We start from the raw sequence: 72,089 nt of genomic DNA, 5'->3' as shown, positions 1-72,089 counted from the left end.
TGCTGACTGGGAGCATCTTATCTATGCTGACAGTGTATTACCCTTTCCTGTTGCAACTGATGCATCTGTTTCTGTTCAAGCAGGATGTTGAAACCAATGTTATCCCAAGAAACATTTGTAAACCCCACCCTGAGTTTGTGAATAAAAGCTGAGAGAAAACTCAGCTCAGGCAGAGTGAAATGAAGTGAGCTCTTGAGCGAACGGATTCTCCTCTCCTTGCAAGTATATTTGATTCTGCTTGATTTATTCTGTTTGTGTCCTAATTTTCTTTAAGGGAAAAAAACCTGACAGAGGGCACAGACTTTTAACATACATGTGGAAACTGTGCTGATGAAGATCTATTGATGAGTTTTATCAATGAGTTTCCTGTAATAAGACAATGCCCGCCTGTAAATCCTGCAGCCCACGGCTAATTTTTAATCTGTTTTTCCTTGTACAAGGGAAAATAAATGTAAATAAAACTTAATATTGTAAGTCATCTGACTGAATATCCCCTGAACTCATGATATGGCTGTTCTTTGTGTCAGCAGCTTTTTTCTTCAGTTAGTTTTCATTATTTTCATGTCAGGGGTCTGTGCATGTCAGCGATGAGGCCCAAGGGGATTTACAGGGTAATGACAGATGAAACTGGTCTGAGCAGGATTTTACTGTGAATGCTCACATTGTTTAAAGAAAGAGGTTTAAACTGTTCTGTGTGTGTTTGGCATATGATACAGAGACAAGAAATGAAAAAGAAAAACTTTGAAGGGAGGGAAGGACAAAGCCGGATGAATTTAGGGAGTCACAAGCATTTCAATAATCCTCATTAATGTTGCATTCCTCCCATGCTTCTTTGTGCAGGAGCAGGCGCTTTGGGCAGGATGTGAGACCTTTAGTTACAGTGACACAGAAACAAACAGCTGCAACACATGAACATATTGATATCAAAGCTCATCACAGACAGTTACAGACACACAGCTCCTTCCAGCTGTTCCCATGATGTCCAGTTGACTGCACATAATAATGAGCAACATCAATTGATAGTGAATCCAGACATAATCAGGAATAAATACAGAAGTAACCCAAAAATGAGTCAGGTGACTCCTTAGCAGAGCTTTAAGTAAGCTTTGTTTCGCATTGTATTTAAGAGCACATGCTAACAAAATCCCCCCAAAATGATTAACCCCACAACTGTGCTTAGCTTCAAAGCAATAATATTTTTACATAATTCTTAAAGATGAATCATATAGGTTCAAAGAAACTTTTTTAATCCCCTTGGGGAAATTGATTCTCTCCATCAAACTCATATTGATGCCTAGACTTCGCTACAATCGTACCCTCTTGGCTGTGATATTTCAAAGAGCAAACCTCATGTTGTTACAGCTTTTCTCCATTGGTTTGGCTCATTTCTCCAAACAGACCAGACATTCTCAACACTCTTGGTTGTCTTGTTAAAAAAACAACCTGGACGATTTAGCTCAACACCTCGGTTCACCTGTCAAAGATCCCATCCCTCCAAAGCAGTTCACTCAGGAGGCAAAACTACATTTATTTCCCAAACAATGATAAATGTCCTCAGAATGCTTTGTCCTTTTAGCATCTTGAGGCTCTGACAGTCAGAATGTTTAGATGCTATGCCTTTAAGTAACACTGAAATATCCCTCCTCTACCATTCAGTCTGACTGCAGTCCTTCATTCACTATGGTACTGTGATAGTTTTTGGTTGGTTGGTTGTTTAGCTAACGGAATACATATTATATAGGAAACTGAAGGAGATAAAAAGAAACATTTTACGGTCAGAAAAACCTTCAAGCTTTGGCTTTGGCACATTGCTCTCATACTGCTAAGGAAAATGTAATTATTTTTATTCATACACTAAGTAACCTCCATCCATCAGAGTTCAACTTACTGTGATGGAAACAAACAAAAAACAAGGGAAAATTGTGTGTCGCCTACAGTGTCACAGCTCACACCTTCACTGGTCACCCTCCTCACACCCTTGTCTAATTCTTAACAGTTGATGAGATAGATAGATAGATAGATAGATAGATAGATAGATAGATAGATAGATATATATATAGATAGATCTTTATCATTATCACAGGTACAACAAAATTTACAACGAAACAGACTATTGATCATGTGGTGACTGATACAATGAAATGATCCTGATATGTTTTGGAGAGAACAACCATTAGACTGAGAATCAATCAGTTCAGATCAACATGATACACTTGGAAATAGTGCTACTATATTGAGCCTAATTGGGCTTAAAGCTGGTGTCCAGAGTTTCCATTCGTTTCCAATGTATGTATAACTTTTCAACAGAGCTTCAATGTGTCAGTCTGGTTCGATACTATAATATAATATTAGCATAAAGCAATATAAAAATGTATTTATGAGCTCCGCCTTCATCTCATAGACCCCCATGTTATCCGAAAAAGCACCGGTCAACTTCAGCCAATAGATTTTGAGCTTCCGCCTTGTCATGCTGTCAGTCAAAGTGTGGAGCAGCCAGAGAGCACGTCGCTCGCCCAGCAGAGGAGAGTTAGCTCTGCAGCGCTTACCTCGGATATATCCACTGTCTGCTGAACATCCACCGTAAACAGCTAAACATGGAGGATGCTGTAGGACTCAGAGGCTCTCATTTTCACCCGACAGATAATTTGCGTGCACAATTAAAGGGGCGTGGCTTGGTCGCTCATGAAAGCAGAGGGAGGGCGGAGCCTCGAGACATTGGATTAAAAAAACCTCTCTTTCAAAACTCTGGACATGAGCTTTAATCATATGAAAAGATGTTCTGAGACCTGTACTGATATGTGACCAAATGAATGAGAAACCCTCTTCTACTGTGAGCAGTTGCAGAGCAATTTGAAATTTGTCCATGTTGTTTTGAGAATGTCTGTTCTGTTTTCAGAAATTAGCCAAACCAGTGGAGAAAAACTAATACACTTCTTCAAACTGTCAGCCACCAGAGACCCACAGGGAACAATTACAAAAATATGCAATTCTAGTAAAAGCTCTAAGATCTTATCTTGATGGTCCTTGGTGTTCCCAAATCAAGCAAGTCCACAGAATGTTTTAAAGAAGTTTGCATTATCAAATCAATCTTCATTCCATGATTATGTTGCCTTTCAGACAAGAGCATGCAACACAACATGCTTCATGAATAATTGACAAAAACAATAAAGGGGCATTGTTTCTAGCAATTATACACAACTGCACATACTGTAGAGATGGATGAGTACACATCTATAGATACATAGAAATAATCAAAGTGTGGAACAAAGACACAAAATAAAGCCAGAGAGAGAGAGACAGATAGATAGCTATACAGACAGATAAATGGACGGTCAGATAGACAGATAAATAGCTAAATCGATAGCTAGATAGGTAGAAAGAGACAATAGCTTGATGCATAGCTCCATAAATATATAGCTAGATAGGCAACCCAGTCTCATGGCAATTTGATATGAGTCACATCAATTAATCAATTGAATCGTGTCCAGGGACACGTTTTGCACATTATTTTTTGTGTCTCAAACCACATTTTTTAAACTAATACTTTTCAATGGGAATCATCTGGACACTCCCCCCTCACAATTAAACAATGCATATACTATATGCAACCCTTTTAGCAGCTGGCTCGCTATAGGGAAGTAAAGGCCTCAGTATGCTTCCCCGTCGCAGCAACATCATTCCTACGATGGCAACTCTATGCCACTACTGAACATATCTGACTTCTGCGTCAAGGGAATGCCCTCCTCTGCAATTTCACTGCCAAGCCACTAGGGGGCGTGGCGGTGTCTTTGTTTCGCAATCGGCAGTCACTTCTGGGATCCGTGGTTCTTGTGCTGGACCGTCCAACGGACTGAACTCAACATAGTCCTAAGCTTTACTTCTTATTTTCTCATGCTAGCTGTTGCCAAAGCTGTCCGTCCCTGGGAGAGGGATCCCTCCATACTGTGGTTCTCCCCAAGATTTCTTCTTTTCCCACTGGGTTTTTGGAGTTCTTTCAATCAATCAATCAATCAATTTATTTTTGTATAGCCCAGTATCACAACAACAGCTGCCTCAGAGGCTTCAAGATGTTACATTGGTTGGTAAAAATAAAAACAGTGAATAAGCATAATATTAATACGTCAAATTCACAGTAACGAGACAAAACGAAGCAACCACCACCTTAGACCCTCACATCCGGCAAGAAAAAACTCATTGCCGGATGTGAGGGTCTAAGGCGGTGGTTGCTTCGTTTTGTCTCCATGTTTGGATTCGTATATACAGGCCAGAGGTTATTTTGCCTACCTTTACATGTTTCGGCTGCAAAGCTGCAGCCTTCCTCAGAAGTGTCACGTGATGTTGTCTGGTCGGCTGATTTATACAGGTTTTGGCGCCAGCTTCCTACTGGGTGCAGTAGGACGACAGCGCCATCTGCAGTCCGACTTCTTCGTTTTGTCTCGTTACTGTGAATTTGACATATTAACGTTATGCTTATTCACTGTTTTTACTTTTACCAACCAATGTAACATCATGAAGCCTCTGAGGCAGCTGTTGTTGTGATACTGGGCTATACAAAAATAAATTGATTGATTGATTGATTGACAACAACAATGCAGCTTCCGTAGCTCCGGCTTTACCTAGACATAGAGCTATAGACATAGATATCTAGACATAGATCTATAGGTACGCTGCACTTACTGAACATACGAGGGGGTACCCAAAACAAACCGGAATTTGGTCAGAAAACAATAATAATAATGCATTCCGACTTCTGGCCATCAGATGTGCTGCAGGTAAGCCTCGTGCACATCTGTGAGAAATCTGAGCTCCCAGAGTGACCCTGACGCCTGTCAGGCGCTATTTATAGTAACAGAGTGCAGCGGCGGTCTGCGATTTTTTTCCAAAATGGCGACATTGACTGGGAAGCCAGAGCAGCGCGCAAACATTAATTCTGCTTTTTGCTGGGAAAACAGCAGCAGAAACTCTCAGCTTGTTGCAGCAAGCCTACAGGATGCTGCTCTGGGGAAGACTCAGGTCCAGGAGTGGTCCGGGGGTCTGAGAAGGGCCAGATGTCGGCGCGTCAGGTCCGCTCAGCGTGAAAACAATGCTGAGCTGCTTCTCGGCTGTCCAGGGTCTCGTCCACAGCGAGTCTGTCCCTCCAGGTCAGACTGTAAACCAGGACTACTACAGGAAGTCCTCAGATGCTCCGTGAGGATGTGAGGAGGAAGCAGAGCGTCGTGGCGGAGTGGAGCCGGTTGATCCACCACCACAGAGTGCCAGCGGACACGGCGCTGCGCCTCACGCAGTTTCTGGAGGAGAATGAGATGAATCTCCTCTCCCATCCTACTGATTTGCCAGACGTAGTCTCGAGTGACTTTTTCTTGTTCCCCAAGTTGAAGAAGGAGCTGAAGGGACAGCAGTTTGCAGATGTGGCAACAGTAGCTCAGTTGGTAGAGCAGGTCGTCTTGTAACCAGAAGGTTGGCAGTTCGATCCCTGCTCCTGCAGGTGTAAAACTGTCATTGTGTCCTTGGGCAAGATACTTCACCCACCTGCCTAAGTATGAAAGTAGTGAGAGTGAATGGTTGGTGGTGGTCAGAGGGGCTGATGGCGCAGATTGGCAGCCTCACTTCCGTCAGTCTGCCCCAGGGCAGCTGTGGCTGCAGTAGTAGCTTACCACCACCCAGTATGGAGTGAATGAATAATGCAATGTAAAGTGTCTTTTAGTGTCCAGAAAAGCGCTATATAAAACCAATGCATTATTATTATGTGGAGGAGGTGACAGAAAAATCGCAGCCGGCAAAAAATGGAACAATTACGCACGGGTGTCACTACACATTGGTGAAGTGGGAGACACGGCTGGAGCGCTGCATTAATGCAGATGGAGATTATTTTGAAGGTGACAGTGATGTCTTATTTTGTAATGTCAGAAATAAAAAGTTACAGTCAAATTCCGGATTCTTTTGGGTACACCCTCGTATATCTGCATATATGACATATCTGGACACCGGGCTGTGGTGGAGGAGAAGTTGAGCAGATCATGATTAAATATTGGTGAAACTAATGAGTTTTTGGACGATTAAAGCCGTTTTAGGAGTGGCTCTACACATAGCCCCGTCTGCTAACAGTATAGGGATGTGCGCCGCTCAATTTTGGATCTAAATTTCTCCTGAAGCACTGTTAGGATCAGAAAAGCATTGGGGTGAGTTCTACTTCATTCTGTAAACAACGCTAAAGCGGACCAATCACAGCCCTCGACGTTCATGTCACCTCGCGTCGCCTCAACGCGAAGTCAGAATTTTTGGGAGGTGCGCGTCAACCCCTAGCGTAGCCCCGACATAGGGCGCGGTGTAGACGGCGTAGGAACGACGTCGCGATGACGGGGAAGCATACTGAGGCCTTAATTCATCAATACCCGTACGTTACTTCCTTCCCAACATAAATGCTATGGCAAAGAGACATTCCAATGTAAAATAACTTTGTGGAGGAGTCAATATGACGTTCACACAACTTATGGCCTCTCAAAATGGGTAAATACATCATAGATGATAATCCGAATTGTTTAAGGAAAATAAATGACAACCATGCAACAATGCAGTGCAGATTACTCTTTGTATTAAAGTAATATTAAGATGAACACAAAATAAGTTCCAAACAAAATATTGATTCAAGTTTCACTAAGTTCAGTTCCCAGGTTTTCTAGAGTGCACTCTGCGTGCTAATTGATGCAAGCTTGCATGTTATATTTGATGGCGCGCGTTGGAGCTCTTATCCAGTGAATGTGTGGATTGTGTAATCCTACCAGTGAATAAGGAAACCCTCCTGTTCGCATTGAAGCCACGATGTGCAGGGATTCCTCTTCTTTGCGATCTTCCATGCAGGTGAGTCCACTCACTGTGGATACAGCATGTATATATTGTCATATTTTAAGATTCATGTTGCACATACAGTTAGATCTTCCTTGTTTTTAGCTTCTATTATCAATCCTTACTACGAGTTGCACTGTTACATGTTCTTATTGCACCTTTCATTACTTGGACCCCCCTGTATGTTCTATGTGCCTCTTGCTCCGGTAAATATCTCCACTGTGAGACTAATAAAGTCTTCTATTCTATTCTATTCTATTTGAGAGTGACTTTTTTTTAGGTGTTGCTGTGCATGCAGTGAATGTGAGAAAGTGTGTGTGGTGAAGTGTGTCATTCTTTTGTCATCTTCTGCAGCTGTGTCCAGGGATAGTGTCCAGCCAAAAGATTCTAAGGTTCCCCGGGGGGCCAGACGCCACTGAAGTAGGGTCTGGGCTGGACCAAGAGTGGGGACAGATTTTAGATAAGGTTTAGAATTTAATTTATTTATTTGGGTGATTATTTCAGTTTATTCTAAAGTATGGGTTTTATTTTCTTTAGATTATTGTAAAGGCCCAATCAGCTGACAAGATACGTCACAACAACATCACATGACAACACTCTGAGGAAGATGGCTGACAGCTGTCGAAACCGTCAGTAAGGTAAACAAACAAGCACACTGGTCTGTGGAAAAGAACTTTGGATTTGAATTATACTTGGGAGACTAAATGAACCTTTGAAGAAGCAGTAGAAGCCATAGACTCAGCTGCTGTACTCCGGTATATCCTTCCATGGAGCACTGCACATGTGCAGGTCTCTGTGTCTCAAAACATTATTTTAAAGGCTTGAAAAGAAAACACGTCTTTTAAAATGTTTTATAACCATTCGGATTTACTTCACGCGCCAATACGCCATCGCCTGGACCACTGGAAGGAGTGTTTTGTCCACTTTTGTCAGTATGGCTCTGTCTCCTCTTCACCTCCAGCAGTTGAGCTAAGCTAACTACGATGCTAACAGCTGGGATCCAGCCACTGGATGCACAGACACAAAAAAGGTATTTATGAACTTATCTCACTTTCTAAATGATAGGGAAAGGGCATGGGTCCAAAATCTTCAGAGTATTCCTTTAAGGTCCTGGGTCAACAGGGGGTTTGAATGTTCAGGGTCAACCGGTGGGGGGGTTCTACCTGGGACTTAAAGTACCCAGTTGTCCACAGACCACACTCGCAGGTAAACTGTTCCACAGTCTGGGAGCCATGACCACAAAGGCTCAATCTGTTCTGGTTTTAGGAGGGATGGAGGAAGGTCAAGGGTCAGCTGAACTCAGGGCTCTGGAGGGCTGATGGACTTTAACAAGGTCTGATAAGTAATCTGGATCCAGCCTGTTCAGTGACTTAAAAACAAATTAAAAACTTAAAATCAATCCTGAATCTAACTGGAAGCCAGTGGAGTGGGGAGAGCACCGGAGTTATGTTCTTGTGGCTCTTTGTCCTGTTTCTGAGATGAGTGACTGCATCTTGAATGAGCTGCAGACAGTTCAGTTCAGACTGGTCCTGCAGGTGGTTCAGTTCAGACTGGTTCTGCAGGTGGTTCCGTTCAGACTGGTCCTGCAGGTGTTTCAGTTCAGACTGGTTCTGCAGGCAGTTCCGTTCAGACTGGTCCTGCAGGTGGTTCCGTTCAGACTGATCCTGCAGGCGGTTCCGTTCAGACTGGTCCTGCAGGTGGTTCAGTTCAGACTGGTTCTGCAGGTGGTTCCGTTCAGACTGGTCCTGCAGGAGGTTCCGTTCAGACTGGTCCTGCAGGCGGTTCCGTTCAGACTGGTCCTGCAGGTGGTTCCATTCAGACTGGTCTTGCTGCAGGTGGTTCCGTTCAGACTGGTCCTGCTGCAGGCGGTTCCGTTCAGACTGGTCCTGCTGCAGGTGGTTCCGTTCAGACTGGTCCTGCAGGTGGTTCCGTTCAGACTGGTCCTGCAGGCGGTTCCGTTCAGACTGGTCCTGCAGGTGGTTCCGTTCAGACTGGTCCTTCAGGTGATTCCATTCAGACTGGTCTTGCTGCAGGTGGTTCCGTTCAGACTGGTCCTGCTGCAGGCGGTTCCGTTCAGACTTTTCCTGCAGGCGGTTCCGTTCAGATTGGTCCAGCAGGCGGTTCCGTTCAGACTGGTCCTTCAGATTGTTCCGTTCAGACTGGTCCTGCAGGTGATTCCGTTCAGACTGGTCCTGCAGGCGGTTCCGTTCAGACTGATCTTTCAGATGGTTCCGTTCAGACTGGTCCTGCAGGCGGTTCCGTTCAGACTGGTCCTGCAGGTGGTTCCGTTCAGACTGGTCCTGCAGGCGGTTCCGTTCAGACTGGTCCTTCAGATGGTTCCGTTCAGACTGGTCCTTCAGATGGTATGTTCAGACTGGTCCTGCTGCAGGCAGTTCCGTTCAGACTGGTCCTGCAGGTGGTTCCGTTCAGACTGGTCCTGCAGGCGGTTCCGTTCAGACTGGTCCTTCAGATGGTTCCGTTCAGACTGGTCCTGCTGCAGGCAGTTCCATTCAGACTGGTCCTGCAGGCGGTTCCGTTCAGACTGGTCTTGCTGCAGGTGGTTCCGTTCAGACTGGTCCTGCAGGTGGTTCCGTTCAGACTGGTCCTGCAGGCGGTTCCGTTCAGACTGGTCCTTCAGATGGTTCCGTTCAGACTGGTCCTGCAGGCGGTTCCGTTCAGACTGGTCCTTCAGATGGTTCCGTTCAGACTGGTCCTGCAGGTGGTTCCGTTCAGACTGGTGCTTCAGATTGTTCCGTTCAGACTGGTCTTGCTGCAGGTGGTTCCGTTCAGACTGGTCCTGCAGGTGGTTCCGTTCAGACTGGTTCTTCAGATGGTTCCGTTCAGACTGGTCCTGCTGCAGGCAGTTCCGTTCAGACTGGTCCTGCAGGTGGTTCCGTTCAGACTGGTTCTTCAGATGGTTCCGTTCAGACTGGTCCTGCAGGCGGTTCCGTTCAGACTGGTCCTTCAGATGGTTCCGTTCAGACTGGTCCTGCAGGCGGTTCCGTTCAGACTGGTCCTTCAGATGGTTCCGTTCAGACTGGTCCTGCAGGTGGTTCCGTTCAGACTGGTGCTTCAGATTGTTCCGTTCAGACTGGTCTTGCTGCAGGTGGTTCCGTTCAGACTGGTCCTGCAGGTGGTTCCGTTCAGACTGGTGCTTCAGATTGTTCCGTTCAGACTGGTCTTGCTGCAGGTGGTTCCGTTCAGACTGGTCCTGCAGGTGGTTCCGTTCAGACTGGTTCTTCAGATGGTTCCGTTCAGACTGGTCCTGCTGCAGGCAGTTCCGTTCAGACTGGTCCTGCAGGCGGTTCCGTTCAGACTGGTCCTGCAGGCGGTTCCATTCAGACTGGTCCTTCAGATGGTTCCGTTCAGACTGGTCCTGCTGCAGGCGGTTCCGTTCAGACTGGTCCTTCAGATGGTTCCGTTCAGACTGGTCCTGCTGCAGGCGGTTCCGTTCAGACTTGTCCTGCAGGCGGTTCCGTTCAGACTGGTCCTGCAGGCGGTTCCGTTCAGACTGGTCCTGCAGGCGGTTCCATTCAGACTGGTCCTTCAGATGGTTCCGTTCAGACTGGTCCTGCTGCAGGCGGTTCCGTTCAGACTGGTCCTTCAGATGTTTCCGTTCAGACTGGTCCTGCTGCAGGCGGTTCCGTTCAGACTGGTCCTGCAGGTGGTTCCGTTCAGACTGGTCCTGCAGGCGGTTCCGTTCAGACTGGTCCTGCAGGTGGTTCCGTTCAGACTGGTCCTTCAGGTGATTCCATTCAGACTGGTCTTGCTGCAGATGGTTCCGTTCAGACTGGTCCTGCAGGCGGTTCCGTTCAGACTGATCCTGCAGGCGGTTCCGTTCAGACTGGTCTTGCTGCAGGTGGTTCCATTCAGACTGGTCTTGCTGCAGGTGGTTCCGTTCAGACTGGTCCTTCAGATGGTTCCGTTCAGACTGGTCCTGCTGCAGGCGGTTTCGTTCAGACTGGTCCTTCAGATGGTTCCGTTCAGACTGGTCCTGCTGCAGGCGGTTCCGTTCAGACTGGTCCTTCAGATGGTTCCGTTCAGACTGGTCCTGCTGCAGGCAGTTCCATTCAGACTGGTCCTGCAGGCGGTTCCGTTCAGACTGGTCTTGCTGCAGGTGGTTCCGTTCAGACTGGTCCTGCAGGCGGTTCCGTTCAGACTGGTCCTTCAGATGGTTCCGTTCAGACTGGTCCTGCAGGCGGTTCCGTTCAGACTGGTCCTTCAGATGGTTCCGTTCAGACTGGTCCTGCAGGTGGTTCCGTTCAGACTGGTGCTTCAGATTGTTCCGTTCAGACTGGTCTTGCTGCAGGTGGTTCCGTTCAGACTGGTCCTGCAGGTGGTTCCGTTCAGACTGGTCCTGCAGGCGGTTCCGTTCAGACTGGTCCTTCAGATGGTTCCGTTCAGACTGGTCCTGCAGGCGGTTCCGTTCAGACTGGTCCTTCAGATGGTTCCGTTCAGACTGGTTCTTCAGATGGTTCCGTTCAGACTGGTCCTGCTGCAGGCAGTTCCGTTCAGACTGGTCCTGCAGGCGGTTCCGTTCAGACTGGTCCTGCAGGCGGTTCCATTCAGACTGGTCCTTCAGATGGTTCCGTTCAGACTGGTCCTGCTGCAGGCGGTTCCGTTCAGACTGGTCCTTCAGATGGTTCCGTTCAGACTGGTCCTGCTGCAGGCGGTTCCGTTCAGACTTGTCCTGCAGGCGGTTCCGTTCAGACTGGTCCTGCAGGCGGTTCCGTTCAGACTGGTCCTGCAGGCGGTTCCATTCAGACTGGTCCTTCAGATTGTTCCGTTCAGACTGGTCCTGCTGCAGGCGGTTCCGTTCAGACTGGTCCTTCAGATGGTTCCATTCAGACTGGTCCTGCAGGCGGTTCCGTTCAGACTGGTCCTTCAGATGGTTCTGTTCAGACTGGTCCTGCTGCAAGTGGTTCCGTTCAGACTGGTCCTGCAGGCGGTTCTGTTCAGACTGGTCCTGCAGGCGGTTCCGTTCAGACTGGTCCTTCCGATGGTTCTGTTCAGACTGGTCCTGCAGGCGGTTCCGTTCAGACTGGTCCTTCAGATGGTTCTGTTCAGACTGGTCCTGCTGCAAGTGGTTCCGTTCAGACTGGTCCTGCAGGCGGTTCCGTTCAGACTGGTCCTGCAGGTGGTTCCGTTCAGACTGGTCCTGCAGGCGGTTCCGTTCAGACTGGTCCTTCAGATGGTTCCGTTCAGACTGGTCCTGCAGGTGGTTCCGTTCAGACTGGTGCTTCAGATTGTTCCGTTCAGACTGGTCTTGCTGCAGGTGGTTCCGTTCAGACTGGTCCTGCTGCAGGCGGTTCTGTTCAGACTGGTCCTTCAGATGGTTCCGTTCAGACTGGTCCTTCAGATGGTTCCGTTCAGACTGGTCCTGCTGCAGGCAGTTCCGTTCAGACTGGTCCTGCAGGCGGTTCCGTTCAGACTGGTCCTGCAGGCGGTTCCGTTCAGACTGGTCCTTCAGATGGTTCCATTCAGACTGGTCCTGCTGCAGGCGGTTCCGTTCAGACTGGTCCTTCAGATGGTTCCGTTCAGACTGGTCCTTCAGATGGTTGCGTTCAGACTGGTCTTGCTGCAGGTGGTTCCGTTCAGACTGGTCCTGCAGGCGGTTCCGTTCAGACTGGTCCTGCAGGCGGTTCCGTTCAGACTGGTCCTGCAGGCGGACAAGGAGTCACAATAAAGATAAAAGCATGGGGGGCTTTTTCTAGATCAGGCCTGCTGAGATATGACTGGTCTCATGATGCTCAGGGCCATGTCACCCATTTGTAAGCAACAAAAATGGGAGTGTGTGTGTGTGTGTGTGTGTGTGTGTGTGTGTGTGTGTGTGTGTGTGTGTGTGTGTGTGTGTGTGTGTGTGTGTGTGTATGTGTGCGTGTTTGTACCTGGATGTGTGTGTTACTGTGTGCTTGTGTGCAACCTTGATGAAGGTGTGACTTTGTTTCAATGCCAAATTCATAATAAGAGTCTCAATAGTCTCCAGCGGGAGAAGGAGGGCGAGGAGGAGGAGTCTGCAGACCACCATGAGGAGGGAGGTCTTCCTGCTGCTGATCAGAGCTCAGAGACTATATGAAGCCTGGCGTCTCCAGGGGGATGTTCTGTCCAGGAGGAGCTCTGACCATGAATATATCTGCGTTCCTGTTGGTGCTGCTGGCAGCTGCTTCACACACTGTGGCAAGTAAGTAGAAAAATACATGTGTTTTGTACCTATTGTTCTTTTATCACAGAGATGAAGTAACAGGCATGATGAAGTTATACCTGACAACATTACATCACAATTTATGTCTTCTCAAATTTGAACTTAAAAAAAAAACGTACCTCGTAACTTCCTGCTCCAACTTGTGTATTGCTGTATTTTAAGGCCATGTTCAGTTTGCTAAACTAAAGTTATCATCTCTACAATAAAAAAATTATATTTTCATTTGTTGAAATAGTTAAGTTTATTGTTGAAACATGACCAGTGTTTCTACATTTCTTTAGTAAGTCTTAATTTCTATTTTTCTCCAAACATGGTGACTTATACTTAAAATTATTCCTCACTGTATTATACCCAAATTCATTCAATATCCTGTAATTAAAAAAAAACATTTAAATAAAAGTGAAAGTCATATTGTTATGTGAACTTTTGACTGAAAGTAGTGTAATGTAGGATGAGATTGACATTCAGATGCTTTATATTTGTGATTCCTGACAAATAAAAGTAGCTAATAATGTCACTTTACTTAAAAGTGTACACATATTTTTGATCAGAAAATAACGGTATTTATAACAAAGGACTTTATTCTCCTTTTTTTTCTCCCCCTGAATGTTATTCAGTCCTATCAAACGTTAATAAACTGTTACTATATATACTTTAATGTGTCTGTTACGTTTATCTTCAGTGTAAGTTATGAGCCAAAGTGAAATCCCACCATGAATCTGGCAATGAGGCTTGTAATAAGTGTGAAGGAGCAGGAAGCAGAAACATCTGATAAAAATGATGGATAAAGAGTCTTGTCCATCTGTTCAAGAACCAGAAAAGTTCCTGCTGCACAGACTTTCAGAAAGATGCTTCAAAAGTTGAATTTCTGAAGTTAAAAATTGAACTTAAAATTAATTATGAACTATCAGGCAATGGAACATGACAAAGACATCTTGGAGTTCAGTCACACCGTCCCTCAGTATCGTTTCACTGTTAGAAATGGATGTAATACAGTTCAGTTGCTGTCTTTTGAAATAATGTGGATCAGTGTTGATCAAGAAAAGTCTTGATTCTTTGTCATCATCCTCAACGAGCCTGCAGAACTTTTCAGGGGTTTCACCTCCTAAGGAACAACTCACAACAAAATTCATCATTTGATTTGGAAACACATGTTGGCCCTGCGACAGGCTGGCGACCTGTCCGGGGTCCGGACCCCACCCGGTCCCCCAGGGTGGACCCTGGACAGATCGCCTTTTTTGTTTGAAGAAACAAGAATAAGACGTTACAACCATTGTGTGAGAAGATCTTTTTCAAATCTCCATTTTCAGCAAGTTACTTACTGTCCTTTGTTTTGTTTATGTTCAGATGTTCAAAATATACTTTCAAAATCAGAACAAGTGCAACTCAATCGGTACAAATCAGTGTTTCTTTCTTTTACCCCATGGACACAGACTGTGAGCTGTGAGCTAACAACTACAGTCTGTGCAGCATTAAAACAGATATTTTGACTGTTTAGCTAATCTTGAACGAATTAACAGATGTTTATTCCTAACTTATGTGCCTCCAAACTCTTATTAACCACTTATTTTGGAACAGTGTTTGAGAAACCTCTTCTCGGGAAAGCTAATTTTTTTAATGGTGCACCTTTCATTGGTAAAAATGCAGCCCAGTGTTTGTCAATTTAAAAACACAACAGAAAATAATAAGTTGGTAAGGTCATTTCAATATATTTATTCCTCCATATGCTAGTAAAGCCTAGTTTTGAGTATATGAAGCAGCTTTGAGTGTTTTCTTCACCGGACACCAAATTTCTGACTAAACACATCCTCCACAAAGACTGCATGGAGCTGATATCTGGTCTGTATGATCTGAGGGTTGTATTTTATTCATGATCCTCTTTACTCAAGCATGCAAGAATGTGAAAGACAGTGTGACCCTGACAGAGTCAAGCATTCAGATCTGAATGTAATCCAGTTATTTAAGAGATGGGCTCTCACGCTTCTCAGTCTGTCCCTGAAACAAAGCTAAATCATGCATGTAAGCATTCAGCACTAAGATCAGTCCATTATGTTTGACTGGTTTGTGTTTATAGCTTCATGTGCAGAGAAAAGTGATTGTATCTTTATAATACGAACATTGTGAAATATGTATTGCTAAGAAAGAGCTGAACAATTCCTGAAAGTATGTAGACTGTGAAAGTGTTAATCTGCAAAATAATCATGCTCACACTCAGCTGAGCATCACATGAGAGGGATTTAGACCAGAGGTTGGTCATTGGGCATTTTAAGCCGCTATCAGGCAAATCACGTGGTTAATAGCTTTAAAATCAAAATCAAATACCTTATCCCACATTTTGATAAAATGCCATCCAGAAATATGTTAAAGTAGGGGCAAAAAGATCAAAATTAGATTCTGAATGAAAATATGGACCCTTTTTTATGTGTTGAATAGCTTTTGCATGTTAATTTACCCTTTTGCTCTGGTTTAGCGAAAATTCATCTGAATTAATCAGGTATGTCACTACTAATTCAAATTTCCCTGAATGAGGTTTTCATTCCAATAATCTAACCCTTCATGCATCCATCTTTTCTATCACTATATTAATAGATTTATTTCTGAATGTTTTAGAGCCGAAAAATCGATTCACTCGCTACCCATCATGGAACACTAAGATGTACCCAATCTGGAGAGAAGGAGACCAGCGATACGATGACGCCTGGAAAGGTATTTGTACTGAATTCATTCAAAAGGCACAATTGTTGTGAGTGGCGGATGGCAGTGTTAAAGTCGCTGCTTCTGTTCCGTGTGACTACAGGTGGAAAAGTGACCTTTGATGTGGGGAATGATTCTCCCACGTTGACTGGAGCCAAAGTGACCTTCACCATTGACCTGGACTTTCCCCACAACCAAAAGGTGCAGCCTGATGGAGATGTGGTCTGGGCTCAGGATTGCACAATCAATGGTAACACTTGTCTAACTATTCACCACATGAGACAATCCCCAAAGCAGCCAGAATGTCCACATTATCTCATGTGTAATTAGCCCAGCAGGGTCAGACATAACCAAATGATGTAGATAGAAATTGATAATGATAGATTTCCTGTATTGCCGGTTCCACAACCAAAAGCAAAATGTATAATTTTCACTTCCACAAGACAAGTACTGAAGCATTAAGAACACCCTCTGATGTAATAAATAGAAGCGAGTGAATCATATGCGAAGAACTAAAAACACAGTGAAGTCTATTTGGTGTTAAGAGCAGCTGTTGCAGAGAGAGGATTGATCGCACCCCAAGGATTTCTGGTGGAGGTGATGATGGAGGGGGTGTGATGATGGGGGGGTGGAAGAATCCCAGTGATGAGGGAGTCGGTGGGGGAATCCCAGTGGTGAGGGAGGGGTGTGATGATGGGGGGGTGGAGGAATCCCAGTGGTGAGGGAGGGGTGTGATGATGGGGGGGTGGAGGAATCCCAGTGGTGAGGGAGGGGGTGTGATGATGGGGGGTAGAGGAATCCCAGGGATGAGGGAGGGGGTGTGATGGGGTGGAGGAGTCCTCAGTAATGAGGGAGGGGGTGTAATTGGGGGGTGGAGGGTCACAGTGAGGAGCGTGGCCTTCTCCATCACTGAGCATCTGCATAGTGACTCCATTTGGTTTGCAACTTCAGTTTGCCTCTCAGTCCCCAGTTTTGAAGTCGCCCTCCATCACCAGCATCATGGGATGGTACATCGGAGAGTTACTCGCTTGTCGTCGGCTCTCTTGCTCTTTTGAAGAGATTTTTTTCACTGCTTCTGAGGTGAAGTGGTGAACTCTGAAGCTCATCTTTAAACTTCTGCATGTACTTGAAGTGATTTTCCTAGGGCTGTCAATTTTTATTGCATGGATTGTGATCAATTAATGGAGGGCAGTTAATTGTATATTTTTTAGATTGCGATTAATCACAGAATTAGGGCTAGGTTTAGCAATTGGCTCAGAAAAATTGGAGAGAAAACTCATTTTACTGTCATTGAGACATTTTGCAGTATAGGTGAATTATGAGGATCAGATTCTTCATTTGAAGCTGGAAAATGTTACAGATGTGCTTCTGTTACTGTCTTCGATGTTCAATTCAATTCAGCTTTATCTATAAAGTGCCAATTACAACACAGTCATTTCAGGACACTTTTACAGAGAAAACCCAACAGATCCACACGAGCAAGAAGAGACTGAGGGAAGGAAAAACTCCCTTTTAAAAGGAAGAAACCTGCAGAACCAGGCTCAGAGGTGGATGCTCTCTGCTATTCTGGTTGGGGTGAGGGGACAGAGAGAGAGAGAGAGAGAGAATAGCATGAACAGATACATTTCTTGTACCAACTCAGCAATGTTCCACTCAAGCAGGTGGATCGAGCTCGAGAGTTCATAGACTAGAAGACAGACAGTGGTCAGTGACACGTAGTTATGAAACATTGCATGAAAGAAAGAAGAGAAGCAAAGCAGAACTGGGAGCTGGTTCCACATGGTAGGAGCCTGGGAAGTTCACTGCTTGCACCCACTGGGTCCAGGTTGTCTCATTAAATCAATGGATCAGCTGTGATTGATGTTGTGTTTACGACCCCTCAATCACAGCTTTAGTCCACCTAAGAAATAATCTCTGAGAGAGCGAGAGCGCAAGAGAGCGAGAGAGAGACTGCAGCGTTCTCCTGAGAACCAAGCATTCTCCAGGGACTGTTTAAGATGTGATGGTTCCTGGTTGTTCAGAGCTTTCAACATTAAGAGAAGAATTTTAAATTCTATTCTAGATTTAACTGGAAGCCAGTGAAGAGAAGCTCATACTGTTCTGGTGTGTTCTCCTGCTGGTTCTTGTCAGAACTCTTGCTGCAGCATTTTGAACTAATTGAAAACTTTTCAGCCAGTTGTTAGTTCCTGATAACAAGGAATTACAATAGTCTACTCTGGAGGGAACAAATCCATTGTCACCACTGGCATTCACTTGCACGGTGGACACACGGAGGATAAGTTTGGGGCACAGGTGAACTCGTGGACTGTTCACTGATCCACTCAGGAGATAAAGACAAGTTCATGATCATGATCATGATTTGTGCACCCATATTAAAATCCTGGCAGCAATATTTTGGATGTATTGTAGTCTCTGGAGGCTTGTTTTGATTGTGGTCTGTAAGGCTTCTCAGGCAAATGCAAGCATCGGGCATGAGTCAGAGAATACAGTATATGACCTAATAGAATATAACAATGGATTTTTTGTCTTCGTACATGTATGACATAATTAAAAAAAGCAACTTTTTGTGTGAATGGAAAAATAGAGAAGAAATAAGAATAGCAATAAATCATGCAAATATGGAATATAAAAAGTACAAATGCACAGATGTGCCGATGTACAGTAGAGAGCCCGGTAGCAGCAATGGGACAATACATCTGTGTATATTGCACAGATAAATGTATGTATTGTACACTGTACAGTGGATAATAAATATATGTACATCTATGCAGAAATTTTTAGACTGACAGTGGACAGTTTAACAGAGCGCTGTGTTCAGTACTCTGATTGCACTGGGGTAGAAGGACCTGGTGAATCTGGAGGTGCGAGCCTTGATGGAGCTGTACCTCTTCAGTCAGGGCAGCAGTGAGAACAGGCTGTCCGTGGTGTGAACTGTCACAGGTAATGCTTGAGGCCCTGCACAGACATCTGGTGTTGGAGATGTCTGACAGAGAGGACAGCTCTGTGGTGATTTCCTGACTCTATCCAGAGCCTTCCTGCCAGCCTGAGAGCTGTTCATGAACCACACCAAGATGTTGTGGGTAAGGATGCTCTCTACAGAACACCTATAGAAGGACAGCAGCAGGTCCTGGGACACATTGACATTTCTCAGTGACCTCAGAAAGTACAGGCACTGGTGTGCCTTTTTCACCAGGGCATTGGTGTTGGTGCCCCATGTGAGGTCCTGTGAAATGTAAATTCCCAGAAACTTGACATCAGTGACCTGCTCCACCAGGTCCCCTCGGATTGGGGGGGGGGGGGGGGGGGGGGGGGGGGGTTCCTCCCTCTTCCTCCTGAAGTCCAGCACCAACTATTTAGTTTTTGAGGAGTTGAGTACCAGATTATTGTGGGCGCATCAGGTAGTGAGGTTCAGGACCTCCTCCCTGTAGGCCGTCTCATCGTTGTTATGGATCAACCCGAGCACAGTAATGTCATTCGTGAATTTAACGATGATGCTGCCGTGAAGTGGTGTGCAGTCATGGGTGTACAAGGTGAAAAAGGTGTACAGTGTTGGACTGAGCGCACAGCCCTGGGGTGCCCCAGTGCTCACGGCCAGGGTTGAGGACCGGTGGTCCCCCAGCCTGACTGACTGCAGATGATCAGTGAGAAAATCTCCGATCCATCTGCAGGTGTGCTCGTCAACACCCAGACTGCGCAGTTTGTACAACAGTCTGCTCAGAACAAGGGTGTTAAAAGCAGAACTGAAGTCCAGAAACAACATCCTGGCACAACTGCCAGGGTGTACACTGTGGAAGGCTGTGCTGATGGCATCACCTGTGGACCTGGTGGTTCTGTATAGCCTGGCATGCCAGACTGTCTCTCCATGCTCAGGGATACACGGAGATACAGTCTGGTACCGTGCCAATTGCATCTGACTTCTGCCCGGTAAACTTCTGCCGGGCGAATCACAGCCCACGAGAGGCGGGAGTTAGCGATGCGTCATAGTATACCCCCACCAAACAATCATGGTAGCGGCCGCAACACAGCGAGGCTTTACCACGCCTCTGTTTGAAGTTTTGAACAAACTGAATTTGGCGCTGAAACCACAGCAGAACGACTACATGTTTCAGTCATGTATTGGTCACAAGTTAACACGGGCATCAGTTAATTCAAAACACCGGCATGGAGCAGAGCTGACACCGAGATGTGGCGCTCGGCGGCGGTGCTCCAGCCAGGGGAGCAGCTGCTCCTTCAGCAGCATATCATGGAGATGTTGGGACATTATCTGAGCAGATATCAGCAGATTAGAAACTCTCTGCTCGGCGCTGAGGACTGCTGCTGCAGAGAGGAAGACCTGGAAGTTCCTCATGAGACTATGTGCGTATGTCACAGGACGCTGTATAATCCGCTTCACCAGGGTCCCTGTAAACGAGGATTCATCGTGGATCGCTTTGTATGCTGTACATGAATACACTCAAGTTCAATACGATTTTTTGCAATCTCAATGAAAAAACACCATTTAAAGTGGGCCAGTGAGACAAAACACATCATAAAATACTCTGTCAGAAAATGTTTTAATCCTTTGAAGTCCACTAGGTGGCACACTTCAAATATAAAAGGTAATTTACAACACATTAGACAGCATTTTGATTACAGTGTTAAAGGCAGTGATTCCAGAACTTCTTACAAAAAGTAGCACTTAAAAATAGACCCTTGAAGTTCCACCAGGCATAGAATTAATAAAAGTACTAAACTCAGAAGTTATAGGCACTGTAAACAAACAAGCCCCATTGGAGTTGTTCTTGTGCTCCACCAGACACTATATGTTGAAATCAAACTCATGTTGAGAAACAACAGTGAAATATTTTGGTCGTATAAAGTATCTAATGTACCTGTAAATTTCAAAATGCAATACTTCAAAAATATTCATCTAGTTATTTTGACCATAATAATGACTGTAGGAGTCCCCTAGAGTCCAGGTTGTGTGGTTTCTGTAGGGGGGGTCTCAGAACAGTCAATCACACAGGTTGTCGTTGGGTGATGCTCTTTAAAACACTGTGGCATCGTAGTAAGAATGGCCTCTCTGGGCAGCCACGGGACGTAAGACCTGATCTTCTCCTCCATGATGTCCAACCATGTAGTGACGGTCCTGCTGACTCCAGACTGGGACACACTGAACCTCTCAGCAGGTCTTCCTGCAGCAGGTTCAGCCGGAGCTTCATGAGGGTCATCAGGACCTGATCTCCAACATCAAGCTGAAAGGTGTTAATGTAATCTTTTGTCAGCTGATCAGCCAAATAAATAAAAGACTCCAGAGGGAGACCAGTGTGCAGAAGGCTGAGACGGTCAGAGCGTAGGAGAGTGATGTGCAGCACTGATGGCCCTGAACACTGTGTGGCTTTATGACCCTGGAGGGGCTGATACAGGATGGGGCTTTATGACACTGGAGGGGCTGATACAGGATGGGGCTTTATGACACTGGAGGGGCTGATACAGGATGGGGCTTTCAGCAGAGTCCTGATCAGACAGAGGCAGGCAGGAGGCAGGAGGTTCAGCTGGTAGGTTGGCATCGAGAGGCGTCACAGGACTTCCGGCCACATCACTGGTTGATGCATCTGAGGACAATGTGTCATAAGTCATTTTACATTTTATACTTTGAGAAAACGGAATCATTCAGGCCACCAGTGAACCATTCACATAATCTGTCTTGTCTGGTGGTGGAATGTACATTGCATATATTGTATGGTGGGATGTGTGTGAATGGTGTATAAAATTGTAAGAATTTTGCAATGTAGTGCATGGTTGTTTGTAAAGTGATGAGTTTGTCTAACAATTATGACAAAATATTTGCGACTGACAATATTTTCAGAACAATCAAATTACTACAGGAGCTATGGCTAAAGCTACAAGTTGAGCCTGTAACTGCTGTATTTTCTGAAAATGACTAATTTGCAAATTTCAGAACGAGGTAAGAGCTGGGTACCTTCTTTCAATCAATCAATCAATCAATTTATTTTTGTATAGCCCAGTATCACAACAACAGTTGCCTCAGAGGGCTTCAAGATGTTACATTGGTCGGCAAAAGTAAAAACAGTGAATAAGCATAATGGTAATCTGTCAATATTTACAGTAACGAGACAGAACGAAGCAACCACCGCCTTCGACCCTCACATCCGGCAAGAAAAAACTCCAAAAACCCAGTGGGAAAAGAAGAAATCTTGGGGAGAACCACAGTATGGAGGGATCCCTCTCCCAGGGACGGACAGCTATGGCAACAGTTAGCATGAGACAATAAGAAGTAAAGCCTAGGACAATGTTGAGGACAGTCCGTTGGACGGTCCAGCACAAGAACCACGGATCCCAGCAGTAGAACCGAAGCCAGTCCACGGGCAGGACCGACAGGAGTGTCCTCCCGGTCCGGACGGAGCTTGTTCATAGGTCCTCGTAATAGTGGAGTCAGCAACTGAAACTGGAGAAGACTCCCCCTCGAAGGGGGGGGCAGCAGGTGAAAAGCAATGAACGGACTAAAGGGAATAACATTCAGACAATAGAGGACAGGGCTCAGTGCACCGTACTTCCCACAGCATTCTAGCTCCTGGGGCAGCTTTGTGGATACTTAACTGTTTAAACTAGTATTTAGTTAGTATAGTTTAGTTTAATTTAGTTTGGTTTAGTTTAATTTTGTTTAGTGTAATTTGGTTTGGTTTAGTTTAGTTTAGTTTAGTTTAGTTTAGTTTAGTTTAGTTTGGTTTGGTTTAGTTTGGTTTACTGTAGTTTGGTTTGGTTTACTTTAGTTTGGTTTGTTTTAGTTTAGTTTAGTTTAGTTTAGTATAATTTAGTTTAGTTTAGTTTAGTTTAGTTTGGTTTGGTTTAGTTTGGTTTACTGTAGTTTGGTTTGGTTTACTTTAGTTTGGTTTGTTTTAGTTTAGTTTAGTTTAGTATAATTTAGTTTAGTTTAGTTTGGTTTAATTTAGTTTAGTTTAGTTTGGTTTACTGTAGTTTGGTTTGGTTTACTTTAGTTTGGTTTGTTTTAGTTTAGTTTAGTTTAGTATAATTTAGTTTAGTTTATTTTAGTTTAATTTAGTTTAGTTTAGTTTGGTTTACTGTAGTTTGGTTTGTTTTAGTTTGGTTTAGTTTAGTTTAGTTTGGTTTAGAGTCCCTAGCTGACCTGATCATAGGCTGCATCGAAGAGAAACGTCTTGAGCCTAACCTTAAATGTGGAGACTGTGTCTGCCTCTTTGACACCACTTGGAAGCTGGTTCCATAAAAATGGTGCCTGATAGCTAAAGGCTCTTCCACCTAGTGTCCATTTAGAGACTCGAGGAGTCACCAGTAACCCTGCATTTTGAGAGCGAAGTGCTCTGATTGGTTGATAAGGCGTTAAAGCATCTTGGAGATAGGTTGGAGCCATCCCATTTAGGATTTTGTAAGTGAGGAGAAGGATTTTAAATCTAACTCTAAACTCGACTGGAAGCCAGTGAAGAGATTTTAAAACGGGAGTAATGTGTTCACGTCTTCTAGTTCCAGTTAATAATCTGGCGGCCACATTTTGAACCAACTGAAAGTTTTTTAATACACTTTTTGGGCAGGCTGCGAGAAGGGAGTTGCAGTAGTCCAATCTCGCAGAAACAAATGCATGGATGAGTTTTTCTGCATCGCTTCTAGGTAGAATGTTTCTTATTTTAGCTATATTGCGCAAGTGGAAATATGCTGTTTTACAAGCCAGGTTGATGTGTGCTTTAAATGAGATATCTTGATCAAATAAGACCCCGAGGTTCCTCACAGTAGAGGAGGAGGATACACTGACGTTATCTAAGGTGATAATCTGTTTGGATAGACACTCTCTCAGTTTATGGGGGCCTAGTATAATGACCTCTGTTTTGCCAGGATTCAGACGGAGATAGTTCGTAGTCATCCAGGTTTTAATTTCTCTGATACAGTCACTGAGTCTGTCTATTTGATTAGTTTGATCAGGTTTCATAGATAAATACAGTTGTGTGTCATCTGCATAGCAATGAAAATTGATATCGTGACTTCTAATTATGTTCCCTAAAGGAAGCATATATAACAGAAATAAAATTGGCCCGAGCACGGACCCTTGAGGAACCCCATAACTGACCTGGGAGCACGGTGAGGACTGTTGGTTAACGTGAACAAATTGGTACCTATTAGATAAATAGGATTTGAACCAGCAGAGGGCTTTTCCTCTGATGCCAACCTCACATTCTAACCTCTGCAGGAGAATATTGTGGTCGATTGTATCAAAAGCTGCACTGAGGTCTAGGAGAACCAGGATTGAGACCAGACCTGCGTCAGCCGCCAATAGCAAGTCATTAGTGACTTTAACTAACGCAGTCTCAGTGCTGTGATAAGCTCTATATCCTGACTGACATTTCTCAAATAAACTATTGTCCTGTAGGTGGCGGTAAAGCTGTTTAACCACAACTTTTTCCAGGACTTTTGAAATAAAAGGCAGATTTGATATCGGTCTGTAGTTAGCTAGAATATCAGGATCGAGATTAGGTTTTTTCAGCAGTGGTTTGATTACTGCGAATTTAAATGACTGTGGCACATAGCCATTTTCTAGAGACGTATTTATTATAGTTATGATCGTATTTAAGATAACTGGAAGAATATCTTTGAAAAGCTTAGTTGGAATTGGATCTAGGAGACAGGTTGAGGTTTTAGAAGACATTACAATTGAAGTAATCTCAGCTCCATTTACTAATGAGAAACTATCTAGTATTTCAGGTGTTTCAGGTGGAGGCAGTGGCTGGATTCCCTGAGCTTGATCTGAGGAAAGCGCTTCACTGATTTTACCTCTAATGGTTATGATTTTATCATTAAAGAATTTAAGAAAGTCATGGCAGTTTAAAGATTCTGGGATTACTGGTTCCACTACAGTATGACTGTTTGTCAGTCTGGCTACAGTGTTGAATAGAAACCGAGGGTTATTTTTGTTTATTTCTATTAAACGAGAGTAATATAATGTCTTGGCTTTAAAAAGAATTTGTTTATAGCTTAGCAAGCTACATTTCCAGGCCTTCAGAGATTGTTCTGATTTAGATTTACGCCACAGTCTTTCTAATTGCCGAGTTTTTTGTTTGAGAACACGGGTTTCAGAATTAAACCATGGAGCAACGCGCCTGGGTCGATTGGTTTTCAGCTGCAACGGGGCCACTACGTCAAGGGCAGATTTTAGTGAGTGCATAGCACTGTCAACAAACTGATCACTATTATCACCACTGGTCAATAAGCTCATTTCTGTGAGTTCACAGGATAATGCAGCAAATGCAGGCTGGATCAATTCTTTGTACCGAGCCACAGATTTTTCAGATAATGTCCGTATCAGCTGAATTTTATCTTTTTGAGCACAGTGGTCTTCAATCAAAACCTGAAAAGTAATTAAAAAATGGTCTGAGAGTATAGGGTTCTGAGGGAGAACATTTAGGTCACTGACTTCTATCCCATATGTTAAGACCAGATCCAGGGTGTGCTTGTGACTATGAGTGGATTCATCAACATTTTGAGTGAAACCGATACTATCTAATACTGCAATAAACGCATTACTCAAACTATCACCAGAATCATCCACATGGATGTTAAAGTCACCTATTATAAGGATCTTGTTATGAGTCAATACTATATTGCTTAAAAACTCTGAGAACTCAGTTAAAAAGTCAGAGTAAGGACCAGGAGGTCGATACACAATAATTAATAGCACAGCTTTTTGATTCTTCCAATTTGGACAAGTAAGCGTTAGTATTAAGCTTTCGAAAGAGTTGAATTTAACATTAGTTCTGGGTTTAAGAAGAAGACTGGAGTGGGAAATCACTGCCACACCTCCACCTCGACCTGTTGATCTAGCTGTTTGGAAATTAACATAGGTTGGAGGGGTACATTCATTGAGCCTCACATAATCATCTTGCTGGAGCCAAGTTTCTGTTAGAGCAAGGAGATCAATATTATTGTCACCGATAAGGTCATTAACTAACAGAGATTTAGTGGAGATTGCTCTAATGTTTAGTAGACCACATTTTATGTATTTCCTACTGGAAGAGTTATTCTGTCTCGTACAGGTGTAAAGCTTTTTACCCATTGACTTTTTTTTAATGCTTTGAGCACTTTGGACAGACTCAGTCTCTGTTAGCCTAGGTAAACCTCCATGCTTGACTTGTAAAAATCCGGGAGCAGGATTAGTGACGGGATCAACAAGATCAACAGAGGAGCGTTCTACACGACTGCTCTGCGCCCGGGGCTCATAGCTGGATTGTCAATTTAGGGTACGAAGCCTTCTTTGTTTTTATTTATGAATGAAGTCATCTGTCATGCACTGTCGCTGTTCGATAGCTTAGCATGTTAGCCTGTGGTGGTTGCAAGCTACTGTTAAAGCAACACTAAGGAACTTTCAGTTTTTGTTGATTTTGGCGGCGCCAGTGGACAAAAGCGGTAGTGTTTTGCCTGAAGGAATACTACAGTTCCCATGAGGCCTAGCGCGTGACGTCGTAAAATGCTGCTCCCGGTGGCGTGCTGTTGGACTGAACTCGCCTTCATTTGTTTCCAGCGGCTGTGTGAAGGACGGATAGCGACGAGGTAATGAATCTAATGGTGGCTAAACAATGTTATATCATGATGTGACGCATGCCGTAAAGCAGTTTACACATTTGGAGTTTTTTAGTGTGCAGGGTTCCTACCACCCTCCTCACAGCTGCTCAGTCCAAGTGAAAGCAATACTGACGCCCTCAGGCCATGACAGAGGGGTCATTCAACTGGTTGTAAGTCGATGTATCATCACAAAAGATATTAAAATGTTATATTCAGGTTGAAAAGTTCCTTAGTGTCGCTTTAACCTAAAACCCTGATTTTTAAACACAACAGAGACATATATGTTTGTTTTACCTCCCAGAAGACAGTTAGATTTGTTGAGGAAGCAGGAATTGCCAGAGTAGCTGTAGCAGCACTGCCCTGCACCACGCAGTGTACAGAACATAGCCATGAGAATGTGAGTCTGAAGCCTGTTATGTTGCTGATTTTATTTACTCATACAACTAAGATTATATAAAAACATGATACGATCAATTGATTATTGCTTATTTCACTGTGATTAGGAATGATATTGTCCAACGTCTAGTAGTAGATAGTACAAAAGCCACTTGCCTGTGTGTCTCTGAAGCACTCGACTTGGCTGAATCCTGGCCCGCAGCATTCAGATCTGGGCTTTCCATGCTCTAAACAATTTTAAGAAAGTGAAAGCTTCATCTTCTTGGAGTTGTTGTGGCATCCATGGACAGAGCAGATGAGGCTGGTCATGTTCAGACTTAAAAATGAGCAATATAGCCAGCAAACCTGATGTCAACAAAGCGCAGAGCCAGCAAACTGGAAGTTGCAACACGTAATGGCGTCGCCCATCAGCACTTCCTGAATAAGGTGAATAGGCCTGGGGTCAGGGCTGGCTGCGGACTTGGGGAATGCTGGCTCTTGTCTCCGCATTTGCATGGGGTGGGGTGGGGCGTCAGTTGTGGGTGGTGGTAGGGGCCCGGATGTCGGGTTTGCTGTCCAACTGTTAGCAGACGGGGCTATGTGTATAGCTGCTCCTAAAACGGCTTTAATCGTCCAAAAACTCAATAGTTTTACCAATATTTCATCACGGTCCGCTCACGCCTCTCCTCCTCGACAGCCCGGTGTTGCCAGATATGTCATATATGCAGATATATGTTCAGTAAGTGCACGTGTGTCTAGATATCTATGTCTAGGTAAAGCCGGAGCTATGGAAGCCGCATTGTTGTTGTGACTGCCAAGTGCAAAACAAAGACGCCATTTTCACCGCCTGCCTAGCGGCTCGGCAGTGAAAATGCAGAGGAGGGCGTTCCTTTGACGCAGAAGTAAGATATGTTCAGTGGCGGCGTGGGATTGCCGGCGTAGGAACGACGTCGTTGTGACGGGGAAGCATACTGAGGCCTTTATTGTTCCTCTACTCCTCACAGTGAACCCCTCAATCTTCAGGCTAGAAACTCCTGAAAGTCGCAAAGGCATGAAAGGTTTCTTTCTGTTAAAAGGGAATTTTTCCTTTCCACAGTCGCTTATGCTGCTCATGTGGATCTGTTGTGTTTCTCTGTAAAAGTGTCTAGAAACGACCATGTTGTAACTGGCACTCCATAAATAAAAGTTGAATTGAATTTAGAACCCAGGGAGACCCCTCCTTTTAGGATGTTTCCCCCAGACTCTGGAACCACTTGTCCCTATCACTCTGTATGGCTGAGTCTGTCAAATTTTTCAAAAAGGACTTGAAGACTTTCTTATTTAAAGGAACTTTCAGCTGAATATTCACCAGAAAAAAAATCTGTGATATATATAACTATATGTATGCCTTTTACTTTGCTCTGTACATCACTTTATAATTTTATTTGTGAGAAGTCTGTGATACATAAACTTTACATACATATTTACTTACTTACATGTTAAAGAGATGAACATGGTGGCCTTTTATAACCAATAGTTACTCTCGTTACTGTGAATTTGACATATTAATATTATGCTTATTCACTGTTTTTATTTTTACCAATCAATGTAACATCTTGAAGCCTCTGAGGCAACTGTTGTTGTGATACTGGGCTGTACAGAAATAAATTGATTGATTGATTGATTGATTGATTGATAACCACTGAAACATTTTCAAGATTAGACTGACTCTATCACTTCAAGAGGCTTCGGTCCTAATTCATCCTTTTGTTTTATCATGGTTAGATTCTTGCAATGTCCTTTTATCAGGTTTGACCTGATAAAGTCTTTGTGGTTTGCAATTGGTCCAGAACGGAGCAGCTCATGTTCTGACCAGAGCCAGAAGATACGAGTGTTGGCCTTTCTGCACTGGCTACCTGTTCAGATTAGAGCAGAGTTTAAGGTGCTGCTACAAACACACAAAATAATAAATGAAAATGTCCCATCCTATTTTTTGAGGGTCCCAAAGGTCCGGAACAAGACAGTCAGGGAACAGGCTTTGTCGTTCCGTGGACCAACACTGTGGAACAGGCTACCATTTGAAATCATGCAGGCATATTCATGAGGCTATTGATGTTTTTAAAATAAATCTGAAGACCCACTTGTTCATCTTTACATGTGAGTCTTAAACTGTTTGTTCATATATTTTTGTTTGTTTTAATATGCATGCTAATTGTAAATTTTCATGCCTGTTAGTCCAACTTCGGATCACAGAGCGCTGACACAGATTTTTGCTTCCTTTAGATTTCTGCCCTTAATAGACAACCAATCCATCACAGGGCAACTGCACAGACAGTCACAATCAAATTTATCTGCCATCAACATTTACAAACTCTTGTTTGGTGCTGAGTGATTGATATTGATAACTCTGACTCTTGTTACAGGGACAAAGTACCATGAGTCTGAAGCAGTTTACCCCACATTGGACATAGACTGGGAGCCAGTTTTTCCTAATGGGACACCTATTAAAAAGGACAAGAAACCAGCCTATGTATTCGTCTGGAAGACCTGGGGTGAGTCAAAATGTTTCAATGTATTATTGTTGTCAGACGAAGCCTTTATCAAGCAGACAGGTTGTGACAGACAAAACATCAGAAAGACAAGTAGAAGAAGGACATGATGAAGTGATTATTGCTAATTTACCTGTAGACTATACAGAAACACAGGAAATAAATATCCTTTTGAAATATAAAAGTGTGATGTGCAAACTTGAGCATAATTATTGAAACAGTTTGGGATTTTCACTAGAGATAGACCCATATGGTTTTTTCAGGTCCGATACTGATACCAATTATTGGTCGTCGAGGAGGCCAATAACTGATATTTACAGCCAATATTCATTTGAATAAAAGTGAAAATATTTTTGTGAAAATTTTCAATAGTACAAACAAAGAATATATACATAGCTGCATAGTGAGTATACTAGTTGCTATATAGCTCTTGGTCCAAAGCTTCTCGGGCTCCCGTAGCTACTTCCTGGTTGTATTTTATAGGTTAACAGCAGAGTTTTGTGAGTTTTTCATTATTGTTTGTTTTTTTTTTTCTGTTTGAGGGAAATTTAGTATTCAAATAATTAGTGTTTGTGTTTTATATTTATTCAATGAAATGTTTCTCAGTTTAGTTTGTTCCAGCAAATTGTTCCAGCCAATTGTGGTAGCTGTTAGCATGTCAATGCTTTTTCCCGTACAAGTTAGGATTTGGCTAGCAGGAATTTTTTCACAATGCATGTTATGATTTACTGTGTTTTACGGCTTCTCGTCTGTGTGGAAAGCAGAGTTCAGGCTTTAAATGATTAATCTGCCAGTCAGGAGACAAATCTCTTCTCTCCAGAGCTTGTTTCACAAACAAACACTTCTCCTCTCCTCTATGCACATGTTCAGGCTCAGTGTATGTGTGTGTGTGTGTGTGTGTGTGTATTCATGGGCAGCTTCCCAATCAGCTTAAACTGTCTTCAAAAAACTCTCTGACACGATAGATTCATTTCCAGAAGTGAAGAATTCTGTGAAACTGAGAAACAATACAAAGTGACACACTGCATTACACATTTCACAATACACAGTGCAGCTGAGCCACGATGGCCTTTACAAAAGCAATTACAAAAGGGCTTCAATGTCATTAAAAATATGAAACATGATACTAACTACAGTTAGCATTTACCAGTTAACATCTGCAAGTTAGCATCGCGGCTAAAGCACAATCTAAACAAGATACAATGTAAAACAACAGCATTAGAAACACTCACAGACGTTGCCTCAGCAAAGGGGACAGAGAAGGAGAACCACACAAGGGAGGACAATGGTTGAAGCTCAAATGACAGCAGCTGATCACAGCACAGCAGCTTACTTCTTTCTGCTAGCACACTTGCTACTTCCTGTGGCACGCTGGCTACTTCCGGTGACACGCCGACTATGGGGTGCCATGGCAATGAACATAAACAAACCACATTAAAATGTAGAAACAACTAAATAACATACACAAACATATGAGGGGCATAACATATACACACACACATATATATATATATATATATATATGTATATAGATAGTGGATTTTTAATGGCTGATATAATAGCGATAGTTTGGAGCAGGAAAAAGCCGATAGCCGATTAATAGGCCAATAGCCGCCCCCCCCCCAAAAAAAAAATTTTCAACACTGTTGGAAATGAACACTCTCTGACTTTATTAGCACTACTGAACATTATCCAAATGTATAAAATTGCAAAGAAATCATAAAAAATAATATATTTAATTGAAACTTATGTGTATTCAGTATCTATTAAAATTGACATGGATAATTTTGTTACACTTTAATATGGGGGGGGGGTGACTTCACATTTTGTGAATGATGATACTGTATGCCATAAAAAATAACACTAGTTAAACAAGGTATATAGAGTGAAGGGATTTGAACTGTGATTTTCTCATCCTCCCATTAGCTGTAACCTTTATCCTTAACTTATATCATATATACTCTAAACAGTTATGTTCTTTATCACTACTAAAGAATGGTTTGTTTTTTTAATTCGGCTATCTTTTTTGAAAGAATAAATTCGGAATTCATTTCCAAATATAGCCTGTCTAACCCTCTGCAGGAACAGTAAAGTTTCCAATAGCAAAGTCACTGTAACCTCCATAATACCTGCGGGAAAAAAAAAATGGGGGGGGGGGGGGGGGGGGGGGGGCTGGTTTGTCTCAAACAGCGGCTAAAATTGCCATATTTTAAGATTCATGGCAAACTAAGATGAACTGACTTAACAGACACAGCTTTCTTTTAGCATGTTTTCAACGAGCTGTTAATTGTTAGCTTAACAAGCAGTGTGGTTGGGTAAAACTTGGCCGTGGAAACGTGGCTGTTATGCTAACATATGATGCACGTTTATGCTTGTTGAACAGGTGGAACTTATTTCCTCCACAAAGGAGGTTAAGATGTTGACTTTCAACTGAAAGTTTTAATACACTTACAGTGATGCTAATCGTGTCTCCACATCCTTCTCCTCTCTCTGCTGCTGCTGCGCTGCTCACGCTCTGTCTCTCTCTCTCTCTCTCTCTCTCTCCCTCCCTCCCTCCCTCCCCCTCGCTGCCCTGTGTGTGCAGAGCAGCCCCTCCCCTCTGTGATCAGAGAGACAGAGCAGCAGGCGAGGGAAGGAGCAGTTCGCGCTGCCGAAAAAAAAAAAAAACAGCCATTGACCACTATCGGGACCATTTGACGTTTTTGTAAAACGTCCTATCGGGCCGATTGATCGGCCAAACCGATGAATCGGTCGACCTCTCCCTCTCTCTCTCTCTCTCTCTCTCTCTCTCTCTATATATATATATATATATATATATATATATATATATATATACACACTGTGTTCTCGCCAACTCAGCGGTATTTTGTCTGTCTTCTTCAAGCTCGGGTCCTCTACCAGAGGCCTGGGAGCTTGAGGGTTCTGCAGGATCTTAGCTGGTCCTAGGATTGTGCTCTTTTGAACAGAGCTCTCAGATGTTGTTCCTGGTCTCTGCTGGAGCCATCCTCCCAGCTTGGGGGTTCCTGCTCCCAGTGTCCCGATCACTCCTGGTATCACTGTTGCTTTCACGCCCCACACTCTCTCCATCTCCTCCCTCAGCCCTTGGTGCTTCTCCAGCTTCTCTGCTCCTTCTTCCTGATGTTCCATCACTTGGGATTGCTCCATCTATCACCACAGCTGTCTCCTGCTGTTCATCCACCACTACTATGTCTGGTTGATTGGCCGTCACCTGCTGGTCAGTCTGGATCTGGAAGTCCCACAGGATCTTGGCTCGATTTTTCTCGACCACCTTTGGAGGTGTCTCCCATCTAGACCCTGGGACCTCCAGTCCATACTGGGTACATATGTTCCTGTACACGATGCCCGCTACCTGGTTGTGCCGTTCCATGTCTGCCTTGCCTGCCAGCATCTGACCCCCTGCTGTGATGGTCTGTACTGTCTCTGGGGCTTCTTGACACAGTCTGCACCTGGGGTCTTGTTTGGTGTGGTAGATCCCGGCCTCCACTGGTCTTGTGTTCAGGGCCTGTTCTTGTGCAGCCATGATTAGTGCCTCTGTGCTGTCCTTCAGTCCAGCCTTTTCCAGCCACTGGGATGTTTTCTCAATGTCAGCCACTTCTTCAATGTGTCGGTGGTCCATGCCATGCAGGGCTTTTTCTGTCCATGATGGCTCCTCTGGCTCCTCCTTACTGGGCTTTTGGTGTCTGAGGCATTCACCCAGCAGATCATCACTGGGAGCCATCTTCTTGGTATACTCATGGATGCTCTTGGTTTCCTCCTGGATCGTGGCTCTGACACTCACTAGTCCTCGGCCTCCCTCCTTTCTCTTGGTGTAGAGCCTCAGTATGCTGGACTTAGGGTGGAACCCTCTGTGCTTTGTAAGGAGCTTTCTTGTCTTGATATCAGTGGCCTGCATTTCTTCCAGTGGCCAGGATATTATGCCAGCAGGGTATCTGATTACTGGTAGGGAGTAGGTGTTTATGGCCTGGATCTTATTTTTGTCATTCAGCTGGCTCTTCAGGACCTGTCTTGCTCTCTGTAGGTATTTAGCTGAGCACAGTAACCCCAGCAGTGGACCGGAACCAACTCCCGGTGTGAAGGACCCCCCTCAGGAAACACTGGAGTTAAACAGCTAAAATCTTAAGAAGATATAATGCAAAGTTAATATAAAATTAGTAAGCTAAGATTATAAAGTAAAAAATAAGTTAGAAATACATAGGGAAATAGAGTAAAATTACATAAACAATGATTAAAATAAGAGGACTATAAAAGGTCACTTAAAAGTCTGATTAAAAAGGTGTGTTTTTAATCACCCTTTAAAACTATCACCAGTCTCTGTGGTCCTGAGGTTCTCCGGCAGGCTGTTCCAAGGGTGGGGGCCATGGTGGCAAAAGGCCACCTCACCATGGGTCTTGGTTCTGGCTTTAGGAACACACAGTAAGCTGCTGCCAGAGGACCTCAGGGCCTGCGAGGGTCGATAGGGTAAAAACCGGTCAGCTAGCTAAGAAGGAGCAAGGCCATTAAGACATTTAAAAACTAATAAGAGAACTTTAAAATTCATCCTGAAGCGGACAGGGAGCCAATGCAGCAATGGTAAAACTGTTGTAATGTGGGCCTGCCCCCTGGTCCCCATCACAATGGCTGAGTTTTATTATAATTTCAGGTTTGAAATATTTTTTTTGGGAAGACCTGAAATCAAGGCATTACAGTAATCTACCCGGCAGGAGATAAAGCATGCGTTAGCACCTCCTGCTGGCCTGAGAGATAAACAGTGACTCTGGCTTTATTCTTAAGATTAAGATGATAGAATCCAATCTTAGCTGTATTTTTAATGAAGCTGAGCAACAGTATAAACAGTACAAAAATAAATTAACCGACATCATTAGAAGTAGCGAACAATTGTATTATAGAAATAAACTTAAACGAGGATCATTTAAGTCATCTTATCCGGAATATTTTATCAACGGAAATGGTGAAAATTATAATATGAGCAATGTTGTAAATAAATTCAATTGGTTCTTTGTAAATGTTAGCCCTGAACTGTCACAAATTCCTGACCAAGGAAGCGATGACTATTGTGCATATATTAAACATAATTCCATGTCTTTTTTTCTGTCTGCTACAAATGAGCAAGAAGTTATGAAAACTGTTCAAAAGTGTAAAAGTCATCTGTTGATTGTCACAACATTAGTATGATAATAATAAAACAAGTTATTTTGAGCATTGTCAAACCCTTGACCTACATCTTTAACTTGTCATTTCAAACTGGTTGTTTTCCAGAAAATATGAAAATCGCAAAGTAATCCCTCTATATAAACAGAGAAATAAACACCACTTTACAAACTACAGACCAATCTCACTGTTGCCACAGTTCTCAAAAATCCTGGAAAAACTTTTCAATTCACGCTTAGAAACATTTCTTGGAAAACATCAAATAATAAATGAAGGGCAGTATGGATTCAGATCTAAAAGGACAACATCGATGGCAATAATTGAAGCACTTGAAGAAATCACATCTGCACTCGACCTGAAACTGCATGCAAGTGGCATTTTTATTGATCTAAAAAAAAGCATTTGACACCATTAATCATACTCTATTACTTAATAAATTATATAAATATGGAATCACAGGTGTGGTGGGAGACTGGATTAAAAGTTACCTGACTGGAAGAGCACAGTATGTCCAAATGGGACAGTTTAGATCAGATGTGCTTGGGATTTCTTGTGGTGTGCCCCAGGGGTCTGTCTTGGGACCCAAACTGTTCAACATTTACATAAATGATATCTTTAATGTATCTCAGACTTTGAAACTCATCCTTTTTACCGATGATACAAATATATTCTATAGTAATTACAATTATAATGAATTAATAACTGTAGTAAATAAAGAACTAAAAGTGATAAAGAAATGGATGGATATAAAGAAGTTATCTTTAAATATTGAAAAAACCAAGGCCATGATGTTTGGGAATCTACAAATTAACTCAGAGATGCAACGTTCGGTCGATAGTGTACCTATTGAATTTGTGAAAATAAATTTTTGGGCGTTGTAATTGACAACAAGTTGTCATGGAAACCACACTAAAACCAAAATTTCCAAAAGTCTCTCAATTATAAACAAAGCAAAACCTTACCTGGATGTGAATGCACTTCACACACTTTACTATTCTTTAATCTTTCCTTACCTGACATACTGTGTTGAAGTGTGGGGAAACACCTACCAGAGCACCATTAATCCTCTTGTTCTGTTACAAAAACGAGCTGTGCGGATCATTCACAAGGTGGGTTTCTTAGAACAGACACATAATTTGTTTACTCAATCAAAGTTGTTTAAATTCAATGATCTCGTAATATATAACACATCAATCATTCTTTTTAAAGCTTTCAATAAATTATTACCAACCAATCTTCAACGCTTCTTTATAATTCGAGAGCAAACACATGATTTGTGAGGTTATGCTAATTTTACATTACCCAGAATTCGAACTACTCGTAAAAGTTTTTGTGTGTCTGTGTGTGGGGTGAAACTCTGGAACAGTTTGGACTTACAGTACAAGCAATGCCAAAGTATTAATAGATTTAAACTGTATTATAAACACCAGATCTGGTCTAAATATAGGTACAGCATCTTGTAACTCACCTTGTCATTTACAGTTACTGGTCATTGTGTTACTCTTTACCATAATGTATGTTCTCCTACTGTTGCTTTACATGTCGTCCATTATCCATGTTGGTTTATCATCTATATTAGTGTTCCATTACCTTCAATTGTATTCTGTCCTTTCACCTTGCTCAGTTTCTGGTATTTGTCCATTCTAGTATCTGTCCATTTCTGCTATTAGTCCATTACCATTCCTGGTATATGTCCATTCTGCTGTTCTGTCCATCACAATTGCTGGTTTTTGTTAATTACCATTGCTGGTATTGTCTAATTGTTATCGTCTATTGTTTACTATATTTTGTCTTATAACATAACTATGCTGCTCATAGTGTTTCCGTAGATGAGCTTGGGGGTAGGATTAAATGAGTTTTCTTCCTCCTACTCCCTTTTTCAGGCATTCTATGTTTATGTTATCATATTGGAATTTTTTATTTTAGCATTGTTATAAATCACCTGAAATGAATGAATTAAAAAAAAAAAGTGTGAAATAAAATTTAGCTGTGAGTCAAAAATCACGCCCAGGTTTTTTGCCGATTATTCTGGTTTAAAATATAGTAATTTTGGTAAAAGTCTCTCTCTCTGACCTTCGGAACCGATAACTAAAACCTCAGTCTTGTCCTGATTGAGCTGCAGGAAATTCACTGACATCCATGACTTGATGTCTGAAATACAGGTAAAAAGGGTTTCTATTGGTCCTGAGTCATCAGGAAACACGACAATGTACAGCTGAGTATCGTCAGAGTAACTATGCTGAGCGTAATCAGAGTAACTATGGAAACTGATGAATAGCTGAGTATCATCAGAGCAACCATGGAAACTGATGCCATGTCTCCTGATGACATCCCCAAGTGGAAGCATGTAGAGATTAAAAAGAATGGGACCTATAATTGAACCTTGGGGAACCCCACACCTAATTTAATGGGTTCCTGAGGAACAAGTATCCATACTTACATAAAAACATGGATCTGTGAGAAAAAAATTGAACCAGTTAAGAACAGTACCAGAGAAGCCCACCAGGTGACTCAATCTATTTATTAAAATGTGATGTTCTGCTGTCAGGTCCAGTAGAACCAACACTGAGAGTTGTTTATTATCTAAATTCCACCTGATATCATTTAAAATCTTTAAAATGGCCATCTCAGTACTGTGGTTAGGGTTAAAAAGGATCAAATTCAAATCTCTCCTCCTGGCTTACAAAACGCTTACAAGAACGGCTCCGGCTTACCTGGATTCCCTGATCCAGGTCTACTCTCCTTCACGCCCTCTTCGCTCTGCATGTGAGAGACGTCTGGTGCTTCCAGCCCAGCACGGCTCTAAATCTCTTGCCAGACTCTTCTCCTCTGTTGTTCCCAAATGGTGGAACGAACTACCTAACTTGGTGCGTTCCGCCGAGTCTATTTCTACTTTCAAGAGACAATTGAAGACTCAATTGTTCAGAGAACACCTAGGGTCTTAATCCGACCCCATGTTCGGGGAAGGTGTTCTAAAACCCAGCACTTATGTACCACTGACTAAGTTGACACACAAAAAAACAAAAAAAAAAACAAAACAAAACAAAACAAAAAAAAAAGGGGGGGTAGTGGCTCCTCTTCTGCAACTTGATGGAAACTCCCTTGACCAATCGCACTTGAAGCAATTGAAGCATTTACTAATGGTTTCTTTCTTTCTTATGTCTATATTCTTGCTTGTGTTGTACATCGCTTTGGACAAAAGCGTCTGCTAAATGAAATTGTAGAATTGTAGAATTGTAGAAAAAAATCATTGACTTGGTTAAAACTGAAGATGGCGGCACGCATTGGTGCAGTGGCTCGGAGCTCCCAACTACTTAGCAACTTTTTTTTTTTTTATTGTATGTTTCTAACTTAATCGTGCAAGCCCACAGCGAACGTTTATATTATGGTTGGGTGGAGTTGCTCAAAATCCGAAACAATCATCAGAGCCTTACTCTAGAGGACCTCAACTCCATTCCACCGGAGCTACAGCGTCCTGAACCCAGCGGGATAGCTATCTTTCCTTACCTGAGACGGTGGAGATGGCAGAGGGAAAGAAAACAAAACCGGATCAAGAGAGCCGACGTACAAACTAGGCTACGTGCTAACCCCGACAGACCAGCCTTATTGAGCCTCTTCTTTTCCCACGCCCAATCTCTTGTCAACAAACTGGGTGAGATATGACTGAGGACAACGTCCTGTGGCATGGAAAGCTGTGTGACGATATTAACAAAGACCTGGCTGGACAACACCGTTACCGATGCAGCCATCGAGCTAGCGGCCGCTCCGTCTATCGAGCCGACAGGACCGCTGACTCCGACAAACTGAGAGGTGGGGGAGTGTGCATCTACATTAATAACTCCTGGTGCACATCATTAAGATGTACTGCTGTCCTGTAATTTAGTATCTGGCTTTGAAATGTAGGCCTTTTTATCTCCCAAGAGAGATTAATGCCATTTTAATCATGGCTGTTAACATCGCGCCACGGGCTAATCCTAGGCTAGCACTGGAGCAGCTACATGACGCCATCAGCAGCCAGCTGAATGCACATCCAGAGGGGGTTGTGATCATGGCAGGAGACTTTAATCACATTGAACTGAAGACTGTGCTGCCTAAATTACATGCTAATGTGCATGTCACAACCAGAGAGGACAACATTCTTGATCAGGTTTATACCAACATCCCTGGAGCATACAGGACTGCTCCATCTCCAAACCTGGGACTATCTGATCATATCTCTCTGCCTATGATTCCAGCCGACAGACCCCTGAACTCTAGAACAAAACCAGCTGTCAAAACTATCCAGTCTGGAATGATGAATCAACTTCAAAGCTACAGGACTGTTTTGAAAGCACGGACTGGGAGTTGTTTAATCAGGATACAGACTGGGCGGAATACACCACCTCCGTTCTAGCCTACATAGCCTTTTGCATGGATAATTTGTTAACCACCAAGACCATTAGAGTATTCCCCAACCAGAAGCCATGGCTGAATAATGATGTGCGGGCTCTGCTCAGGGCACAGAACGCTGCCTTTAAATCAGGAGATAGGTTGGCCTACAGTCATTCCCTCAGAGAGCTGAAGAGGGGCATCAGAGAGGCCAAGAAGAAATACCAGCAGGCACTGAGGGCCACTTTAAGACCAATGACTCACGTAGCATGTGGAGAGGCATTAAAGCCATAACTGACTATCAGGGCAGCACACTACCGACCAGCAGTGACGCCATGCTTCCAGATGCCCTGAATGCATTCTTCGCACGTTTTGACACCTCCTCCACCGGTGTACCAGCCTCACCCATTACACCAACCAAGCAGGTATCCACCCGAGACCTGCAACAACATGAGGTCAGGTCAGCAATGAAGAACATCAACATCACCAAGACAGCAGGACAGACGGGGTGCTGGGCCGAGCCCTGAAGGCATGTGCAGACCAGCTTGCAGGCGTGTTTACGGACATTTTCAACCAGTCCGCACAACAGGCTGTAGTCCTCACATGTCTTAAGTCCACCATCATAGTGCCCGTGCCGAAGAAACAGGCCGTGAAATGTCTGAATGACCACTGTCTTGTTGCCCTGACACCAATAATAATGAAGTGCTTCGATAGGCTGGTCCTGCATTACATCAAGGACATTATTCCTGCTGATCTGCACTGACACCAGTTTGCTTACAGAGCAAACAGATCAACAGAAGACGCCGTCTCCAGACGGCTCTGACCCACCTGGAGGGTCCCAACACCTACGTTAGAATGCTATTTGTTGACTGTAGATCAGCATTCAACACCATCTCCCCCCATAAACTGATAACCAGGACTGGCCATCTGGGACTGGACTCCACCCTCTGCTCCTGGATCTACAGCTTCCTGACCGGCAGACCACAGAGTGTCAGAGTAGGAGAGGTGATATCATCCACACTCACACTGAGTACAGGAGCACCTCAGGGCTGTGTTCTTGGCCCGGACCTCTTCACTGTTTTTACAAATGACTGCCCCCCCAACCACTCCTCCAATACGATAGTAAAGCTCACTGATGACATGACCATAGTGGGTTTGATATCTGACAACAGTGAGACCCACTACAGGGAGGAGGTCCAGCGCCTGGTCAGCTGGTGCTCTGGCAGTGACCTGGTGATGAATACTACCAAAAAAAAGAGATCATTGTGGACTTCAGGAGAGCCAGGAAAATTACCCCCCACCTCTCTTCATAAATGGAGAGGAGGTGGAGAGGTTTGGCAACATCAGGTTCCTGGGCCTCCACTTCACCAGTGATCTCACATGGACTGCCAACACCTCCCACCCAGTGAAGAGGCTCAGCAGAGACTCTTCTTTCTGCAGAGATTGAGAAAGGCCGAGCTCCCCTCACAGCTTCTCATCAGCTTCTACAGGAGCACGGTTGAGAGCATTCTGTGCTGCTGCAGCATGGTCTGGTTTTCCAGCTGCACCGCTGCAAACAGAAGGGACCTGGCCCAGGTGGTAAAAACTGCACAGCTTCCCAGTCTGGACTCTATGTTAGCTGGCTGAGGAAAAAGGCCAGCAGCATCACCAGAGATCCCACACATCCTGGTCATAGACTATTTGCCCCTCTCCCATCAGGGAAGAAGTTCTGGACAATAAAAACAAAAACCAGCAGACTGAAGAACAGCTTTTTCCCAAGAACTGTGGCTGTCATCACACCCCACAGCCATCACCCCCACCACTCAGACATCCCCCCTTTCGACTCATCAGTGCAATAAGAATCCTAAACACTGGACCACTTAAGCAGCACTGACCACTTTATTATGTTTGTGTGTAGTACTTTGATGCTTCTTTAATACTGTTATTTTTTTGTGAGAGTACTTTTTATTTATTTTTATTCTAATCTGCACTGCTGCAAATTGTCAGGTTCTTCCAGACAAATTTTGTTGTACACCTGCACAATGACAATAAAGTCTCTTATCTCTTAACTTAAAAATAATTCTTTCTAAAACGTTAATTAAAAATGGTAAGCTGGATACAGGTCTGTAATTGTTAAGAACATTAAGGTCTAAATTGCTCTTCTTCAGAAGGGGCTTCGCCACCGCCGTTCTAAAGGCAGTGGGGAAGACGCCGTCTGAAGAAAGCAGTTCATGATATTTAAAATCTGTTCCTCCAGGAATCCATAAAGTGATTTTAAAAGTGGTGTGGTAATGGGATCTAGAAGGCAGGTTGTACATGTTACTTGGGAGAAAGACTCCTTCATCAACCAGGTCCAGAATGTCCAGTGTTTCCTCAGGCATGGACAACGGTTCAGCTGTGTTCACTGATAAAACCTGTTGGGGTCAAAGACTAGACCTGATGTCTGTGATTTTCGTTCTGAAGTGGTCTGCAGAGTCTTCACAGAGAGCGTCTGTCGGCTCCTTAAAAGCTTTATTAAAATTAGTGCCAGTTAAAATGTTGAAACTGGAGAAGAGGAACCGGGGGTTGTCTTTATTGTCTGAAATAAGTTTAGAGAAGTGGGAAATTTGGGCCTGTTTAACTGCATTATTGTAGATTTTGAGTGGTTGACATAGGATCTGGAAATGTACAGTTAACTTGGATTTCCTCCACCAGTTATTAAAATTCTGGTATATTTGGAATGAATCTCAGATAAAAGTTTGAAAATTCACTGATTAAAAAGACTAGAGTACTGAGGGGTCTGCACACTGTTAAAAACAGGATCGGGGGACTGCTAAAAACAAAGGCGTGGTGCTCAAAAAGAAGTAAAACTATTAAAAGCCACTCACATGTGCTAAATGAGTTGTTTAAAATGGAAGCAGTCCCTCCGCCCCTCTTACTCTGTGTGGTAGAAAATAAAAAGTTAAAACTTGGTGAGGAAGCCTCAGTGAGGATAACAGGTGCATCAGTGCTGCCATGTCTCAGTTAAAAGCAGACTGTCTAAATTATAATTATCTAAAATAAAATAATGAATAATAAAAGATTTGTTTAAGTGAGAGCGCACATTATATTACTGGTGGTGGGCGGGCTGGATGTGCGCTCTCTGTGGAGTTTTACTGATAAAAGAGTCCAGTGTTGTTTAAAAGCAGTTGGGGGATGTGATGTCTGGAGGAGGTGATGACAGGGATGCTGTGGACAGTGTCTGGTGTGTGTACGGGCGGTGGAGGTGTGTGAGGGGTGAGTTTGGCGTGTTGTGGGGGGCTTCCAGGTAGTCAGTCAGCAGGGGATGTGTGAACTGTGTGCTGAATGTTACATGCTAAAATGGAGCTGCCCATCATGCTCGGATGAAGTCCGTCCTGTTGATAAAAAGCTGGGTGGTTCCAGAAAAGGTTAAAATTGTCAATTAATAATGCATTGGTTTTATATAGCACTTTTCAGGACACTCAAAGTTGCTTTTACATTGATTGCATTATTCATTCACACCATACTGGGTGGTGGTAAGTTACTATTGTAACCACAGCTGCCCTGGGGCAGACTGACGGAAGCGAGGCTGCCAATCTGCACCATCGGCCCCTCCCACCACCAACCATTCACTCTCACAACTTTCATACTAGGCAAGGTGGGTGAACTGTCTTGCCCAAGGACACAACGACAGTTTTACGCCTGCGGGAGGGGGGATCGAACCGCCAACCTTCTGGTTATAAGACAACCTGCACTACCAACTGAGCTACTGTCACCCCAGTAAAATAAAAATTGGAGGCTGTGCAGGAGCGCTGAAGCCAGGTGTTGAGGCTGAGCAGTCTGGAAAAGCTCAGCACCTCTTGAGAAGGTCGACAAAGGTCCAGAGATAAAAACCGACCTCCCACAGCTCTCCAATGGTTAAAATCCTGCTTGGTGACCTCCGACTGCCGCCGGGCCGTGTCGATAGTGCCGATGTGCTTGATGACCCGGCGGACAGTGGAGGGGAGGGACCGCAGGAGATCCAGGAGTCCGTGGAGGATCATGGGGACAGTAGTATCAGGAATATGCCACGTGATGGCAATAAAAAAGAGAATATTCCTGATGCTACTGTCCCCAACGAGGAGTGATGTGGGGGAGAAGAGGGGAAAATGTGAGAGGGAAGTTCGATCCTGTTTGTTAATGTGAAGGAAATGAAAGTAAATCTACTCCAACCAAGTAAAAAAGTAACACTAGCCTGTTACATTGTGTATTATCTAACCACACACTGGATTCTTATTTGGCAGGTCAGTACTGGCAGGTGTCAGATGGTCCCTCCTCCTCTCTGACTATCAGTACAGATGACATTCCACTTGGCTCCTACACCATGGACATTGTCATCTACCACTACAGGAGCAAAGAGAAATTCATTCCTCTGGGATATGCCTCTACACAGTTCTCCATCACAGGTAAATACAAAGGCTATCTTATTTACAGTTTTTCTTAGTTGCTTCGGTGATTTTCTCACAACAGTGTTGGAGCCCGGACTTCCGTCCCGCTGACTCCACCCGGTTCTTTTATTCTATGCTTGGTATAAAGAATGCCAAAACGACTGACTTCAGATTATTACCGTTTATTTAAGTATAGCCAGATGTAATGCTCAGCGCTGGACCTTACAGGGAAAGATACAAAGTATTTCGCCCCGAAAGGATCCTGATTGTTGATGAATCAGAGTTTTTATTCCATGTTCTTCTGGGCTGGGCCTGCCCCGACAGATAGGCTGGACTTTGTTCGCAATTGGACAATTTGGTGTTGATGTCAGCTGCCAACCAATAGCTGACATCCTTATCCGGTATGTTTTGGAACACTAGTGAGTGTGTGTTGGTTTCTCCGGAACGTGTGGGTATGTTTACACCTTAGCAGAGCATCTTATAACCTTGGTGTACTTCTCTCAGGAAAGGCCTAATATACAGTTAATACAATTATTCCATAGTAGTAGTGCTAATTAAAGTATATCCCTAACAACAGTATTAAAAATTACAGAACAGTTTGTTCAACATCTATGTTTGCATGCATGCTCATCATAGTAGTAGTTTCTCATTACTTCCAACAAACAGCAGATGCTTGTGGACGTGCATCAGTTGCTCTGCTAGAACTCTGAAGATGAAGAACATTATACATTATACATCAAGTGTACTCACATTCAAATACACACTCCCACATTTGTCACTTATATTTGGGAGATATGGCACTGAGCATCACGGAAAACTCCACCATTGGAGAAGTCAAAGGTCAGGACAGATGGGGCACTGTCCCCCCCACCCCCACTCCACTCCACCCCACCAGACCAGGGCACACCCACACCCAGGTGGGAGCTACCCCCAGCATAGCAGGACAGGAGGACCCAAGCACAGCCCCCCCATCAATGAACTGGATCAAACTCCCAGTGTGAAGGACTCCCCCAGTGTGAAAGACCCCTCTTCTGGAAACACTGGAGTTTAACAAGTAAAAACTATACAGTTTAAAATACTGTAAAAAGTTAGTACAACATAAGCAAGATTAGGTTAAAAAAGTAAAAGTACAAAATAAGATATAAATAGTACTGGGCAACAATTAAATTTTTTAATCGCCATCAATCGCATTATGCGCAAAATACAATAAATGAATTCAAAAGTACGCTGTAATGATCATCCTGCCCCCAGCAGGGGAATTTTTTTTTTGCCAGAATTTTGCAAGTAGTAGATTTTTACAATAAAAATTTTACAATTCATCAAATATATTTAATAGCTTAAAATACCAAGTCTTTACCAAGATTGCCACCCCCGACCCCTTCAACACACACACACACACACACACACACACACACACACACACACACCCACCAGCAAGAGCAGAGCAGATGAAAAACCAAGTTTGTTATGAGTGCACACCTTCTCAAACTTCATTCTATCTCTCACCCTAATACAGATAAGACAGGATAAATTCAGTCATGCCGAATTGTGCCTCATTAAGCCAGATTGTGTGTTGAAGGGAAATTTACTTTATTTTGTGTGTTTTCAGTGCCTGAAGACCGCCCAGCAGGCCGAAACGTTATGCTGGTAAAAGACTCGATTTAAGTGTCACTTTCATTTTCGTCATATTTGTGCTCCTTATTTCAGTTTGTGCCTTATACCAGCATTTTCCTCGTGATTTTTCTGATAATTCAGCCGAGTTCAGTGTGGCAAATAATGAGGAATGGACCGTGTTTCACCGCAGAAAGCGCTGCTGCTGTGTGTACTTCTTGGATGCTCAGCTGGAGCGCAATGTGTGTGTGTGTGGGGAGGGGGGGCATGGGGGGCGTTAACGCCTGATGAAAATATTTGTTGGCGTTAAGGAAGCAGTGCGTTAACGTGTTAACGCGTTAACGTGCCCAGCTCTAATTATAAAATGAGACAGTGCTGAAAGTTAGAGAAATGTAAAAGATCAATTGAAAGCTGATTACAAAGGTTTGTTTTTAACCTTATGGACTATCCCTGCGGTCCTAAGGTCTGGCTTTTGGGATGCACAGTAGGCCACTGCTAGAAGACCTCAGGGCCTCGAGGGTCCAGATTAGGGGTGTGAATGTCAGCACTGAGGACGATTCGATACGCATCTTGATTCACTGCCAGCGATACGATACTTTAACGATACATGGAATTTTCTGGCGATACGGTGCGATACGATTCACCCTCTTCACGATGCGATGTGATAATCATTTAGTTCAAATCAATGTGATCCGATACGATATGATGCAATTTGTTGCGATACGATGCAATTCAACATAATGCAAATAAGCAAAGACAAATTTTTTTTTAAAAAAAAGATGGAATTCAGTATGGTACTGCAAAAAGGATTTAGCTTTATTCCTCATAGACACTTGGCAGTAAATTCAACAAAAGTGGTGTTTTTGCCATCTTAAAAACACTCTCAATTAGTAACTTAAAGTGACACTTTCAGCAGTGCAATCAATGTTTGTTCATTTTCCTGTCTCCAAAACGTACTGCTAATATGAACTCAGTAGGAGGGAGGCTAATACAGTAGTGAGGAACAGAAAATGTAAACCAACTTGGGTTTTGTACAAAGAAAATGTAAACAATTTGGCATCTGAGACTCACAGCTGCTGCTGTAGTGTCGTGCACGTGCGCATTGATGCATCTATTAATATCGATTATTTTTCACATCCTTAGTCCAGATGGTGAAAACAGATCAGCTCAATAAGAAGGAAAGAGAATGTTAAGACATTTAAAAGCCCAATCAGCCAGTCAATCAAATGGCAGTGAGGTGGCAGCACAGCTACATTGGTAGTGAGCCCGGTCACCAGAGACCAGAGGCATGTGCTTGTGACAACAGCAAGGCGGTGCTGTCAGCCCCTACATGGCTGCGGACCTCACCGCACTTCCCGGTCTCAAAGCACACAAAACCCTAATTCTAGTCATGTGGGGGCTGTCGGCCCCTGACAGCACAGTCTAGTCTGACACCGGTACCCACGTGTGCATGCCTCCAGTCTCTGGTGCCCGGGTTCACTACCACTGTAGCTGTGCTCAGCACTTGTCATTTAATTGCTTGAGTCATAACATGTTAAAAATTAATAGTTGTTCAAATACATTAAGCAGAGTCACAAAGAGGGTGGGTTCATCTCTCCAGGAGACACTTTAATCACTGCATTCAACAGATTACTTTCAATGTGAAAAGATGAAAATACTGTGTCCAGACAGAACATCTGGATGTACAAGAATGATTTATAGTTCTGTGTTGTATGCTCAGGTTCCAATATTTACTGTAATATTGTTTACAGTAGTGCACAGCTCTACCAAAATGGAGTTTATGTTTGCTGTTGTTAAGGGATATTTCTTATTTTGCACAATGATGCCAACTAATTAGTACCGTATTGGCCCAAATATAAGACGACTCTGATTATAAGACGATCCCTATTTTTCAAATATCATTTTGTGAAAATAAAAATCTGTTAAAGACAGTAAGGTATGCTCATAAAACAACTTTTTATTGTACAATTCTTCTAGGAAAACTCACAACATTGATAACATTTCATGTTATATAAGATCAAGAAATTTTACTGCAGTATTAAATAAAAACTATATTCCCTTTCTCACAATCTGAGGCTGTGACTCTGAATAAGCAACAAATAAGTTCCTCAAAGGTTCAATAACTGCATTAATGATGTAAACAACTTTAGAACCATCAAATGCAAGTTCTATTCAACTTCATGAGCATGAACTAATTCAGTCTAATATATTGTGGCATTCGAGCGACGACTTAGAGCAAGAAGATGAGGCGGAGATTGCTCTGTTGCTCAACCCAGCTTTATTGTTATAACAACTAAGCACAGGGAACATTTAACACACCAAGACTGAGACAACAATAACACCGGCACGTAGGCCGGGTCACTCCCCAAGCAACCCCTCTGGCCTACGGTCCAACAGGAAGCAAACATAAAAGCAATACAAATGAACACACAACACAGTAAACATAAAGGCAAAACATAACCACAAATAAAGGAAACCCCAGGAAAAACAAAGAACCCCCACAAATGGTCCCAAAAGTCCAGAACGGGGAGCTCCCAGCATGCCCTGCGGCTCCCCGGAACAGGCTGCCTCTAGCAGCAGTTGCTACAATATCTTGGCAGCTTGGCAGTTTTTTGTTGAATCTGCTGCGTTGAACCATCAGTTTAAAGTTGGCATCAATACTTTGCCTCTGTTTGCTCAGTTGTCTGGAGTTCAAGCGCTTTCGTTCCAGATGATCACGCTCCTCCATTTTTCATCAGATCACTGTGACCACAGACTTCATATGACTGTGACACTTCATTCGCTTTCTGGTCACCCATACTTTGGCTCCATCTAGCGGTGTGGATGTGTAACGACAATCTAGTCCTCGATTATACTACGAACCCATTTTGGAGAATAGTTTCTGGAAAAAAAATCATCTTATATTCGGGCCAATACGATATTTCAAAGAGCATATGCAATAAGAATGAGAAACAAATATATTCAGTGTTATGTCCTGGGTTACCTCACTAAATACCATATTGTATAACTGCTGTAGTTTTCAAATGACTAGGTAAATAGTATAGTGGTGTCTTGAATATTTTCAGGTCGTATCACCAAGATCTTACTGTTTTCACTTTTTTTTTTTTCTCCCTTGTCCTGTTCGGCAGCTGGGGCGTGCAATATTGTATGATTGTAGCCTTTTACTATCCGAACAGATTTTAATGTTAGCAGCAGGACGAGACTGAGTCTCCTCCTGCTGCTGCCTTTATTTAAAGCTGGCATCCGGCATGGCTGAGGACAGGACCGGGACGGAGACGCTCAGAGAGCGAGAGACAGAAAAGAGAGAGAGATAAAGAGAGGGAGAACGGGGGGGGGGGGGGGGGGGGGGGCACAACCTATGTACAAAGTCACAATACAAAACAGTGTTGTCGACGCACCACACGCAACCTAGAACAATCCCAAACCCCCAATCTAGACAACACCAAAACAGAGCCGACAACCAACACAGAAAATTACAGAACCATACATACATTTTTTTTTTTCGGAACCATATTAGTGAACAGACCAGGCCACAAAAATAAAAGGAGGTGTAGGGGAGGAAGGAAATACAAGGACACCACAAACCCTTTTTTTGTTTTTTGTTTTTTGTTTTTTTTTTTAATATAGCTAGTTGTAACTAGTAGTAACTAGTAGTAACTAGTAGTAAACTCGGGGCGTGCATCAAGAGAGGTCTGCTACAGATCACCATTATTCTAACCACCACCAGAAGACAAGGTAACCCAGTATGTGAAGAGTGATTAAAGATCAGCGTGATCATGTGAATATGATGGTGACAGTGATGGTGATAGTGATCATGCATATATGACCTCTGACCTCTGAGAAGGCCAGAAGCAGGCCAGAGAGGCCCTCAGAGCCCAGACAGCCGGCGGACATCACAGAGCCTGGATCCATGCCGCCCCCCCAGGCAGACGCCCATGCTCCGGTCCAGAAACGGGGCAGAGGAAAGCCCCGGCTGGGGACCCCGGCAGCCCCCGGGCCCGGGCCCCGCGGAGCCACGACCGGCAGGAGCCGGTCCACCCCGGGCGCCGGACGCCCGGGGCGGGCAGGGCCGAGAGCCCGAGGCCCAAGAGCCCAGGAGCCAACCCCCCACCCAGGCGGAGGGCCATGACCCACCCGGGAGAACCAGCCCACACGGGCGGCTACCCACCCCAGGCCAGTACACCCCCCAGCGCTCCGGCCACGCACCCCGAGATCCAGGGCATCTCCCCCCCACCCCCCCCACGACCCCCACCCGGAACCCACCCCCCCGTCCACCGCCCGGCCCACCCCTCCCACCCCCTGTCCTCTTTTATTTTATTTATTTTTTATTTAACCTTTATTTAACCAGGAGAATCCCATTGAGATTAAAAACCTCTTTTTCAAGGGAGTCCTGGCCAAGAGGCAGCAAAGTTACAACTGTTGCAATAAAAACATCAAACAAAATCCATAACAAATTACTCCCGCCTCACTCCCCCCTGCCCCAACCCAACACTCATACTGACACACACACATGCACACACACAACCACTCATCCCTAAAACAAATGCACACTCACACTCACATTCCAACACACTCACACACTCTCATGCACACGCTAACAAGCACACACACACACACACACACACACACACACACACACACACACACACACACACACACACACAGTCCATCCTACCCCAAACACACTCACATTCCCGCATCATCCAACTGTCACATCCTGTGGGAGACCCCCCCGGAAGGCAAGGGAACACCGAACCCCACATCCAGGACCCCCCGCCACCCACAACTGCCGCCCCCACCCCCCCCACCCCACCGCCGCAGACAGGTATGCACCCCCCAGAGCCAGCAGCCCCCCAAACCACAGCCGCTCCAAACCCCCGGCCTGTGGGGAAAACAACAGCCCCCCCGCCCCACCCCCCACCAGAAGGAATCCGGAAACGGGGGCGCAGAAGACCCCATTGCCCTCCCTCCCCCCCCTCCGTCTCGTGAGTGTTGATGGAGTATATGTTGTTTGCGATTAAAATTTGAGGGTCAGTAACCACACCGTGCCGCGAGTGAGGCCAAACGAGCAGTCTCATCCACCTGAACAGCCCCACCCCCGACACAGCACGCCAAGACCCCCCGACGTGTGTGTTTGTATGTATTTGGTCGTGTTAGATGACTAAGTGCAATTAAGACTGAGAGGCGAGCCACTGAAGCGTGCACACTTAGATGGCCCCCTCCACCACACCCAACTTGATAAGCCCGCCTCCCAAAGCCCTACGTGTGTGTGCATGAGAGCGGGGGGGAGAGGGGGGTCCGGGGATGCCGCAGCACCCCCGTCACCCAGGAGCCCCCCGATGAAGGACAGGGCCAGGAGCGCCATCCCCCCCCCCCAGGACCAGGGCGGACAGCGACCATGGCCAGAGAGCCACCGACCCAAGAAGCACACACCCATCATGCATCAGGAGGAGTGAAGGTGAGGACAGACAGGGGGCAGTAGAAGGACCCAGACCCAGGGCCCACCGCCCCCAGGCCCACCGGGGCCACCCTCCACAGGACACCGCACTCTCTCATACATAACTCCAATCGCCCACACATATACATCCACACGTACCGACATACATACATACTTACAGATACACACCCTCACACACATACATACCCCGCTCACAGATACATACCCACACACACGTACACACTTACACATACATAGTCACGCACATGCACATACATATCCAGATACACACCCACACACTCACATACACCTACATAGATACCCACACATACAAAAACATATATACATACTCACACATACACACCCACACACATACACGTACACGCACCTTCCCCAACCCCCTAACCCCCACAGCCCACCACCCCCTATCTACCCCCCCATCCACCCCGCCCCGTCCCCCACCACCCACCCACCTCCCCCGCCACCCCCCACCCATCCACCCCACCCCCCTGTCCCCCACCACCACAACCACCCACCCCGATGCCCTGAATTCCGGGGCAGCAACCAGACACCAGGGCGTGCACCGACCCAGGCCGCAGCAGCACGCCCGAGCCGACCGGCCCCCCCCAGCCAGGTCGACCCCCTCACCCTCATGGAAGGAAAGAGCCCCCAGGCACCAGGGCCCAGGGCCCCCAGCCACACCCGCCCCAGGACACCCCGGCCGCCCGGACATGAACCGGCACCCGCCGACCCCGGCCCCCCGGGGCCCCCGCACCACCGCTGACTGTTTTCACTGAAAACACCTCCAGAATAAACTGTCATAAAAACGTGACATTTGATTGTTCATAAACGATGGTGTCAGGACCTTTCACTTTCATAACACCGACACTTTTATTGACATGAAAATTTGCTTTTGAGGAGTGAATTATCCATTTTTTAGCAAGCAACACACTTTGCAGGTTATCAACTAAGTTTCACAGTTTGTACTAATTGTTTGGAAAAATGCATTAACTGTTGTGTAAATGTAACAAGTGATGTGAGAAATGCACCAAAGCAACAGAGAAAAACTGTAATGTTTTTTCTTTCATCCATCTTATTAGCTAATACGTCGATGTGAAAATGATTGTCTCTGTGTTCACCCTGTTATTGACTTATTATCTGTCTAGAATGTCTCCAAGAACAGGGGTTTTCAAGAATGGAAGAATGAGCCCCCAAACACTTTGAAAACCACTGCCCTAGAAGATAGACAGCAAGAGATAGATATATAGACAGATGGAGGGATGCATGGATGGATGGGTGAATTTGTGTGATTGTATGTATGGCATGTGGACTGACTTTTGACCTTTTCAGATCAAATCCCCTTCGCCGTCTCTCTTGACCAAGTCAGCGACATTGTAGCTGGAGACTTGCGTTTTATCCAGAACAGGGCAATTGCCTTCACCATCACCCTGCACGACCCCAGTGAGTACCTCAGCAATGCTGACATCACCTTCAACTGGGACTTTGGCGATGAGAGTGGGGCCCTCATATCCCGAGAGCTGACTGTCACTCACACCTACATCAGCTCTGGCTCCTTCAAGCCTCAGGTGGTGATCCAGGCAGTCATTCCAGATAAGGCCTGCGACCCACCCTCCAATGCCCCAACTAAAGCCCCAGGCCCACCTGCTGATCAGGGCACTACAGGTAAGAAGCAATTCTATATGAACCATAATATACTCTCTTTCATAGCTATGTTATATAAAGAGTAATTGTGTTGTATGTGTGCAGTAAAAGCTCTGGCTTTAGCATCTGCTGTTCCCCTGCTGACTTCCACCAAGTCAGTCCCTCTGAATGTGAACAAGATGTCCTCAGACACAGAGGAAGACAACACTGAAGATGAGGCTTCCTCTGCCTCCAACACCCAACTTGCCCAGGAAACACTCACAGTGGCAGAGACTCAATCCCCCACCAACCAGCTGCCAGATGACCCTGAGACACGCAGCAGGTTGGGGGCAGGTAAACTTGTTTTACACATTTATGCTTGGAATTTTTTCAAAAATCAACTGTGTGACTGAATAGAAGATACTAGAATAACAGTGCAGTGTCTCTGTATTAAAACAAGCAAGGGAAGTTAACAAAGTTTCCCACTCAGAGCCAATCCAATGTAGCACCCTAGATGAGATTTTATATACACCTTCTTCCATCAGTGATTTACATAAACTTGCAAAACAAATTCATGGACAATTTGGACAAAAGTGTCTGCTAAATAAAATTGTAGAAATTTTCTAGACCAGGCCCTGCCTTGCTTAGCTGCCAAGATCTGATGGGATTGGGAATGGGCAGGATGCTATTACATGGATGCTACATAAAGCAATCCCCAATGTGTTTTTACCTGCTGGATATCTGCTCAAATAGGCATTCAAACAGCTCTGTTACACACCGCCCAGTCGTGGGTTGCCATCGTTGCCATATAACGAGCCTTCAGAGGCTGTTACACCCATAGAGAACTGCCACTGGCTGTGGTGCTCAGTAGCAAGCCATCACAGACTGTGACGCCCAGTTGCATATTGTGCTGCCTGGTTGTAAGTGCCCTGTTGGCAGTCTGTCAAGGAGATGCTTGAACAACTCACTGTGGAACATTCTGCATCCATCTCACTTCTCAACATGTGTTTGCTGTTTAAGGGTTTCTGCTAAAGATTTTTTTCTCAACTACCAGCCAGTTGTTCTATTTGTTTGACTTTCGTGACTTTATGCACTGGAGAGCGCATATGCAGAACAAATAATCTGCTGTTATAACATGATTTGACCTCACAATCCAATTATACGGAGATACCCTTATAAATGGGGCTACTGACAAACACCTTTGGTCAATTCAGGCTGACCAACATGCATACCAAAGATGTCCTTTGATTTCTTTTACATTTTTTTGTCCTTGACAGAAGAAAATGTAAGCTCCCAAAGACATGCCCAAACTGAGAAACCCTCATGTTGTTCAACATTCAACAGTACTTAACACTGCTGTTGTGTACTGGCAGTTTGACACTTGTCTGTTTCTTCTCAGTAGATGCAAAGCAAACTGTGACTCTGACAGGCCGAATTGCAGTTGTAGCAAAGAGAGATGCAGATGATCAGCCCACCGGTGATGATTGTGTGATTTATAGATATGGCTCCTTCTGCACTGGCATTGAAGTATTTGGTGAGTGTTTAACTGTGATGTTACATCTACACAATTATCAGATGATGCAATGAGTGTCAGTAATGTTTTTCTTTTAACTATTTTCTTTTCAGAGGGCATTGAAAAAGTAGAAATAGTTCAAATGGACAACACTGTGATAGCAGCGCCTGGAAGGGACAAAAATATCTTGGATATCACTGTTACCTGCCAGGGAAGGTAATGTATCTCCACGACATCTTCAATGGGTGGCATAATTGGTCTAGCAGGTGGTCTTCCCACCTCAGTACTGCAGTTTGGTCCTTCAGGCCACTCTGTCCAGTGATCAAGACACTTAGTCTCATGTTTATTGCAATGGTATGCAAGCATTTTGTACACCAGCTATTAACATGGGTGTGCGTAAATATGATACATTGCCTCCATCTTCAAGTCGTCCTTTGACTGTCGGCAGATCCCTCACAATGGCTTTGCTAGCTTCGAACTGCAACTTTTTTAACTAAATTTGTCCCCACCTCTTCCTCTGTGAGCAGTGGTCTACCGCCCAACACAAATTCAATAAGGACTTCATCTTTGACTTTGATGGTTTTCTGCCTGGGTTTGTGGTCAAATATGAAAATTGTATAATTTGTGGTGATTTTAATATCCATGTTTGTTGTGTCTCACAGCCTCTGTCACGGGATTTTTTTGAACTTACCTAAAGCTATAGTGCGTAACTTCGGTCGCCCTCTAGCGGCATTCTGCATTCTTAATAAAGCCGGCGCTTCCACATGACGTACGCCCCGGTGTCCCCGGTGTCCCCGGTGTCCCCCCCTCCCCCTCTCCCCCAACTGCTGCCACGGTGATTCACGTTTCCACAGTGCGAATCACCGTTGAAAACAGTTTTTATTCTGTGTGAATAAGGACAGCTATCCAACAGCAGCAAGGCCACATCTGTGTCTGTCCTCAGCCCGATTTCTGCTTTCAGTGCTCTCCACCGAGGAAAAGCCATGCCAATACAAATCCTCCTTGCCTTCTCAGTTGGTAACTTTCCTTCTTCGCCAGCAGTCCTTCTGCCGACTGTCCAAGGTTTTTTTTGGTGTGGTAGGATCCACTTCAGGACTCTTTCTCGGCCGTTTCTTTGGATTATCTGACATGCCGCTTCCTCATTCTGCCTGAGCTAGGCCTGTTGCTTTGAGACCCTCCCGTCCTCCCCCTCCTTTCTTGTTGTGACGTAAAATGCGTAATTTCCTGTGCGCCAGCACGGGAATGTCACAGGTTGACAAGGAAAGCAAGAATTATATATATTGAAAAATCCTGCAACATGTTGAAGGAGTCAATCGGCTTAATCTGCATTTAGTCATCTCCACTAGTAGTGGCTTAGCTAAAACGGACATTCATAGTATATTTAAAGTTAGGCACTATAGCTTTAACTCATTCGGTCTTGTTCAAGCTGCCGATGGCCCCACCCATGAAAAAGGTCACACTCTTGATCTTGTCCTAGCCCATGGTGTTTCCATCTCTGTTAATGAAATCTGTCCCACAGCTTCCTCTGACCACTCCCCAATTCTGTTTTCTGTGTCAATACAATGCACAGGTAGTTCCTATAAGGCCCCTAAACAGGTCTCACGCTCTCTTAACCCAACTACTGCTGAGCAATTTTCTGCCACCTTCAGTGTCTCCCTGGTGTGTACGCTGCCTCCAGACCCTATGGTTGGAACACCTGCTGATGAGCTTCTCTGCGTGTTTTTCTTTATCTTTTATTATTATTATTATTTTGCACATATAATCAAAACAATCTCACTATGTGCAAGGGAGTGAAAATGTTTTCTTCAGCTTGCACAATAATTCTGGACTCAATTGCCCCCCTCAAGTCCAAGCGCTCCAAAACTCAGACTAATTGCCACCACACATGCCCTCAGGCACAACTGTAGGTGCGCTGAGCGCAAATGGAAGAATGACCGCCTCCACATTTCCCTTCAAATGATCTGCAGTTCCCTGACAGACTACCATCCAGCTGTAAAATATGCCAAGTCACAGCACATCTCTACTCTGGTTACTTCAAACTGTCACAAACCCCAGGTTTTTTTTCACATGCTGAACTCCCTCATCAACCCCCGCAATGATCCCCCTGTTATGCCCTCCCCTGCCCTCTGTGATAGCTTTCAACAATTCTTTATCAGCAAGATAGCTGCACTCAGGCCCTCTACTGCCCCCTTCTCCTCCCCTTCTCAACCCCCCCCATCTCCAGGCCCAGCTCTTAGGCCCATCTCCAAACTGCCCTTCCTCTTCAAAGTTCTTGAGCATGAAGTTTACACCCAGCTGCAACTATTTTTTTAAGAAATAACAACCTCTGAAAAATTCAAGTCTGGATTCAGATCTGGCCACAGCACAGAGACTGCCCTCCTGAGAGTCCTGAACGACATGCTCCTAGCTGTGGACTCAGGGAGCCCTGTGGTCCTGGTGCTCCTAGACCTCACTTCCGCTTTCGACACAGTGGACCACAGGGTCCTGCTGTCCCCCCTCGAACACCTGGGCATCAAAGGTATAGTCCTGGAGTTTTCCTGTTCCTACCTGACTGACAGGAGCTTCTCTGTTCAGCTGGGAGACTTCACCTCTTCTGCAGCCCCCCTCTCCTGTGGTGTGCCTCAGGGCTGCATCCTAGGTCCCATTTTATTTCTCCTGTACATACTGCCCTTAAGAGATTAAAAAAATACAATATCTTCTTTCATTGCTATGTAGACAATGTCCAGCTGTACCTCTCCTTTAAGGCCGACAACCCTGCTGCTCTCCAGCCTCTGCAACACTGCATGCTGGACATTATGGGCTCTAACTTGGTAGACTCCGCCGAGTCCGCCCGCTGTCAGCGGAGCGCAGAGTGCGCCGTCGGCGGATAAAGTCAATGGGGCGTGTCCAGAAAATTGTCCTAATTTCGTGAACCAGGCGCAGTCACGCCTCCATCCTGCCCACCGGTGCAGGTGGCGCAAGAGGGAGGCGAGAAAGTGGGCTTAACCCAGCTGAGCGTAATTTGACCAATCAAATGAACACCTCTCCTTTTTTTTGAAATGCACTGCAGCAAAGGACACTGTTTCATTAACATGATGAAATACATTTTATTTCCTGGCCTCAATACTAAACCATAGTGGAGCAACAATGTATATGACTGTATTTTGAAATAAATAATCTCTTGAAGAACTTGGGGAGCCAGACAAATGAAATTAAAATGCAGACACCCTGCATTCAGAGGCTACATAAAGACTTTGTAGGGAAAGGGAAAATCTGTTTTTATTTGTGTGCATCGTAACTCTTAAAGATACATTTGGGAAAGCACAAAGAATTACAGCTGTCTGCGTGCCTATCGCTGCACAGTGGAGCTGGGTGAGTTTAGGACTGCTGGTTCTGCTGTCATCCAGATCAATGTCCTCTGAAATGATTCCCTATAATTCCTATCACACACATGGCATTCCGGCCATCCCAGACAAAGAATGATCAATTATGAAAGAATGGTGGCAACATCTGCTATCTGCTCCGTCCTCCGCTCTGCTTCACGTGTTGCCAGCATTCTTACACCCCCTCCAAAGGCCGCTATGGTCAGCCAGACCATCATACATATGCAGTGTTTTTGCACAGGAGCACACCAACAGGTTGCTTTTCTGTAATCTAATGTATTAGAAATTAAGATAACGAAACTAAATATTAAGTCAAGAGGTTCAGCAAAACTTTTAATGCCTCATATCTGCTTTATTAATGCCTCAAATCAGGTTTTAAAATTCATTGAACTTTTTACAGTGTGCATTTGCGCAGCGTACCTCTCACTCACACTCCGCACACTCGTTTCCCTGATAAACATGCACACACACGCCAACACACACAAAATAGTTGTATTATTAACCGTCAATAATAATCAAGAACATATTAAAATGAGTAAAATAAGTCTCCCTGGCTGTGCATCAGGACGGACACCCCCCCACACAGTCCGTCCTCACCCTGCTCATTTGATTCTGGGACTGCAGGCTCCACAGGAAAAAGGTATTTATTTAGAAAATATGTTCGTTCTAAAATTAATTTTTGTAAATGAAAAATACATGGTTTGCTGTACTTTGATGGAGGACATAATATTTTACCTGAATCTGTAATTGGCACCTGGAGACGCTGGGCCAGTGCCCCTGCTGTCAATACCGTTTTCACTGTTGTGTTGAGATTTATTGCGTTAGTTTATTTTTTTATTTTTTACACCATTTTATGTTATTATTATTTAGTCGTAAACTGACAGCAGCCTACAGTAATTCTCTATACCTGGAGGTGACGTGTGAGCGCTTCCATGCGCCACTGCAGGTTCTGCACTGGACTGGACAGCAGCTGGAGGTCGGTTGGGTATTTTTGGGGCAGCAGGATTACATTTGTTTCGCTGTTTGGCCCGAGGCTGTTCTGACTCTGATTCAGAACGTTTATCCTCTTCACTCCAGTCAAGATCGCTTTTGTCCGACACGTCTCCACCATCCGATTCCCCCTCACTTACCCCCTGTATCTTTGCTAAAGCTTCTTCCACCTTATATCTCTTATTTATGCCTGTTTTTATTGTCTTTCTTTTGGGATTTGGTTGATATTTTTGGCCGTCTGTCTGATTGTCTGCTGTCAGAGCTAGCTCCCTGTTCAGATGCGCGCATGAACCAAAACAAATCAATAGCAGAGAAAAAAAAACAAAGCCCCGTGAAGTGCGTCTTTTTTATCAGCGGTCTGTGAGACGCTGATGGCTTTTGGAGGTATAAATGCTTTGTAATATTATGTGTGTCATTGTTAGGACCTTATTTGCTTCAGAAAAAAATACAAGACACATACAGGACTGTCTCAGAAAATTAGAATATTGTGATAAAGTTCTTTATTTTCTGAAATGCAATTAAAAAAACAAAAATATCATACATTCTGGATTCATTACAAATCAACTGAAATATTTCAAGCCTTTTATTATTTTAATATTGCTGATTATGGCTTACAGCTTAAGAAAACTCCAAAATCCTATCTCAAAATATTAGAATATCATGAAAAAGTATACTAGTAGGCTATTTAACTAATCACTTGAATCGTCTAAATAACTCGAAACACCTGCAAGTGTTTCCTGAGCCTTGAAAAACACTCAGCTTGGTTCAGTGAACTAAATCACAAGTATGGGGAAGACTGCTGCTCTGACTGCTGTCCAGAGGACCGTCATTGACACCCTCCATCAGGAGGGTAAGACACAAAAATAAATTTCTCAAAGAGCAGGCTGTTCACAGAGTGCAGTTTCAAAGCACATTAACAAAAAGTCTGTTGGAAGGGCGAAATGTGGCAGGAAACGCTGCACAGCCAAGAGAGATGACCGCAGGCTGAACAGCATGGTGAAGAAGAGCCGCTTCCAGAATTTGGGGAAGCTTCAAAGACAGTGGACTGAAGCTGGAGTCCAGGTATCAATAGCCACTGTTCACAGACGTGTCTGGGAAATGTGCTATAATAGCCGTATTCCCATGGTCAAGCCACTTCTGAACTCAAGACAACGGAAAAAGCGTCTGACCTGGGCTGTGGAAAAGAAGCACTGGACAGTTGAAGAGTGGTCCAAAGTCCTCTTTTCAGACGAAAGCAAGTTTTGTATTTCATTTGGAAGTCAAGGCGCCAGAGTCTGCAGAAAGGCTGGAGAGGAGCAAAATCCAAGTTGCTTGAAATCCAGTGTGAAGTTCCCACAGTCAGCGATGGTTTGGAGCCATGTCAGCTGCTGGTGTTGGTCCACTGTGTCTCATCAAGTCCAGAGCAAATGCAGCTGTGTACCAAGAGATTTTAGAGCACACATGCTTCCTTCTGCTGAAAAGCTCTATGGAGATGATGATTTCATTTTCCAGCATGATCTGGCACCTGCCCACAGTGCCAAAACCACCAGTAACTGTGTACCGACCATGGCATTACTGTCCTCGATTGGCCTGCCAATTCCCCTGACCTGAACCCCATTGAGAATTTGTGGGGTATTGTCAAGAAGAAGCTGAAAGACACCAGACCCAACAATGCAAATGAGCTAAAGGCCGCTATTGAAGAATCCTGGGCATCCATAACACCTCAGCAATGCCACAGGCTGACTGCCTCCATGCCACGCCGCATTGATGCAGCAATTCGTGCAAAAGGATTCCCAACCAAGTACTGAGTGCATTAATGGACATTTTCAAATGTTTGGGTTTTTTGCTGTTATAATTTTTTTTACTTGCATTTCAGAAAAAAAAGAACTTTATCACAATATTCTAATTTTCTGAGACAGTCCTGTATTTAGGAAAAGTCAAAGAATCAGATGACAGGTGAATTATTTTTAACAGATTTATTTGAATTCTAAAAATCCAAACGGTCTGTCAGACCGTCTTGGATGTTCTAGTGTTAAAGAAGATAATTAAAACAATTATGTGCTTCATGAGTGATTTTGTGTATCTTTCATGACACTGACAAGCTGAACCCATACTCTGAGGTTTTCTCAGACAAATTATCATCAGATCCTCCGCTCCCCAGCCTGCTCACACCTTCTGCACTAAACTCTCACTGCACCCAGCTGATTCTGTCGAGCCCTCCCCCTGGTGCGCGGCCACGCCCATCTCAGCGCAAGTGCAGCAGACAAGTCAGAAACTCTCTTCTGTGCCTGTCGAAAATAGGAATGCGCTGCCTCCGCCGCTGATCATCGCCAAGTTGCGCCGTCAAATTAGAGCCTTAAGGCTTGGATAACAGCTAACTTCCTCAACTTCAACGAGGAGAAGACAGAGATCATTGTGTCTGGCAAAACCCCTCCAGCTCTTTACACCAACACCCTGGGTCCTCTTGCCGTGAATTCCAAGCCAGCTGTTCGGAACCTTGATTACTGCAATAGTTCATACACCAGTATTGAAAAAACCCAACTCCACTGCCTGCAGCTTGTCCAGAACTCGACCGCTCGACTCCTCACCTGCAACAAAAAACACGCCCATATCACCCCGGTTCTTGCTTCCCTTCACTGGCTCCCCATTAGCTACCGCATTGATTTTAAAATCCTCCAAACAGTTTTAAAATCTCTGCACCACCTTGCCCCACCTTACCTGGCTGATCTTCTCCACCCCTTCACCCTGTCCAGAGCGTTGCGGTCGGCTGACCAATGCCTTCTTGCTGTTCCCAGGTCTAGGTTGAATACCAGGGGGGACAAAGCCTTATCTGTGGCGGCCCCTAGACTCTGGAACTCCCTTCCCCCCCACATCCCAGCAGCTGAGTCTGTTTAGATTTTTAAATCCCAGTTGAAGATGGTACCTCTTCTCTCTGGCCTTCAGCTAGGTCTTAGTTTGCTTCTAGTTTGTCCTTGTGTTGTGATCAAGATGTGTTTTGTTGATTGTTTTTATTAATTTTGACTTTTATGCACCTCTTATGATTATTTTTACTGATTGCACTATGAAGCACTTTGGCGTGGCTAAGCCGTCTGTAAATGTGCTATACAAATAAAATTGACATGACATCATGAAAAGTATGTTTGAACTGATTAAAGCCACAAAATGAACTGCCACAGGTTAATGTCTATTAAAGATTTTGACTTTCTACTCTTGCTTTTAAAGCCTTCCAAAGGAGGTGTGCAGCGTGATTCTGGACACAGACTGCTTAAGGCCGATTCACACAGTGTGCAACATGGTGGAGCCCTCCAAGGAGTGCCAGTTAGTGTTGCGTCACTTCTTCAATGACTCCGGTGTCTACTGCATTAATGTTTCCATGGCCAATGATGTAAGCTTGGCTGTGACCAGCGCCAAAGTCAACGTTGACATCAGTAAGCAGCCTCTCACATCAACACATCAAACACCAGCCTGTAAATGGGTTTGGTCAACAAAGTTGTAAACAACACATTTGTCCTTGGTCCTGGTTATTAACATTGTGATCCTTGTTTCAGGCCCTGGTATGCTCTCTTCTGGATTCATTGCCATGCTGTTGGGTGTCCTGGTGCTCATTCTGGCATTAGGAATGGTGGCATACTCTTACAAGTAAGAATGCTAACTTGGAGACGTTTGTTAATACTAGGGATGAGCGAGCACACCACTATCTGTATCTGTATCTCTTTACCCATTCAAATTATCTGTATCCGTATCTTTACTTGGGTGGGGGCGTGGCCTAAATGGGAAGTGGGCGTGGTTTAACAGGAAATGGGGTGGGGCAGAAGTTGGTACACTATTTTAAGTCTGAAATTAATATGGATTTTTCAGAAGTTGTTAAATTTATTGTTTAATTGAAAACTATTTACAGAGCAGTCTCAGTGATACAATGTACAAGTTTTTTTTAAATTTTAGTTCAGAACATGAATTTTTTAAAGTTAGATAAATGATTATTTATTCACACAACAGCCTCAGAACTAAGATTTGAATATTTTTGGTCACATTAGTAAATGAGCTATTTACTATTTATTTAACCTTTATTTAGCTAGATAAGTCCCATTGAGATTAAAGGAATACTCCACCCAAAAAACGATTTGGCCTCATTTTCTACTCACCCTCATGCTGAGAAACACTCTGGAGCACTTTTTTGACGTTTCAAATGCAGTTGGAGATGTTTGGGGATTTTCGTTGTCAACAAACAGGGACCGACAGAGCCCGACAGAAAAAATGGTCCATAAAATCCACAAAACGTTCCCATTTTCCTTCATACTGCTCATCCGCTGTAATCCAAGTGTCCTGAGTGCGTAACGTCCATAATTAATTCTTAACGAGGTCATTTAGTACATTTTAAGAGCCCAAACAGGGCGCTCTCACACAGCTCCATTGCATGTCTGCGTGCGCACCCTGAACTACGGAAGCCGCGGCAGACCAAGCCAGACGCTTGCGCGCTTTCAGCAGGACACCGAATTCAAAGCTTTAAAACAGTAGCCAGTCACTTTTTTGATTGTCCACAGCTCGGTTACTCACAGCAGAATATATACAGCGGAACTTCTTCTACGCTTGCAATTTAGAAAAGTAGTCGCTGAAAGCGCGCAAGCGTCTGGCTTGGTCTGCCGCGGCTTCCGTAGTTCGGGGTGCGCGTGCAGACATGCAATGGAGCTGTGTGAGAGTGCCCTGTTTGGGCTCTTAAAATGTACTAAATGACCTCGTTAAGAATTAATTATGGACGTTACGCGCTCAGGACACTTGGATTACAGCGGACGAGCAGTATGAAGGAAAATGGGAACGTTTTGTGGATTTTATGGACCATTTTTTCTGTCGGGCTCTGTCGGTCCCTGTTTGTTGACAACGAAAATCCCCAAACATCTCCAACTGCATTTGAAACGTCAAAAAAGTGCTCCAGAGTGTTTCTCAGCATGAGGGTGAGTAGAAAATGAGGCCAAATCGTTTTTTGGGTGGAGTATTCCTTTAAAAGCCTCTTTTCTTAAGGGAGTCCTGGGGGTTACAGAGTTTCAAATTACAATGAATACACAGCATAATAAATTACAATGCACAGTATAATAAATTACAATTGAAATTAAGAAAAACAGTGACACGTAAAATATGCTGTCTTGAATTCTCTCAACTTTGTTTTAAAGAGATCAAGGGAATGTGTACAGTCATTTTTTATTTAGTCAGAACATGAATGCTTTTAAGTGTCTGAATAAATTTACATAACAGCTTCATGAATGAGATTTGGTTTGATCACAATAGTAAACAAACTAAAGAACAATTTTTTATTGAATCAGAACATTAATATTTTAAGTGCATGAATGTATAGAATGCATGGAGTAAGAGAACAATTTTTTATGAACTGACTTTCCGTCACCAGCCAAATAAATGGCAAGCATGGCTTTAAAACAATAACAATAAAAAACTGAGAGGAGTGGAGACAGTTATCGAAAGCGGGATGAGTCGTTAACAGCTCTGTCTTGTCAAATGCACTACGTAAGGTCTACATTTATAAAAGTGAGCGGATTTTGTTTTTGTTCTTTTTTAAATATAATTTTCATTTATGAGATGCAAAGTCATGGGCGATCAGTTTCAATATCTTTTATTTTTACACAATTGAATGAACATAGATAAACAAACAATGAGCAAACCCTCTCCCTACCCCAAAAATATGATCCTTTTAAATAATTAAAGTGTAACTTTTGGGATGGAAGACAAAATAATTAAATGTACAGAAGACAAGACAAAACAAAAAAAAAAACAAATTCAGTTCAATTCAAAACTTTAGTAAGGACATACAGAATAGTCCATAGAGATTAGTTAAAAGAGAAAACTATGGTAAAAAGAGTACAAGAAAAAAAGTATTAACACCATATTATACATAAACAGGATCGCCAATGTTTCCACATTACAGACGTGAACCTCATAGAGCTATAAAGTGATACCAGGGCTTGGATTATACAGTTTGACAGTTCTATGACTGCACATAAAAGAGTAAATGCAACGTGGTTTGGATTCATATACACAGGCCAGAGGTTATTTTGCCTACCTTGAAATGTTTCGGCTGCCAAGCTGCAGCCTTCCTCAGAAGTGTCACGTGATGTTGTCTGGTCGGCTGATTTATACAGGTTTTGGCACCAGTTTCCTACTGGGTGCAGTAGGATGACAGCGCCATCTGCAGTCCGACTTCTTCAGTACTGTGTCCCAGGTATGGGAACGTTGATACGCCCCCTCTGCCCGGTTCACAGTCTGGGGGGGCGTTTCCGGATCTCGATGGCCTCCCTGATCCAGCGGTGGTACTTGTTGCTTTCCGTGCCGATGATCTGGGCATGGTCCCAGTCCATGAGGTTGTTTTTCCCTCTTGCAGTGTTCGGAAATGGCAGACTTTAGCTGTTCCTGCTCTGCCTGTCATTTGGAGGAGTGTGTGCACGCTTCAGATGTTTCTTTTTCGCATTCAGTGCGATGTTCTTTTGTCCTGATGTTGAAGGCTCTGCCAGTCTCCCCAACGTAGGATTTGTTGCACGACAAACAAGGTATTTCGTAAATGATATTGCATTTGTGTTGTGGCTCTATTTTGTCCTTGGGATGTACTAGTAACTGCCGTAGTTTTATGTGTGGTTTTACTGGGGTGCTGATGTTGTGCTTATTCATGGCCCGTTGTATTCTCTCTGTGATCCCTCTGATGTATGGAAGTGTCACCATGGCCCTGTTTTGTTTCTCAGTTTGTTTAGTTGTTGTTCTCTTTTTTGTGTCTTTGTTTTGTTTTGCTTGTTGGCGGCCTTTGTTTATGGCCCACATCGGATAGTTGCACTTTCGTAGTGCTTTTATGATGTGTTGTTCCTCCTCGTTCCTCCTCGGGCATATCAACTTTCCCATACCTGGGACACAGCACTGAAGAAGTCGGACTGCAGATGGCGCTGTCATCCTACTGCACCCAGTAGGAAGCTGGCGCCAAAACCTGTATAAATCAGCCGACCAGACAACATCACGTGACACTTCTGAGGAAGGCTGCAGCTTGGCAGCCGAAACATGTCAAGGTAGGCAAAATAACCTCTGGCCTGTGTATATGAATCCAAACCATGAATACAAAAAAAGGCCTAATGAACCTTATCGGACTGAGTAAATGCAACATCGGATTACAGCTGTACAGGCTCTCACACCACAATTGACAAACATTTCACTTGCACTAGAGTGTCTTGGGACTCTCATTATTATTCTCATAGAGTCATTGTAGGCGACAGTCAGTTTTTGCAGACTCCTCTTCTTGTACCTGCACCAGAGATGTACAGTGTACAAAGGAGAGCAGTATGACCTGAAGAAGGAAACTTTAACATTGGCTGAGCACATGTGGAATTTACGTGCCACCATGTTTGCCTGTCCATACAGTTTACACTGCTGTCTATACATGTCTCTGTCATCCGTGAGGTCATTTGTGATATAATGGCCAAGATATTTTATTTCTGCGGTGACTTCAAGAATGCAACCACTTAAAAAGAAATCAGGAAATGACAGTCTCAGATCCTCTTTAGTTCTTACAGTCATCACGTAACTTTTCTTAGAGTTGTACATAATATCATACTCCATTCCATATTGCGAGCCTATATTCAGAAGCCTTTGTAGGCCAGCACTATATGGGCACACAAGCACCAAATCATCTGCATACATTAAATGATTACACAGATAATTTCCCACAATGCATCCAGTGTTACACATGTTAAGCTGTACAGACAGGTCATCAATGTAGATATTAAAAAGCAATGGGGACAGAATACCCCCCGACGAACTCCATTGGTGACTCCGAACGAGTCAGAGAAGGAATCACCCCATTTCACCTGCATTAACTGTGAGGAATACCAGTAGGCAAGTATTCTGATCAGATAACCAGGAACACCACAAACAGACAGCTTATCAAAAAGTTTACTATGATTAATTCTATCAAATGCTTTAGAGGCATTGAGAAAACACATAAAAACTGTTAAATTCTGTGCATTACACTTATCCATAATTTCTTTAAGTGCAAAAATGCACGTCAGTGCTATGGCCCTGCTTAAAACCAAACTGATTAGGTGCAGTTATCAGGTACAGCTCAAGTCTTGTTAAAATAATTATTTCAAGTACTTTCGATAATGAACTGGCCAGAGCTATTGGGTGATAGTTGTTAATGTCACTAAGTTTACCAGTCTTATCTTTGATAACAGGAATTAACACAACTGATAAGAGACTGTGGCAAAAGGCCAAGCTCCTTCTTATATCTGTGACCTGCTCCAGCCTTATTCCCCTGCTAGGGTTTTAAGGTCTGCACATCAGAACTTGTTAAAGGTGCCACATACTCGGTTCAAGACCAGAGGAGCCTGATCATTCCAGGCCGTTGCTCCCAGGCTCTGGAATGATCTCCCGCTCTCTCTCCGCGCAGTTACATCTGTCGACACTTTTAAATCACAACCTTAAACCTTTGTGTTTGCTCAAGCATTTGCTCAGTTTCCGGGCCAGATTTGATCTGTTTTTGACTATGTATCTATTTATCTATCTGGCTATTTATTTGTATGTAATTGTTGCTTTTATTGTTGTTTATTGTGTTGTGAAGCACTTTGTGGCTTTTTACCTGTGAAAGGTGCTATATAAATAAAAATTACTTACTTACTTACTAAAAAACCAGTAAAACACAGCGCAAGGAGGGGATAAAGCCTCCTACTGGCATACTTGAGGTGTTCAGAAGAAACTCTATCCAAACCACTTGACTTATTATTCTTTAGCTTTGACACAGCATCAGCCACCTCCTGAGGAGTAACAATTATTCCTTCATTACTTTCTATATGAACAAGCCCAGTTAAGTTAGATTTTACACAATTGAACAGGTCAAAATAGAACTCCTTCCAGAGCTGACAGATATTCTCAGAACCATTCACCCCATTGATACTGGAGAGAAGAGTGTTCTTAGTGTTATTAATAAATCTGACCTCTTTCCAGAAGTCACTATAGCTTTTATTTTTCAGCTTGTATGCCAGGGAGTCAGTACGGAGAGCGTTTTCATTTCTCTTGATAAATCTGAGGGCATATTTAGACATTGCACTAGCACATTTCTTTTGTTCAAAGACAAGTCCAGATGTAGGTCTGCCAGCTCGCACCCATGCCCTAAAAGTCTGCCGAGCATCAGCATGAGCCTCTGCAACAAATCTGTTCCATCCTGGTTTTCCACAGTGTCTGTTTTGTCTTTTACATAAAGGTCTACCAGAGTTTATAATTACATCCAAAACAGATTCATATAGGCCACACAAATGTGTACCATGCTCTGAGTTAGTGCAGTTAATATCACGACACAAAATGGCTTCTCTCAGGAGACATGTATTCTTCAGCGACAAATCAGTTCTTGAGGTGTATTCATTTACTTCCTCACAGGTTCGATTAGACCAGTCTGGGCTGTCATAGTTTAGACTAATTACAGAGGATTCAGCTGTCGTGGTTTTAGGAATATTATCCAGATTACACTGAACAACAAATGGCATATGATTACATGTAGTATATCATAGTCAATGTGCATGTTTGCTACAGATGCATGTGTGTCAGCCGTACACAAACAGTGATCAAGCCAGGATGTAGTGTGCCACACATTACTGACATATGAAAAACTATCTGCAGGCAGGAATATTTGGCTAGACAGTAAAAGGCCACTTTCATTGCGGAACTGCTTTAAATGGTTACCAAAAGAAGATTTCTCATCCGATATATCAGCATTAAAATCACCGATTATAAAAATACTAGTACAGTCAAAATCTTGCATAAAAGCAGATAAACAAGTTAATCCATTGATATATTCATCTTCATTTTCTGCACTTTCAAAAGGTGTATACACATTTACAACAATAAATTTGCCCTTGTTGCAACAGATTTCAATACCGATCGCCCAGTCCACTCCAAGCCTTATTATGTTGACCATGCTGTCAATGTTCTTACGCCAGAGAATGGCAACACCTCCTGGTATCCACCCTTTAGACAGTCTAGTGTCCAGATCATTGGTGGACTCCCCTGCCCCAAAGAAGTCCTCGTGTAAACCATTAAGTCTGTGCAGCTCCTGCTTTGCCATAAAAGTTTCTTGAATGCATAGTAAGTCACAGCTTTCTAAGAGCTGGTCAACCGCAGCCTGTCTTGCACTATCCCCAGCACTGTGCCCAACACGCAATCCGTGTGCATTATGCGACATGATAGGGAAAGACATATGAACAGACCATTTCAGCAATTGCTCTCATGTGGCACATCTCTATCCACATTAGCGGTACCCTGTGGGGGGGCAACAGCAGTATGTTGACCAGGTCGCTGGCTATCGCCAACTCCATGCACACCACCCGGTTTGCGCGCTTCAAAGTAGCGGCGTATATAAGTCCCAGCTGGCCACAACCCCGGGTCGTACATCACGGCAATATCAGAACATTCAGCTGTAATGTGAAATGAACTGTATCGACTCTGCGTAGTAGCCATTTTCCTGCAGGTCGCTGTTCTGTTGTTTAGCTTCCCCTTCAGATATTCCAGTAAAGTTTCGGGTTCGAGTGCAGGGTCAAAGCGTGTGGCAAACAAACTCACCATCTTAGTTGTGATAGCTTGGATGTTACTTCCAGTGCTCGTGCCGGTTATTCCTGTGGTTTTCTTCCGATCATGCCATCCAGGGGCTCGTGCAGCAGTGGGATTACTTGCGACCTGCAGCACACACTTGGCATGCCGACTGACCACTGTGGCCCACTCCCCGGTAGCATGGTTTGTGGTCAGCGCACTGTCAGCTGCTCGGTCCAGTGTACCCCTATGCTCTTCAGCGGCGCTTGACGCACGCAGTGTTCCCTTCAGGGGCCACCCGGTTTTGCTCAATTGCAGCGACTCTGCGTTCAGTAATCTCTGAGGATATCTGCAGGTTTTCACAAACATTTGCCTGTTCTTGACACAACTTTCTCATCGCCACCACCTCACAGTTCAGTTGCTCCATTCAGCTAAGAACAGCTGAAGCATCCAGGCTCCCAAAGCCTACCACAGGCAGCTCTTCCAGATAGTATGATACAAAACTTGGAATGTCATCACCACTTTCATTCAGTACTTTCAGACACACTTTGATATTGTTTATGTCCTTCTGTGGCCCCTTGTGAGCAATATTATGCATGGAAGTGTTGGGACACACTTCAAACAAAATCTCTTTGAATCCTCGATGCGTTCAGAGGAAAAATTGCTGGTAGCCAACAGAATTATTTCATCTAGCGTCAATGTATGCAGCTTAATAACATGAAAGTTCAGTAGCTCATCTTCTACGATGATTCTACCATTCGATGTTGTATAAATCTCAGGTTTTTCAAGCCGCCGAGCACTGCCAGCAGCAGCTGCACCCAGCTCAGCCATCATGTCGGTGATCTTGCTATTTAAGCTGGAGCCGTCGTCCTGCTCCGCGGGGTCTGCGACAGTCTCCCCGTCGTGATGCAGCACACCTCCGGGGCCTCCACCCCGCTGCCGCACCCAATTGACGTCTGTCGAAAAAACAAAACAAAACACAAACAAAATACAAAGCTAACCACACAAGAGCTTTCTTAATTTAAATAATAATAATAGTAGTAATGCATTGGTTTTATATAGCGCTTTTCAGAACACTCAAAGACGCTTTACATTGCATTGCATTATTCATTCACACCATACTTGGTGGTGGTAAGCTACTGCTGTAGCCACAGCTGCCCAACAAAACATTTTGTTTTGTTTTTGTTCTTTTTTGGGTTCGGGTTAGGTTTTTATGATTTTTTTATTGTTCAGCACTTTACGTTGTTTTATTAATATGAAAAGTGCTTTACAAATAAAGTTTGATTGATTGATTGATTGAAAAACTTGACCGGAGTAGAGGCAGTGACCGATAACACATGAGTTTCTTTCAACTCTGTATGCACAGCGTACCAACGTGATGAAAGAAGTTCACCAAGTAACTTCAAATATCATAAAAACAAAAATAGAGGCGAGCTGAAGAATACTGAAGTACTGTTAGCACCGTGAGCTAGAGTCAGGCCAAGCAAGCACAGAGCGATGGCGCTGTCACTGTCTGAGTGAAAGCGAAAGATACTGCTTCTCTGGCTAGAGCCAGTCTGTGCAGGAGGAGGGTACTGTGTGTGTGACTGGCCAATCACAGAGCGTGAGAGAGTGAAGACAGTAGTTCTTGCCCAGTGAGGATCTCCCATCAGCACAAGTACGAATAATGATTGCCAATAATCAGGCTGTACTTGGATTTGCCAAAAATGCATTATCCGTAACGAGTACTCGTTTTAAACTAGTATTCGGCTTGCCCCTTGTTAGTACCCACATTTCTTTCGTGTTTTCCAAATTTGAGATGGTAAATTAATGAGTGACATAATACAAATTACAAATTACAACATAGTTGTGCTAAACATTAAGATATTTGTTACTATATAGGATTACTGTAAATTCTAACATCATGATCATGCATGGCAGTTTTATTGAGAAGAAACTGAAAATACACAGTCAAAAACAAGAAATCTGGTTCTAATTTTTTTTTTGCAAACATACAAGCCATGATTTTGAAAAAAAATTACATTATAGATAGGCCAATTTTTTGTAAATAATACTCAATTTTTTTAAACAATATTTTTTACGGTGTATATTCAATGTGTCACAGTATATTTTTAGCATTTCTATAAAGCAAGTAAGAATGGAATATGCCAGGCTTTGGTCAGTTTCACATGACATGTTATATAAAACATGCATGTTCCATAATGGTATTTATTCAATGGCGTATTTACCTTGCACTGGGCCATTATGCAGAATTCTTATATGTGCCCCCAATGCCAGAAATTATACGTTTTTCATACAAAAAAAAACACTCTCAGATGAAGGTAAAAAAAACGCCTATAAAAGTCAAATATCTGTCGGTCATTAGAAATGATCTTGTGTGGAAAAAAAGAGACAAAAAAAGAAAAGAGGATGAGCATTACAGCACAGCTTCCTAACATAATGTGGTGACGCGCACCAGAACAACAGATTAAAAGCTCTTGATCATTTAAATACACAACAGCTCTGCTTGTCGCTGCTATCTTACAGCTGCACCTTCCTGGCTTTTCTCTCTGCAAACTCGTCTATCAGGGTCCAGGCGGCATGAGGCTGAGCCAGGGTCTGCCAGGGAGAATCTGGTCTCCTGAGTACAGGAACTACTTGTGATACAGCTTAGCTGCTATTAAGTAAATAAATTGTTTGGAAACGATCGTTCAGTTCTTCTTTTTTACTGAAAAAATGCAGCATCGCATCAGTGAACATATTACCACATCCTGCCGGCTTTTTCTCACAACATGCAGAGACAACCTGCGCTTCAGGGGCCCTTCTTCTTCTGTGGTGTCTGTGTAAAATAAGGTTGAACATGCAAACAGCACACCTAGTGGCATGAAGTGCAAATGCAGTCATGGCCCAATTAGGTACGTTCCCGACGTGTCAGTATAAATTATACAGGGGATTTCAAGTTGTGTCGCTGATATCCGCCGTCTGTCGGGGCCCCCTACCAGCAACTAACCGGTGAGTACTCGGAACGGGCCCCATGCGGGGGATTTTCGACACGCTATCGTTGCAGCGTCTAGCGTAGCGCCTTTAATTTGTCATTGAAACTGACTGATATCAGCCATCCCTCGGGGCCCCCTTCAGCTCGGGGCCCTACTTGGGAGTGCCCCTCGACATCATGTGCCCCCATGCAACTGTGTGCCATGCGTCATGCTAGTGACGCGTCTGTATTTATTTACGGCAACATGTTTAAGTGTGAAAAAAACAGCTTGAAAATATCCCTCAACAACATGTTTGGGTTGTAATTTGGAATTTGCATGTCTTCACTTTAAAAAAAATGCAAATTTTGACTGAAGTGACTTCTCAGCTAACTTCTGACAATGCTAGGCACTTCTGGTAAATAAAGACAAAAGAAAACACTGAAACCGTTGTCTGAAGATGATAACTTGTGCCATGAAAAAGGGTATGACTAATGTAAAAATAAAACTTGATGATACCATGTTTAACTGGCAAGGATCTCTTAGAAAAGGAAGTTTCTATTTTTTAAGTTCAGGTTAGTTGCACTGAAACATTATAGCAAAGTCCTAAACTACAAAGTATTTACAAATGATCAAACTACACTTTCTATAGGATGGCTCTTTTTGTTGATTTAAAATCTTGTTAGAAATGGTGCTGCTTACAAATTCAAAACCATATAGTATTTTGCACAAAAACTGATGTATTACAAGATATGTAAGTGACTGCTTCTTTGTTTTAATGGTGATGCATTTCACTTCCATAATTTTAATTTATTTACATTTTAAACAGGTATTGCCCCTTTTTTGTTTTTTTCATTTGTAATTTTATTGTTAATCATTAAGTTATTTGTAATGCTT

At 43.8% G+C, this 72,089-nt stretch overlaps 1 protein-coding gene across 1 annotated transcript; it reads left to right on the top strand.

Annotated features, from left to right (window-relative positions):
* Nucleotides 1–12,966: 12,966 nt before the first annotated feature.
* On the top strand, nt 12,967–61,324 carry pmelb (premelanosome protein b). The gene is made up of 11 exons (XM_030118865.1): nt 12,967–13,024; nt 15,656–15,751; nt 15,843–15,989; nt 29,101–29,229; nt 43,005–43,166; nt 51,547–51,879; nt 51,964–52,191; nt 53,240–53,371; nt 53,464–53,566; nt 60,904–61,109; nt 61,230–61,324. The coding sequence occupies exons 1-11, from the start codon at nt 12,967–12,969 to the stop codon at nt 61,322–61,324; spliced, it is 1,689 nt and encodes a 562-aa protein (XP_029974725.1).
* Nucleotides 61,325–72,089: the final 10,765 nt, after the last annotated feature.

The sequence above is a fragment of the Salarias fasciatus genome, chromosome 20, assembly GCF_902148845.1.
Source record: "Salarias fasciatus chromosome 20, fSalaFa1.1, whole genome shotgun sequence".
In the NCBI taxonomy this organism is placed as follows: domain Eukaryota; kingdom Metazoa; phylum Chordata; class Actinopteri; order Blenniiformes; family Blenniidae; genus Salarias; species Salarias fasciatus.
This window is presented reverse-complemented; position numbering and strand designations above follow the sequence as displayed.

Excerpts from the sequence above, each read along its gene's own strand:
- pmelb (XM_030118865.1), top strand. The coding sequence starts at position 12,967 with ATGAATATATCTGCGTTCCTGTTGGTGCTGCTGGCAGCTGCTTCACAC. Across the intron at positions 15,990-29,100 it reads TCAGGATTGCACAATCAATG|GGACAAAGTACCATGAGTCT; the intron begins GTAACACTTGTC and ends CTCTTGTTACAG. Across the intron at positions 52,192-53,239 it reads ACGCAGCAGGTTGGGGGCAG|ATGCAAAGCAAACTGTGACT; the intron begins GTAAACTTGTTT and ends TCTTCTCAGTAG.